This window comes from Bidens hawaiensis, unplaced genomic scaffold, assembly GCF_021521415.1.
Source record: "Bidens hawaiensis isolate Kalapana, Puna unplaced genomic scaffold, B.hawaiensis_p1.1 tig00023903_1, whole genome shotgun sequence".
NCBI lineage: Eukaryota > Viridiplantae > Streptophyta > Magnoliopsida > Asterales > Asteraceae > Bidens > Bidens hawaiensis.
In genome coordinates this window covers 165,083-237,171 of record NW_027493761.1, presented here as the reverse complement: position 1 = coordinate 237,171, position 72,089 = coordinate 165,083, and the positions used below count along the sequence as shown (strand labels likewise).

At 33.3% G+C, this 72,089-nt stretch overlaps 3 protein-coding genes and 1 pseudogene across 4 annotated transcripts; 1 reads left to right on the top strand and 3 right to left on the bottom strand.

Annotated features, from left to right (window-relative positions):
* The first annotated feature begins 17,817 nt into the window (after positions 1–17,817).
* On the top strand, positions 17,818–26,492 carry LOC143568306 (ubiquitin carboxyl-terminal hydrolase 8-like). The gene is made up of 13 exons (XM_077054493.1): positions 17,818–17,887; positions 17,950–18,150; positions 18,228–18,369; positions 18,441–18,500; positions 18,569–18,655; positions 18,732–19,007; positions 19,327–19,467; positions 19,546–19,716; positions 23,262–23,519; positions 23,592–23,740; positions 24,679–25,149; positions 25,223–25,496; positions 26,218–26,492. The coding sequence occupies exons 1-13, from the start codon at positions 17,820–17,822 to the stop codon at positions 26,332–26,334; spliced, it is 2,415 nt and encodes an 804-aa protein (XP_076910608.1). The 5' UTR covers positions 17,818–17,819; the 3' UTR covers positions 26,335–26,492.
* An 8,970-nt stretch (positions 26,493–35,462) lies between these two features.
* LOC143568307 (kinesin-like protein KIN-10B) lies at positions 35,463–51,834 on the bottom strand. Its single transcript, XM_077054494.1, has 10 exons — positions 51,733–51,834; positions 37,149–37,266; positions 36,875–37,077; positions 36,552–36,792; positions 36,303–36,469; positions 36,184–36,230; positions 36,071–36,092; positions 35,925–35,987; positions 35,733–35,771; positions 35,463–35,655 (listed from the first exon to the last, which is right to left on the bottom strand). The coding sequence occupies exons 1-10, from the start codon at positions 51,832–51,834 to the stop codon at positions 35,611–35,613; spliced, it is 1,047 nt and encodes a 348-aa protein (XP_076910609.1). The 3' UTR covers positions 35,463–35,610.
* On the bottom strand, positions 45,937–56,670 carry LOC143568305 (phosphatidylinositol-3-phosphatase SAC1-like; annotated as a pseudogene). The gene is made up of 15 exons (XR_013141557.1): positions 55,974–56,670; positions 55,579–55,766; positions 55,408–55,505; positions 54,787–54,920; positions 54,581–54,715; positions 53,875–54,235; positions 53,674–53,795; positions 53,089–53,199; positions 52,806–52,994; positions 52,597–52,758; positions 52,354–52,459; positions 51,733–52,262; positions 47,010–47,069; positions 46,260–46,306; positions 45,937–46,149 (listed from the first exon to the last, which is right to left on the bottom strand). The product of XR_013141557.1 is annotated as a phosphatidylinositol-3-phosphatase SAC1-like (transcript).
* A 720-nt stretch (positions 56,671–57,390) lies between these two features.
* On the bottom strand, positions 57,391–61,226 carry LOC143568304 (histone acetyltransferase of the MYST family 1-like). Its single transcript, XM_077054491.1, has 8 exons — positions 61,026–61,226; positions 60,856–60,944; positions 60,508–60,777; positions 60,350–60,418; positions 60,031–60,192; positions 59,866–59,959; positions 57,855–57,997; positions 57,391–57,766 (listed from the first exon to the last, which is right to left on the bottom strand). Exons 1-8 carry the CDS (start codon positions 61,198–61,200, stop codon positions 57,563–57,565), a joined length of 1,206 nt encoding a protein of 401 aa, XP_076910606.1. The 5' UTR covers positions 61,201–61,226; the 3' UTR covers positions 57,391–57,562.
* Between the last annotated feature and the right edge of the window lie 10,863 nt (positions 61,227–72,089).

The following is a 72,089-nucleotide window of genomic DNA, read 5'->3' as shown; positions in this document are numbered from 1 at the left end:
TTAACAATTAACGGAGAAAGGAACAGAGTTCAGGTGAGTTTCTAGCCCCACTTCCTTGTTATGTTTTTTGGGTTGTGTGCATACTCAATGTGAATGTTAATACACTTACCTTTAATGGTAAGTGTATGCCCTAATGATGAATGTGATAGTTATGTTTATATTATGAATGCAAGCTTGACATTACGTGAACGATCTTCGGATATTGCACGTATTGTTAAGGAAGGTATTGTAGCATGTATGATATAAGTATGTGCATAAGGAAGTGTGTATGAATATGGTATGTACGATATTACGAAAGGTATGTATGAATGTGATAATGATAATGATAATGAAAGGTAATGTATGTTTAAAGGGTTGCATGCCCTAATAACATATGCGAAGGTTAAAGGTTTGCATACCCTAATAATATATGCGAAGGTTAAAGGGTTGCATACCCTAATAATATATGTGAAGGTTAAAGAATTGCATACCTTAATAATATATGCGAAAGTTAAAGGGTTGCATACCCTAATAATATATGCAAAGGTTATAGGGCGTAATGCTTTTTTAAACGTAATGTATGAATATGAAAGGAAGAAAGTATAAAGGTAAGTAAGTATGTTATAACCGAAAGTATGGAAGTAAGAAGTATGTACGAAAGTATGGAATCATGAATGTGTGGTATGTTGTATGATTAACTAGAACTCACTCAGCGTAGCTGACTTTTAGTATGCACGCAGGTGAGTAGAATGAGGCAGCTCGCTTGAGGGGAACACATGGCATGGAATTGAAGATACTGGCATCTCAAGGGAGTGTTATGTTATTTTAGAGACAATGTTTTATGTTTAAACTACTTGAATGTTTATTATTGATGAGATTTGAAAGCTATGTGATATATTCTGGTTGAATTTTTAATATTCCGCGAATGTTTTAATTAACTCTGATATTGAGAACTGTGTTTATGAGTGAATCCAACGTCAAAAGTGAGGCACCTGTAACGGGGCCTTACATTATATAATTTTTTTAAATTATTTTTCTGCATTTTTTAAACGTTTTTTTTATCTTACAAAAATAATGTGATACAGGTGATTGAAGGTGCACCATAAGAATGTGGAGAATTGATCAATGATTGAGAATTTCTCCACTTTTTTTAAGTTCCTTTTTGAACCTAAACACATACACACACACACTTCATTCTATTCAAATTTACCAAACAACATGCTCTGTTTATGAATTATAAAGTTTAAAAAATGAATAGAATTTATATATAATACTAGTTCGAGTATATATATATAAAAATATATATACCTCGAGAAATTTGGAAATAATTGGAATATAATATTAGTTCAACTGTTTAAGTAAGTATCTTAATCTTATATACATATAAATGAAACATTTAAAATCTCTCTAGTTACTCTCTACATTCTCTCAAGTCACTAATGTAACATTTCGGGTTTTTTGTATTTGTATTCGTATTTGTTTACCCAACATGTAATTCAGATATTCCGTATTATTAAAATCTTGTATTTATTGGTATTTAACTTGGTTTAACTTAGTTTACACTCTCATAACTTTCAAATTCGTCAAATAACTCTTAAAAACCCTTAAAATCGCTTAAAATGGCTAAAAATCGCATATGTAAAAGTACAAGGACTATTTTTGCCAACAATCAAGAAACCTAATCCCCAAGATAGGTCCTATAATATTATAACAGGTCCAAACTCTTTTTCTTGTTGTTAAATTCGAAATCTCTATGTTATTTTACCCGTTTTTGTCATTTATTGATTATACTGTTTCCTATTTAAGCTTGTTTACCAAATAAATCAATTATGAGTCTCATTATTATAACCAACCTATAAATAAACCCTAAATACCTATGTAAACTCAGCCCCCACCTCTAAAAAAATCGTTCATAATGGTTCATGGTGTTTTATCCAAGAATCTTCATTGTATGGTTTGACTTTCAAGCTTCAAGACCCTTTGACTCGTGTTTTCTCATTGTTCCGTAATCTTTCCAGGTAAGTTGTCTGCATGAAAAATGCTTATATTGTCTAACTAAGAAAAACCCTCAATCAATTTTACTGATTTATGGGGTTTTGTCGGTCAATTGCTCCCCGACTCGTTTTAGGGCATAATAGTCAAAATATTTGACTATCTGATTTCTCTAACTTCTGATCGGAATTAGTTTTCGGACCAGAAGTTTTTTATGTTTGTTTTGAAATTTTGAGTGTACTCGTCAGAACCCCACTTTTGACTCGAAGTTCGGGTTCTGAACAGTACCAGCTCGCTTAAATAGTTAAAATCTCATAACTTGAGTTTTATACATCTATTTGATATGGTTCCAGCGGATAAGTTCTCGTTATTAATTATAGTTTACTGTATTAAGGTTTCAGGCCTGCTTGTGTTAGATCAGTCAGCTCGCTTAAGGCTCGGGACTCGTTTAATATCTTTATTTTATCGTTTAACTCGCCTGAATATTAAAGTGAGTAATCACTCCCGTATTTTACTTGTTTTCAAACGTTTTAGGGACTTATGCGTACATGTTAATTACTTACATACTTTATCATATACTCATTAGCAAAATGTAATCTTTGTGTGTGTGTCAATTGAATGACTATTTGCTATTTGTTAACATGTTTATTAGTTTATTTTATATCATTCGGAGAGGTCCATCATAATCACACTATAGTATGATCATACGATCGTCGTATTGACCAAAGCCCGATTCTCATGGCAATGGTTTCAGCAACACTCTCATTTATCACATCATGTCGTAGTAGCCAACGTCCGATTCGCATGACAATGGTTTTACCGACACTCATTATTTGCTCAATGATTTGATTGTTTATACTCACAGGTAACATTTTTGCTCTTTATTGATATATTATTATATTGTAATAAAAAAACTATTGATTTGCTCACTCAACATGTGTTGTTGACAAAAATATCTATTTTGTACGCATTTGTAGGTTATCAATTGGATTATATATCAAGACGAAGATCACGTAGAGATGACCTTTAGGATTAAAACTTATACTATATTATTTGATTTCGTTTTGTAATTTCCTTGAATTGTTGTAGCTGAAGTTTAAATTAATTAATTAGATATTGTCACATTTATATTGCATGATAATACCTTGTGAGCTGTGAACCAAAGCTCACGCCCCGGTATTTCCGCCTTAAGTTGGGGTGCGACAACCAGATTGTTTTATTTGTAAATGAAGGCTTCTCATACATTTGACCCGAATTCACGGGTATGGGTCTTACTAAACCCAGATAGCCCTTAAACGGGTTATAACATCTTATTAAATTGAAATTTAATCTCATATTTGATTTGAAAATTCTATAAAATAGGGATATATTAAAATAAATATCCGATTTAAAATATATATATAATTTGTAATTAAGAAACATTTTTATAGTAAAAAAAAATAAATGGCTCATGGGTCTCACCCAGCCCATATAGTTTTTAAATCGGGTTATAACATCTCATTTATTTGTCAAACCCTTTAATCATCAAATCCTAAGTATATTATTAACTTCCTTACAATAAATAAAATTAAATATATATATATAAATATTAGAAACGAATAATGTAAAACAACCCCGTAATACAGGGATAAAAGCTAGTGTTTGTGTGTGTGTGTGCGTGTCAACCCGTTTAATATAATTGTATAAGGTTATATTCAATAAATTTTAATACTCGAAGGCACTTACAGACAAAACAATCTGGTATGAACCAATATCCTACACTAAACCCAAAGGTATACAAGCATTTGACATTAATTAAATTCTATACTTCTTTTCTTTTTGTACAGCCTTATTCTGTGCAGCTACTAAAAGCGATTCGCTTGACCACGTTATATATGTTATTTAACTTTTCGTGTTCAAAGATGAGCAGTGATAGACTCAAAGCGCATCCCAAAATATGGATTGAAGCTGAAAATTTAGCTGACCAGTTATTTGCTCATTGCAACCCAAAACATATTCACAGTCTTGTTTATGTGGTTTAAACCCAAATTAAACAACCGAAACATAATAAAAGTATTAGAGGTTAGTGTAGAACATCTAATTTATTTATGAAACTCTTTCATCATCAAATCTTAAGTATATTATTAACTTTTTTACAATAAATAAAATTAAAATCCAAATAAATATATAAATATTAAAGATGAATAATGTAAAACAACCCCGTAATACAGGGGCTAAAAGCTAGTATATATATACCTGGAAAAATTTGGAAACAATTATAAACAAATAGTTTAAAGAAATGGCCATGAAATAACTAAAAGTAAAAAATTATTTAGAAGAGGAATTGAACCTGCGTGGCTTGGTCTTGAAGATCAAAGAGAAGGTAGATATGGAGATAGTTAACTATTGGGCCACCTTACATATTTGTTTAAATAACCATCTATGTAAAATAAATATGTAATTATGTATGCATATATATATGCACTTTTACATTCATAAACCTTCACTCCATCAACAAAAACCTCAGAAACCTTACGACTACAACGTTTGCAACCATTGTAGTACCATTCCTTGTTATCTACTATTGCCTTAACGGTACCAACTATGATGACGTTTTTCGCCTACAAACAAAATCATAATGTAGTTTTTAGTAAAAATAATACTTAAGATGACTTTTTTAGATACAAATGGTTATATACCTCCACAATGGTACAAAGGTCACTGATTGAATAGAATTGAAAGTTCTTCAAAAACTCATCCTTCACAGTTAACAACATAGAGGAACCAACCGGTTTAGGTATTTCGACATGGACTTGAGTGGAAATTTCAAGCAACCTATTATTTATTAAAAGTAAGTCATAAGGTGTTTAAAAGAAATAATAATGTTTTTAAGGAATAAAATTACATTATAATTATATAGGTATAAGAAATAACCTTTTCTTGTAATCAGCCACTTCATACAAGTAATCATTGATTAGCAACCTTGAAACAGCGTTACTATAAGAATTGTTGACATATACATTTTCTGCCATAATCATATTTAGATATGTCACACTCAAAATTATTAACTATAAAGAATTTGAAGGGTAAAATATAAAAGTTAGAATTATTAATACCTCCATAGTACTTGACTCTTGCGAATTGGAGGACGATAATGAGATACTCCTCATTCGGGTTGTCAGCAACGTATTTGGTAAGTTGCTTCGGATAGTCATCCCATAAAGTGAGATAAATCTTATTGCCACTAGCAAAGAAAATCATAAGTTAACACAATTGAATTAATTGATTATACATGATAATTTATATTATTAATAATACCTCAAGTCAGAAAACTCCATGGTTCTTCGATTCTGATGTTGTGACTCTCGGAAGAATGAGTTCTTGTTGGTAAAAAAAACCTGCTGAGATGCCCGATTACGTCCGGGAAAAAATTCAAAAATAATGAAACATATATTAAACGGTCTGTAAGAATTGAATGTATAGAATTTAAAAGTGTATTGGTAATAAATAATCGAGGTATCCTATTGTTCCATTTTGAGGTATGTTCTTGGATTTTATATCATCAAAGGTAGCAAAAGACAATCCATAAAGGTGACCTTTAAACTCATCGGAAATACAAAGACGAGTTTCGGATGTGAAACATAGCTTATGTGGGCTGTCAACATAACGGTATGTTGAGAGATTTGCACCAAGTGAAGGTTTTCGAACAATCAATGACTGATTCTCAGATAGACAAACATCATGATTAGGTATGCAAGCTTTCCTTACATATGCTTGCATCCTCTCACCCCGTTACATTATTAATACGACAAACATTATAATTATTAAATATAAATAATGAGGTTATATTTGTATATAATAATACCATCTCATCTTGTAAAATCATTTCTATGGACCAATCCTCTCCGGGTTTATTGTTGTCCTTCAAACACCATAGTCTGAGTATACGAACCTTCAGTACACAGTCGTTGTTGGAAACATCCAAATCCTTGAACATGGTAATGTTTGATGCTTCCATTTTGTTGTGTCAGAAACAATAAAATTAATGCAAAGATTAAAGATTCAATAATTAATATTCGGTTTATACTTTGAAGAAAATTAATAAACCTTGAGAATGACATAAATATGAATTCTGATTTCTGAGTAAGGAATGAGAAATGTGAGAATTTCTTTATTCGGGTTATAGTATATATAGATAAACAGATTTTCTTAGAAAGTTTGAATTATTAGATTAAAAGGAAAGGTGTAAATATAGTAAATTTAGGGAATAGGGAATACAATTAGGGATTTGAAGAATGTAATTGATAATTGATACTTACTTAATTTGGTAGTATAACCGAATATTAAATACAGTCAATTTAGAGAATGTAATTCGGTATTTATTTATAACAAAATAATAATAATAACTCATAAATCATATCAATATCAATTAAATTATATTTTAATTCATGTTTACAAAATTAAACACATTAATATGAGTTTAAATTCAAATTGAAATCCTTAAAAAGTTGTTAGGTTATATTAAAGATATGAATCAATAAAAATCAAATACTGTAATTGAAATTTGGAATGAATTACACATTCAAAATTTAACAAATACCATAATTGAAATTTGGAATCAATTACACATTAAACATAGAAAACATATCAATATCATCAATAACTCATATCAATTAAATTATATTACAAATCATGTTTACAAAATTAGACACATTAAGTTGACTTTGAATTCAAATTGGAATCAATTACACATTCAAAATTTAACAAATACCATAATTGAAATTTGAAATCATTTACACATTACACATTAAACATATTACACATTAAACATAGGAAACATATCAATTAACATTAACAATTAACAATTCAACATAATAACCTAAGAATGTAAAATACTAACCTAGGTTAATAATCTAAAATATATATATTAAAAAAAATTTAACATACAATGTAATTGAAATTTGCAATCAATTAAACATTAACCATTAACGAATAAGAAAAATATCAATATCAATTAAACATTAAACATACTAACCTAAGAATGTAAAATAATAACCTATGTTAATATCTAAATGTAATAGTGCCTTTTAATATCAATTATCCAAAAACACTAAAAACTAAAACTTGTGCCTTTTAATAATAATTTAATATCCAAACTTACAGATAGACCATCTTTTGTACAGTGGGATCTTCCATCATCTTCTCCAAAGCTTCAACAGACATAACCGGTTCTTTTATGCCTTTACAATATTAAATAAAACTAAATTAACCTCTACTTTAAAACATCACAATAATGACACATAAATACTAACATAAGAATGTAAAATACTAACCATCGATGTGAATATATGATTAACAATCATCATGGATCTACTGAAATCATTTCCCGGATCTAATCAAATCAATCGTTGTTATAAAATAACGAACCATTCTTTTATCGTCGATGGCCCAATTCATAATCCGAACTCCGGTGTCGATTGTATATGAAGAATCTAATGAAATCATTATCAGATTGATATCAAATAATGGCTGATTGAAGGGATAATTTTTTGATTAGGTTAATAGGTTAAGTATGTAGAAAAGGGGCGTGTATTGTAGTTGAAAGAATAGAAAGTTGGAAACCGAGTTTTAGTTTAATGGTTACATTAAGTATTTTAATTATTAGTAATTGATTTTATTTTTTATTTATTTAATTGGTAAGAAAAATAGAGAAGTGCAAGATATATTTGGAAAGAAAGGAAATCATCCAATAGAAAATTGGCATGTGGAGGTAAACTAATTTGTTTTAATAGTATAGTAGGATTTTTTAGTTGTCTTTAATTCTTGTATGTATTGTACGTATTCTTCATGTTAACATTAGTGTCCCACGATTCTTCAAATTAATGTTTTTTTATACAACCCGTGGTAAATGATAAACTATTTTGTATATTACGAAAACACACTACATATCATACATGACAACATACTATGTTTTACTTACACATCCCATAGACATGAGTTTGCATATTTTTTTACATGTGTTCACCATAATACTTCAAATATATTTTTATAAAACAAAATTTTACATCACCCTAGTTGCTTAGTTTCGTCAACCGTTTGTATTAATGTGTAGGTATGTACGCACGAATGTATGTACGTATGTAGGTACGCAAGTATGTGTAGGTGTGTAGGTAAGTACGTAAGTATGTAGGTATGCAAATATGTGTAGGAATGTAAGTATGTAGGTAAGTATGTACGAACATATATATGTATGTATGTATGTACGTACGTACATGTGTATGTATGTGGTATGTGTAGGTACGTACGTAAGTATATATGTACGTATGTAGGTATGTATGTGGTATGTGTAGGTACGTACGTAAGTATATATGTATGTATGTATGTACGTTGGTATGTACATATGTGTGTAGGTATAATAACTGAAATGAGGTTAAAAATTGATTAAAAGTCCACCACAAAAACTATTACTTATAATGTAGTGAATGGTTGAATGTATTAAAGATTTAAAATTTCTTGAATAAGAACTCCTAATTACAAGATAATTGTTATTATGATTTAATTAATTAAGGCGTAAATGGTGGTAACGGATGGAGACATTGAAGTCTGATTTAATGATTCCAAAACACCAAATACATTTATATCCTTTTGAATTAAATAAATGTTGCAATAATGTGTAATTAATTACAAATATGCCATTTGGATTGTACACCATTGATTAAACACCATCAATGGTCCATATCTACTTCTCACTCTAAAATCATTTCTCGCATGATACATCCCCTATCCATGGATTTAAAGGGGGGTATGTGTTATGATTCAATACTTTAATCTCAAAATGATTAATTTATTTAAAAAGAAGAATACTGTTAAAAACAGTATAAATGAGGAATATGATATTCCAAAAAATCTTGATTTATTAAATAAATGGACAATTCCTCATATTAATCCAAGAGTTATATACCAAAATGGAAGTTTTGATAATTTTTTAAATTGGAAACAAGTTGTTAAAACAACTAAAGAAGCTGTGTCCGTCAGCAATGAAGAAATGATAATAAAACTCTTAAACCTATCTGATTTAGTCAGGTATAAAAAAGATTATAATTTCATTCATGTTGGTTTAGTTCAAGTTGCTTTTAAACCTTTAACCCTACAAGGTTTACCAAAGAGTTTTATAGCAGTATTACGAGATGCTCGTAATTTAAATTGGAAACAATCACTAATGGGCATTATAGAAACCAGTTTAGCACATGGTCCGGTATATTTTGACGTTTATCCAGACCTACATTTGTCTTTATCTGATCAAAATATAGATGATGCTTTAACTTTATATGTAAAAACTCATGGTTATAACTATGCCCAAGGTTCGGAAATAATTTGTATCTGTTATAGGATATATTATAGGTTATTAACAACAATGAATGCAAGATGCAAAAGAATAAACAAACAAATGAAACAATCTTAATTGAAACAAATTATGGGAAGTCGAATATTTCCATAAGAAGACCAGTTAAATGGGAAGAAATAACATTCCCAGAAAATTGGGTTATAAATAAAGCAATAAAAAAGAAACCACAAATAAAACCCAAGTTAAACAAACTTATAGAAACACCTGAATGTAATATAGAAATAGAATTTGAAAATGATAAATATAAATCAGTATCACAAAGGCTTGCTAGTTCATCATCTGCTAAGTCTTATATTTCACCTTTAGATTATAAAGTAGAATTCCCTGAGCCTTCTAGGGCTTCTACTAACCAATAGAGCAGAAAATTTAAATATTAATCATGATAATTTAGTCTCAGGTGTTTATCACCAGCAGGTCAGAGAGGAAGATACCGTCTCTCAAATGAGTTTTAACTTATGATGTAATACAAAAAACTAGATTTTAGTCCAGGATCTGCTATTAGAATACATATATGTGAAAAATATAAACAAGAAAAGTGGAAACCTTTTATAAAATGGTTTATGGAATCATTTCCAAGAGACAAAAGGATGAGACTAGGAAATGAGTTCTACAAAGATTTAGAAATTTTACAACAAATTGTAGAATTTCCGGTTTGGTTTATAAACAAATATTCTCGAAAATATATTTCCATAATAGAAAAACATTATAAATTAACTACGGGAGGTATTGTTAAATCGATATTTCCTCCCTTGAAAGACTTTGAAATGAAAAAAGAAAATGAAGAAATATATTTCTCTGCCTTTAAAAAGGCTATAACCAATGAATCTCTACAAGCAACTGTCCTTCATGTCAACCAAATAATAAAGCAAAATAATTATACAAATCTATGTTTAAATAATTTATCAGAAATCCTCCAAGAAACAAATAATAAGATAGAAAAATTCATTTCAGGTGATAATAAAAAGGGAGAAACAAGTAATACAAAAGATGATAACCTTATAAAAATCCAACCTACAATTCAACCTCCCCCCAGAAATAGAAGATTATAAAATAAAACCAATTAATCAATTAATGGAAGCTTTAAAAGAAAAATTTTCCAAATTAGAACTAAATACTTTAGAAGAAGAAAATATGAGTGATGAAACTTTCGAAGCTTATACAATGGACTCAATAAATAGAATGGGTGGGAGAAAAAGACCAGAATCTTATAATACAAAATTTGCTGATAAACCAAGACAAAGAATGTTTTATTACCCTAGACCTACTCCTCAAGATGTTGTCCATGAAGAACAAGAATATGAAATTACCAATTCGTATAATGGAAAGTCCATATATAAATGGAATTTAGATGGTTATACAGATAGGCAAATATACATGATGACACATCGAATGATGATGTATGCTACAATAGCAAAAAATAATCAAAATAATGATAGTACTATATGCAAAATGATAATTGCAGGGTTTACAGGACAACTAAAAAGTTGGTGGGATAATTATATTAAACCTGAAAATCAACCTACAATTTATAATCATATTAAAACTGAAGATGGCCAAAATATTTTTGATGCGGTTTATACTTTAATACTCACAATTATAGAACATTTCACTGGAAGATGGTCAGATAATTCTGAAACTATCAGAAATTTATTAAATGGTTTAAGATGTACTACTCTAACGTCATTCAGATGGTATAAAGATGTTTTCTTAAGCAGGGTTTATGAACTCCCTGAAAATAATAGCTCTCATTGGAAGTCAAAATTTATTGATGGTCTTCCACCTTTATTCGCCGAAAGAGTAAGGAAAACCCTTAGAGGGGATGGTATCCAAATCCCTTATGATAATTATACTTATGGAAGGCTCATAGGGGTTTGTGTTCAAGAAGGACTAGCCTTATACCATGAATTAAAACTGAATCACCAAATAAAAAAACAGAATATAATAGAAAAAAGACAACTAGGTCAATTCTGTGAGCAATTTGGGATGGAATGTAAAAAAGAGAATAGAGAACAAGATACTTATAAAAATTATAAACAGTCTTCTAGAGAAAAATATTTTGCTAAAAGAAGGGAAAAACATTATAGAAGGAAGTCAAAAAGAAAAGAGGAATGGACCCCAATATGTTATATATGTAAAAAGAAGGGTCATACAGCAAATAGGTGCTACCAGAGAAAGAATATGAAAAATAAAATTAATAACCTAAATATAGAAGAAACTATCAAAGAAGAATTATGTAGAATCCTTGATACAGAAGAATCTACAGACTATGATTCTGATCCAAATTCAAGTCCTGAAGACTGAAAATTGTTGTAAAAATGAAAGGTCGGATGATGAGATTTATAAAATCATATCCCAATTCCAAGATAACGACATTAATGAAAGTGATCTTAATGTTATAAATAGTAAAACTTTAGAAGATATTCTTAAAAGAATAAGAGATCCCGAAGAAAATATAAAAATTCTTGATATAATTTATCAAGAAGAAGAGAAGAACAATGATATTGTAAAGGAACCAGAAGGTCCTTATACTATGAAACAAGTCCATGATAGATTGAATAATAAAAAACATAATTCTTCAACTCCTGAATATTTAAAGCTCGAAGTCACAAAATTAAAAGGGGAAATAGTAAATTTAAAAAAGCAGGGTCATGACTTTGAAAAAAGAATCTTAGATCTTGAAAAACATAGTATTTATAATACTATAAGAGAAACTTCAGCTAAATCTCCTACTTATTCAGAAATATTTCCTCCTCTAAATGAGGAAGATGAACATATTCATACTATAGAAAATCTTATTTCTCAAAAATGGCTAGTAAAGATAACTTTACTAATTGAGAACAATTTTAAAAAGGATTTTATCGCCCTAATAGATTCAGGGGGCTGACTTAAATTGTTTAAGGGAGGGACTTATACCCACAAAATACTTTGAAAAAACCACACATATCCTTTGAACAGCAAATCACCAAGATATGGGAGTAAAATATAAACTTCCAAAAGCTAAAATATGCAACAATGGAGAATGTATTGCTACTTCATTTTTGCTAGTAAAATATATATCTAATGAGGTTATTCTAGGAACTCATTTTTTTATCAAAAATATTTCCATTAAAGGAAGTCAATAAAAGGGGGTTCACAGCAACATATAATGGGAAAAACCTTTACTTTGAGTTTATAACTCAACCCATTGAAAAAATGATAAATGAAATTTTAATCCAAGCAAAGACAAGCCAAATTAATTTTCTTAAAGAAGAAATACATATTCATACAATTGAAGAAAGCCTAAATATCCAAAATTATTATCTAAAATTGAGCTCTTAAAGAGCAAATTTACGAATGATATATGTAATGATCATCCAAATGCCTTTTGGGACAGAAAACAACATATAGTTTCCCTTCCATATGAAGAAAATTTTAATGAGAGTAATGTTCCAACAAAAGCAAGGCCATGTCAAATGAACTCTGAATATTTAGAGTTATGTAAAAAGGAAATATCTTCGCTTCAACAAAAGGGGTTAATACATCCCTCAAAATCTCCTTGGTCATGCACTGCCTTTTATGTAAATAAGCATGCTGAAAAGGAAAGAGGTGTGCCAAGATTAGTAATAAATTATAAGCCTCTAAATAAGGTTCTAAAATGGATTAGATATCCAATCCCAAACAAAAAAGATTTATTAGATAGATTATATGACACACTAATTTTTTCAAAGTTTGATTTAAAATCTGGATATTGGCAAATTCAGATTGACCAAAAAGATAGGTATAAAACAACTTTTAATGTTCCTTTTGGTCAATATGAATGTAATGTTATGCCATTTGGTCTTAACAATGCGCCTTCAGAATTTCAAAAAATTATGAATGACATATTCATTCCGTTTTCAAATTTTATAATTGTTTACGTAGATGATATTTTGGTATTTTCAAAAGATATTGAGACTCATTTTAAGCATCTATATTTATTTAAGAATATTATTATAAAAAATGGACTAGTTATTTCTAGTCAAAAAATGATGTTATTCCAAACAAACGTTAGGTTTTTATGACATATGATTGAAAAGGGAAAAATAATTCCTATCAATAGAAGTATAGAATTTGTAAATAGATTCCCCGACAAAATTATTGATGAAACTCAATTACAAAGGTTTTTAGGAAGCTTGAATTATATTGCTCCCTATTACCAAGACCTGGCAAAGGATTCGTCCATATTATATGATAGATTAAAAAAGAATCCAAAGCCGTGGGGTGAAAATCATACAAAGGCGGTAATAAAAATAAAACAAAAGTCTCTAACCTCCCATGTTTAACCATTGCCAATCCAAGTTGGGATAAGGTGGTAAAGACAGATGCTTCAGATATAGGTTTTGGAGGGATTCTAAAGCAGATCTCTCCTCAAACTAAACAAGAATATCTTGTTAGATTTTATTCAGGAAAATGGTCTGATAGCCAGAAAAATTATGCTACTATAGCGAAAGAAATTTTGGCAATTTTAAAATGTGTTTTAAAATTTCAAGATGACTTATATAACCAAAAGTTTATAATAAAAACTGACTGTCAAGCGGCTAGATTCATGTTTAAAAAGAATTTTAAACATGATGTTTCTAAACAAATATTTGTCAGATGGCAATCACAGCTAGCCCCATTTGACTTCGAAATTTTATACAAAAAAGGAACTGATAATAGTCTTCCTGATTTTCTTTCCAGGGAATACATAAATGAGGAGAAAAATCAAGGGTCCTTTAAAAATCTCATTCAATAATATATCACGAGATATAAACTTACATAATCTAATTATAAGAGACCAAATGCAAAGAATCTCTAGTATACAAGATGATTTTACTATACATCCATATAATAAATTAAAGTCCGTAAGGCTTATTATAAAATAATAAATGACTCTATAGAGAGGATAAAAATCCTAAAAGAAAAAGAGATAATAATCTCTTCGACATAATTTTATGTTTTCAGGAATGATTCCTCGAGGAAGAGGAAGAGGCTCTTCTAATAGAGGAAGAGGCAGAGGTATTAATAGTAGGCAGGATATAGTCCTAGCCCAAATGGGTGGAAGAAGATTTATAGCTTCAAATATTGCTTCTAGCTCAAGTGTCGTTCATAACAACACAAATGATACTGAAATTTAGATTGATCCAAATGACCCATTATACGAAAAGGTCATGGCCATGATAAAGGCCCAAAAAGAAGAGGAAGCTTCAAAAGTTCCTACTTACGCCTATGTAGCCCAAGACAACGATGAAGAAGATTCTTGATTCATAACCGAGAGGCAAAAGAAAATAATTCTTTTGAATCAAGAGGATGTCGAATTCTTTAATGATCCATGGATGCTTATGCAAAAATATATTGAGCCGGCTTCATATGAAGCATCATCTTATAAAACACGACAATATTATGAAAATATTTTGCAGCTTACTGGAACTGCAGAAATAAGGCATTTTTATCCAGGAGAAAGAGAGAAAAACATGTACAATTTTAGTAAAGTTTTTATAAAAACAATTATACCACCACAAAAATGGGGATTAAGCACCCTAAAAGAAAGGGAATTCATATATCCCGAGACAGTGGGCAGGCAAGTATATAAATATAATTACTGGGATTTTATCCAAGGATTTGAAAAATGCTTATTTTATGAAAATCCAAAAAGAAAACATTCATGGTTCATAAAAATTAGTGATAATATCTTTAAACAAGGCATACCTAGTTGGTTTCAAAAATGGTTCATTTTATATGGGCCAACAGTTCAAATTCTTCCTGAACCATTTAAAGGATTATATCTAGAATGGGTAAAAGTATCTCCCAATCTTATAGAAGCAAAAAAACAACAATTGTTGGTTTGAGAGAATAGCCTCAATGTATTACTTCATAGAAATTTCTATTCCGTGGATTTGGAAATGGAAACCAACCACAGGATATACCCTGAGGGATAATTTCCCATGTCTCAAAAGAACTTGTTATACAAAGTTTTAGACAAAGATGATTAGGATTAATGTGTCCACCAAACAAATTGAAGGTCAGGACACGGTGAATGCAATTACATCAAGAATAGAATATTATAAAACCCAGCTAACAATAAAACAACAAAAAAAGCTCAATAGTCCATTCGAACATATTTCGAAAAGGCTTATAGAAGGCAAGCAAGAAATTTCAAGGTCCGAGATTATTAAATCCTATATGAAAGAAATGAAGAAGGAGCTAAAGAAACATTTTTCTACAGCAAGTTCCTCAAAGGCTATGTCTATTTCGTCTAATAGTCAAGGAGATTATAATGAATTCTCTTGTTTACCAGGAGAAGCCCAGGATACAGAAGACATCACATGTCTAGATGCAGACTTGGATAAATATTTAGAAAAACTCCAAGAAGAATTCATAGATCAATCAGGGGAATCTTCCCAAAACAAATCAAATAAAGGAAAAGAGAAAGCTTAATAATTGACAAAAACACGTTCCCTACTCATAGTGGGAATCTCTGCAAAAGATAAGGGAATCTCTGCAAAAGATAATAATTCACCTTCATAATGTGAATTTCTGACAAAGCCCCATAATGCAGACTTTGGATGCCATTTTAAATGGCCATGCTTCTCTCAAGAGGAATCTTTTGTTTTTATATAATATTTTAGTTTCTAATTTATTTCCATGTGTTTTGTTTCTTTTCGGTGTGTTTTCCCTATAAAAGGGGTTTTAGTTTCTAGTTGGAGACACGCTAATTCTTAGCACCTCCTTTCTTTCTATCATATTGTAAAATACTCATCTTATTAATAAAAACTTCAAGCTTTGGAGTCTCACTGGTGTATTCTGATCATTCTTACCATTCTTGTGCAAGTGCAAGTAAGAAATTATTATACCATTATATTTTATTCCAGGTTATTAAACATCATGATGGGCTAAGCCCATAAAAGTATTGAATCATAGCATAGAACACCCATTTAAGAAATGGTTATAATATTACTTAAGTAATAATTAAGTAAAGGTTAAAGTAATTTACTGGCTAAGTTAAAATTATAAACTGGCAGTTAGTATGTAAGGAAACTCTGTCCGTATGTTTAATTTGTTATTAGGACGTCTTTTATTCCTTACAAACTACCTTGACGGTTTATTATTTTGTAAAATGATTAAATCTTATTGACAGGTTTTTACTTTGTAAAATATAATCTTATATCCATGATTACTCTGTTACTTATATATATATATATATATATATATATATATATATATATATATATATATATAGGGGATTGGATCAAATACAAATGAAATTAACATACGTGAGAATCAAGTAGAGTAATTATACTCTACTTGATTCTCACGTTTAGCATGTTAATTTCATTTGTACGTTAACATTTTCCTATATATATATATATAAAACACCTAAAATAAACGGATGCCTTATTTTTTCCCAGGGTGGGTGGGGTAGCTAAAGCTCTAGCTTTACTCATCTCTACTATAGGGCCGCCCCTGAGTACGATACTGAGTTCATCTCTACTATTGTGTAGAAATGGAACATATAAATTCTGTTACTTTGTCAAAGTGTTAAATAGAGTTGGTCTAACATGTTTTAGAATTAACTTTTAATGTGAGATTTTTACTTAACATTTGACGTTTTTTGTTTGGCATGTCCAGTTGGTAATAGTTTGTATGTGAACAGAACTTGAAGAGGATTAATGTGTAAAAAGGGAGACATTGGTTGCATTTCTGTCTTGTTCTTGATATGTTGATTATTGATAATAAACAGGAAGCTATTAGCGATAATATTGTTTTAGCATTATATAAGGGTATGTAACCACATGACTTCCATTTTCTCCTATATTGAAGGTAATATTCAACATTATTACAAGTGTTTATGTGGTTATTATGCAAAACAATCCGCTAATACACGGTGAACAATCAGAGATCATTCAATTTATTATATATTTTGTCTCCGTGCTCAATAATTTTTCACCAGTGTAGTAAATGCGTCTCTATTTCGATGAGCTGGTGATAGAATGGTAATGACTATAGTTGGTTTTCTATTTGACCTAGGTTCAATTGATGCCCCACCCATAAATAATTTAGTTTTGACGGTACTAGATGATAATATTCGAGTGTGTAGCATTCATAAATTGAATTCTCAAGCTGCACGTGTATTATCTCAGCGCATTATGAAGCATTCGGGGATTATGTGGGGGTTATAAAAAAAGGCAGTGAGTTGTAGAAAATAAAACAGGAAAACATATTATATTAATAATAATAATAATAATAATGAAATGAATGAATTAAAAAAAGGAAAGGTTGCGACCCGATTGCATCTGCGTGTGCAAGGAGGAGGACCCGTTTGTCTCTGCAACTCCGCCCGTCATTCTCTCTTTTTCTTTCTCTTTCTCTTTGAGAAGAAGAAAAAAGAAAAAAATGAATTGAATTTGAATGAATCTCTAAATCCAAATCTGAATCTAAATAAATCTAATTCTTCTTGAATCTAAAAATGGAAGTTTCCGATACTTCCACAAAACAACAACAATGCTCCGACCGTCTATACTTGGTTCCTTTCGGGTAATAATATCCATTTTTGTTTTTACAAAATTGGTATTGATTTGATTTGTGTTTTTCTGCAGGTGGTGGAAGGAGGCTGAAGATCCAGATGAAGAAGGTGTTTTATACGATGCGTTGCCGGCTTACGCTGGTCCTATGAAGATTCTCAACATTTTTAAATCAGATCTCGCTTTTAATCTTATTATTAACAAACAACGAGATGATAATAATCATAAAAAGTATGCATTGGTTTCTGCAGATATGTGGCTTCAGGCCCTTAAATGGTATGTTGCGGATATGATTTTATTATCATGTTAAGTTAACCAACAATTATATATTCGTATTGTATGATACGAAATAGGCATAGCGATGCTGCTGCCAAGGATGGAAATGGAAATGGAAATGGAAAGACTTCAACCGAAGATGTATACCCTTTACAACTCAAGCTTTCTCTTTTACAAGATTCCAACGCACCCGGACTCGCAGTTAGAATCACCAAAAAGGTACTAACTACCTGTACCCACCCTTTTATTCCAAAAACATATCATCAATCCATATAATATTTACTTCTCAGGACAATGCTGTCGAGTGCTTCCGAAGAGCCTGCAAGATTTTCAGCCTAGAGTCTGAACTTGTAAGTGCATACTTTGTTCGCTCTTTTCATCATATTCCTTATAGGAGGAAACTACTCTGTAAGTGCAGTTACACATCTTGGATTTTTCTGGACAAACAACCCACTTTCTTCTGAATAACAACACAAAAGACTCTCCTAGACAGTCAGATCAAGATGTAAGTCTGTGCCTCCCACGTAAATGTGCATGCCATTTCTTTGAAGACTAGTATTTAACTAATAATATAACCTCAGATTCTGTTGGAGTTGCAAGTTTACGGCTTATCAGATTTGAATAAAAACAAAGACAATACTAAAAAGGACGAGATTTGCTCAAAGATGAATGGTGCAGTCGCAAATGGAAGCTATTGCGAGAAGGGTTCGTTGGGCCTAACGGGCTTACAAAACTTGGGAAACACTTGTTTTATGAATAGCTCTCTCCAATGTCTTGCACATACACCAAAGCTTGTTGATTACTTTCTTGGAGATCACAGGAAAGAAATAAACCATGATAATCCATTAGGCATGAATGTATGTTTCTTTCTTTCTTTCTTGCTCACTCTCTTCCTTTTATTTTATTCTTCACTAGGTAATAATGATTTAGGAGTTATAAAACAGTATTTTGAGCTAATTTATGATTAAATTTACATATAAATACACTAATTAATATTTATAAATTAATTAGTAAAGTAATAGAACATAAAAATGAAAAGAGATGTTCATGATTCATAGATCTTTAAATATATGAATTACAATGATTTTTTATGAAAGATTCGATCACCAATGATACTTTTTTTTATTAGAGTAGATAGATTCTTCTTGAAATGATTGTTTGTTACACTTTGGGCAGGGTGAGATTGCAATGGCATTTGGAGATCTTTTAAAGACATTGTGGGCTCCTGGAGCTACATCCGTGTCACCAAGATCATTTAAGTCAAAGCTCGCTCATTTTGCTCCTCAATTCAGTGGCTTTAATCAACATGATTCTCAAGTTTGTAGCCCTCTGATTCACTGCCTTCATTTTGTTTGTTTGATGATGCCGCAATGACTAGTTTGTATGCTAATGCAGGAACTTCTTGCTTTTCTGTTAGATGGACTTCATGAAGATCTGAATCGTGTTAAATGCAAACCTTATGTTGAAGCCAAAGATGGAGATGGTAGACCAGATGAAGATATAGCTGATGAGTATTGGCAGAATCATCTTGCTCGTAATGACTCGGTTATAGTTGATGTATGCCAAGTAAGTAAACTATAGCAAACCTTTTGCTTGCTTTTGTTTTTTGTAATGCTTATCACTACAACCTCTTGTTGACTTGAATTTTGTATTGTAACTAGTGGCTTACGCGGCTGCTCGGTGTTGAATAAAATTTATATCGAAACATACGTGTTGTTCGACCGGTACCGATTCTGTTCGGTTCATTACAAAGTACTTTTTTAATACAAATCCGTTTTCAATAGAATATATATTCATGAGAATGTTTAAATAATTAAACGTAACTGTTTACTTAGTTTTAAAAGAAACTAACGGATGCCCGTTATTAGAGAAAAGTTAAATTCAGTGTTAAACGAAATGCTATTGAAACTGGAAACCAAACCATATAGAAGAATACCGGTATTGATACTGAACAAACGGCGAAATATTATCGAAACTGGAAACCCAACCATAAAACTGAATACTGCTAGGGTTTGATATGTTACAGATTGAATTTAGAGAAGATAATAGGGATAAAAGGAAGAACGGTTATATTATTGAAAACGAAAAGAAAGATTACAAGATATTCCCGGGCCTAGCCCTCTCTCACCGCATAAGCAGGAGCCATGGCAATGCCATCTTAAACCTAAAACATACTCTAAATCTCCCTATTAGCTATTAATATCTATTTATAGACATATAAGTTGCACTTGACCCCCTCCCAAAATAGACAAATGACATTTAAACTAGAACTAGAGCATGATTCCTATCATTACTCCCCCCTTCAAAACAGTCTTGCCCTCAAGACTGCGAACGAACTGACTCAACAACCAAGCGGAGGCTTCCCGAGAGCGTTTTCAGGTGGTCGACCCTGCCCATGCACCACCCACAAATGATATGATCCAACTAGTAACTCAATAACAAGACTTACAGTCTTGTTCCACCAATGAATACCCGGTAATTCTGTAATAAAAATAAAAGTTCCAATAGAGGTAAACGATCCAAAAGATAGAACCCGGTCAGCAAGAGTGGTCCAAAGCTGAGAAATCCCCTTGATGAAAAAGCCATCAGTATCACTACTGGAATCTCCTCCTTTTCCTATTCTAAAATAAACTTCAAACCCTTTTGGACTATCATGAAGCAATGTGATATGTGAATTCTTATTAACGCTCCCCTTTGCTACAGCAGTCTTGTCCTCAAGACCGAGGCCGTAAAACTGTTCTTTGACCAAAGTTGTGTCGTCCCAAGTTGCATCAGCAGAAGGTCTGGCCCTGCCACTGCTCTACCAAATTATGGCCATCCCATAGTGGCCGAGTAGTCAACATAGCCAAGTAGTCAACAAGGTCGTTGTTCAGAATGTTTGAATAAGCACCAACAATCCTCATTAAAGCAAAAAATGAATCCACTGTTCGAAAAATTTGCACCATAAAGTCTTGGTTCTTGAAATAATTTCTTACCACTCTTGGTGAATGAAATACCAACAATTTATGGTTATATGTAACTGCTATTATTAGTTCACCACCAGATGCTATATGTTGAATGGAGCCCTTCGTTGTCAGTAATTTCATGATATCCCACTTATCTGCCCTTAGCAATTCTGCCTCACTAGGATCTTGGGATTTGGGAAGAGAGGCGCCTAAAGAGAGAATGTCCAGTTCTGAAACGGAATCCTTCTTTGATGACATAGACAGTAGGCCAATTACATGAGGAAGAAGCAGCCGATTCTGGTGTAGTATGGTGTTAACAGGTGGTGCGACAGCATGCGACCTTGCGTTTTCAATCCAACCAGAGTCCCAACCCGGTTTCCATCCAAAAGTTTGAACAACACGCAATTCACTACCAATTTTGCCTCGACTTTGAGGATCAGTGGGTACATTATTTGTAGGCCTATGAAATCCCGGAACAAAATTCATTGGATGAAACTTGAAATCACCAGTTTCATCTGGATTTCCCGTTAACAATTTGGTAATCGCGAGGTGGTTGATGAAAATAAACTCTGAAGACAAAGGTGAAGAGAGAAACAGGGCGACATCCTTCAATTGATTTACAAGTAATGATTTACCCGTCATATTGGAGGAAGAGGAAGAAAGAAGCGGAGCGCCTGGAGGAAGCTTTCCATCTAACGAGCCCTGATCTGGAGAGTATCGGCCCATTACCATTTGCTCCACATCATGGCCCGCTCCTGTACCAGAGCCCAAAGCTCACTGAAGATTATTTGATTTGGCCCAACTATCACCTCTCAACCCCGATTTGGCCTGATCGATTGATTTTTTGGCTGATCTGGGTAGGACGACAGTTACCTGAGCCTCAGGTGACGAAGATCCAGAATAAAAACTGATCGATCGCATATTAACAGTGCCAAACACATCGGAATGTGGATTGTTGATCGGATCTTCAGTTTTGTTGTAACCAGAAATTGGAGTAATAGGACCAGATGTAGATTCAGATCCAGATAAAACCCCGCCGGAAAATCCAGATCCCGACGAACCATCGACGTTCTGTTTTTTTCTGATGTCTATTGACCTCAAGCGTTCTTCAGATCTGGACACGAGTGCCTCCAATTGAGCTATAAGAGATGAAGGTGAAGAAGTAGAACCTGAAGAGCGATCTGGAAGTGGCGACGGAAAACGGGAACACGAAGATTCAACCACAGAAGTGACGGGACTGGAATTCTGTCGTCCAATCCAAGCAATCACCACCTTCCGAAATTCTCTGGATTCAGCTCTATGATCTTCCAATACCGTCAAGGTGTTTTTGATTTCAGCGACAGCACCTTGAAGCTGTGTGATCTGCTTTTCATGAGCGTTTAAACGAGTAATTGTAGGAGTGTCCATGGAAGATAAAAGGAATCGGCAGGTCTAAGGCAGGTCGGACCAATGTTAGGGTTTGATACGTTATAGATTGAATTTTGAGAAGATAATAGGGATAAAAGGAAGAACGGTTATATTATTGAAAACGAAAAGAAAGATTACAAGATATTCCCGGGCCTAGCCCTCTCTCACCGCATAAGCAGGAGCCATGGCAATGCCATCTTAAACCTAAAACATACTCTAAATCTCCCTATTAGCTATTAATATCTATTTATAGACATATAAGTTGCACTTGACCCCCTCCCAAAATAGACAAATGACATTTAAACTAGAACTAGAGCATGATTCCTATCAAATACCGATACCGACTGAAAGCGAAATATTATCAAAACTTGAAACGAAACCCTATAAATGTCTATGGGTACTTTAACCAATGTTGTTTATTCGGTATCGGTTTAGTTGGGTACGGTGCATAAACGTGAAATACAAAAACTGTCATCGTCATTGAGTGGTTGAGGTGCATAATTTGCCAAAGTTATCGATCCAAGCATGTGCGAAAAGCTGTTTACAATACCATAAAATACTTAACTTTGAATACAACTCCAATTCCAATAAAATTTATATTGGGATGTTGAGAAAAAAATGTAGCAGTGTGTCTAGGATTTTAGAAAAAGTCACCCACCTAAGAAAAATCAAATTAATGATAAATTAGATATTATAAAAAAAAATAGTTACTGGTCATAGCTAGTTGCTAATTGTATTCTATATTAATAATACTGGCAGGGTCAATATAGGTCAACACTAGTATGTCCAATTTGCAAGAAGGTCTCGGTGACATTTGACCCGTTCATGTATCTGTCATTACCTTTACCATCGACATCAATGAGGACAATGACTGTGACAGTTGTGCCTTCTGATGGAAGTGCTCACCCGACTTCAGTTACAGTTACTGTTCCCAAACAAGGTAAGTTTGAAGATCGTATGCGTGCTTTGAGAATCGCATGCTCTTTAGGGGATCATGAAACCCTAATGGTGGCTGAGGTAATTAACTTCAAGCAAATTTATGTTCTTAATTGTTCATCTTTTAAGTTAGCTAATTAATATATTCAACAGGTATACAACAATCATATCATACGGTTTCTAGGGGAGCCTACTGATTCATTATCTTTAATTAGGGATGACGATCGCCTTGTTGCTTATAAGTTAGAAAACAAATTTGAGAAATTTTCTCGGGTTGTTTTTGTCCAACAGCAGATGGAAAAGTAAGTTCTATGTCTGTTTTGTATACTGAGCTTATATAAAACCGATATTAATGGCATTACATTGGGATATTATCTGAAAATATATAAAAAGTACAACTTACTCATTTTAACTAAGATCAAATACTAAGAAAAACTAACATACTTTCTCTATTTTCTTATATAAACCCGAACTTGCTTTCTTTCTTTCTCTTTAATTTTCAGAAGTTCCTTAGCATATTTTAAACATTAAAGTACTTCCACATGTAAAATTTTAAAGAATTTTTGATTTTTTAAGTTGTTGATTCTACGTGAGGGTAGAATTGAGATGAATTAATGTTTTAAGTTGGACAACTGGAAAGGAAAAGTCGTTCAATGTTCGTTTTTTCTTTTTCATTTTTGAATTCAATAAGTTGATAATAAAAAATAATCTTTCAAAAACAATATAATAAAAGTACATGATTGTGGATGACGTAACTCAATATAAAATAAAAAGATAAAAACATATAAAATGGTTTGTATACATTTTAAAGCGTGAAATAGTTATAAACAAATGATTTTTATCGCTATTATAATGTGATTTTTCAAATAATGTTTTCATGATTGCACCAATCATATTTAAGAGAGATTTATTTTTATTTTTACATTTTTTATTTTTATTATTATTTTTTAAATTTACCATGTTAAGGGGGGCTATATGATTAAAAGAACTAAAAGCATGTTGGTTTCATGTGTGCAAAATATTGTTAAGGGACCTTTACAAGAAAAAAGAAACATAAAGAATGTTGGTTTATATTGAGCAAAAAATGGTTAACAGACTTTTACGAATGAAAATAGAAACAGAAAATATGGTCTTTTCCCTTTAGCTAATTAAATTTGTTTGCTTCAGTTTCCTTTCTCCTTGGTCCGTCTTATGACAAAATGACATATTGCTGTGCGTGATAACAAAGTTGTATTTTCAGGAATTCAACATCCGAAACTCACAAATTAAGTTGCAAGGCATTTGGGCTTCCTCTTGTAGGATGTGGTGAACTTGTAAACGGACAAGATATTCATGATTTATATTTTAAAGTATTAAAACCTTTCACAACAAAAGCTAAAGAAAATCATAACACTGTAACCGAGGGTGAAGAAAGAAACATCCCTAAAGACACCTCAGCTTGTGATGTGAGGTTCTATTTTACTGATGATAATGGAAACATCAAAGGTTCTGAGATTATTATGGATGATTCGTTAGAGTTGACTGGTCAACTGAACGTTGTTGTATGCTGGTCTGATAACATGCTTAAACATTACGATCAACACCTTCTTAGCTCACCAGTTGAAGTTTACAAACCCGCTCTATTTAGCAAACGGCCTCAAGAGTCGGTTTCGTTGTATATATGCCTGGAAGCTTTCCTTAAGGAAGAACCACTTGGACCAGAAGACATGTGGTAAGCTTGTGCTATATTCATCTACATTTATGAAGTATTCATTGCAAATTTGTAATACGTGTTAATATTATAGGTACTGTCCTGGCTGTAAAAAGCACAGGCAAGCGAGTAAAAAGTTAGACCTATGGAGACTGCCGGAGATTCTAGTAATTCATTTGAAGAGATTTTCATACAGCAGATTTTTGAAGAATAAATTGGAAACATATGTGGACTTTCCTATAAATGATCTTGATTTGTCAACATGTGTTGCATACAATAATGGGCGATCAAGCCATCGTTACATGCTTTATGCGATTAGTAATCATTATGGAAGCATGGGAGGAGGCCATTATACCGCCTTCATCCGGGTAAGCAAGCATCCACTCTTATTGTGTTAATAACAATAGGCAACACCTATTAACAATACATTATTTTATTTTTAAAGCTTTCAGTTTCACCCCCTTATACTATAAATAATATACGTTTTTAGCTCTTTATTAATTGATTTATTTTTTTTAAATAACTTGTGTTTGTTTAGTTTCTTAGAGAAACTGAATAAACAGTTGTGTATACTTGTTTTTCTTTCGGCATTTCAGTATGAATTTGTTTAAAATGGATCGATAGTATGGTACTGGCACTCGTATATACAAAATTAACCCCAACTGGCAGTACCGGTATTCGTTTTTAGGTTTTAACAGTTGTGTTTAATTTTTTTTTCTTGATATTTAGCATAAATTTTGTTTAAAACAAAGTTGTATTCAAAATAGAGTATCTTTTTTTTTAATATCATAAGCTATACGAGTGCCGGTACCTGACAAACCGAATCAATTCTGACCAAACAACATCGGTATTCGTTTATGGTTTTGAATCAATGTCAAACCCATGTCGATATCCGTTTGTGCATATCACGAATTTATTTTCTGGATTTTGTTTTTCGGTTGTTAAAGAGAGTACAAGTACCAAAACAAACCGAAGGATGGAATTCCCAACGGAGAATCCCATTAGTTAATATTAAGTTGTAACTGTATATTGTTGAAGTTGTCCAATTGGTATCATACATACTCATATTTTATGTTTGGTGTCATGAAGCATGATGGTGATAGATGGTTCGACTTTGACGACAACTATGTTTCTCCAATTGATGAGGGCCGGATCAAGACTTCCGCTGCGTATGTTCTTTTTTACAGAAGATTAGAAGATGTCTGACATTAAGCCCCAACTCTGGATCAAATTTCTTCATTCTTTTCACATTCATGAGTTACTACTTCTAACACCTATATCGCGTTTTAACAGTTCAAAGTCATTTTTTGGAATACGATTATACATTCTACATTTATTATATAGGATGCATCTGATCGTTGTAACCTTGTGTAAATTACAACAATTTGTCATTATTTCTGGATGTTGTTGCATGCAACATTACATACATATTCATGGTACCATTTATCTTACGTTGTAGTCGTAACAATAATATGATCTACCAGACGAATTCATCCGTTGATGTGGTTTATCAGCTTCTGGGTTTTAGAACAGTTTATTTCACATGGTTTTTAGCATTTGTGGTTTCGCTTGAATCTATAGGACTAACACACTTTGGGTTTTCTATCTGGAAGGGTGTTTTGCACAAAAGTGACTGTATAACTTTCAAGTTAATAAGAATTTAAACAAAGGTGAACGCATTCATTATCCATTATTCTAGTCGCTCTGTTAAGGTTATAATAAACTTGAATAACATGACAGTGCCGATAGGGGTGGATTTAGTGTCGGGCTAGGGAGGCATAGGCACCCGTTTAAATCTATAATATAGTAGGTTGAAAGACCCAAGTGTCCCCATACATATTTTTTATTGTCCAAAACCCAAGTTTTAAGGGGTGTTTGGGATTCCATACTTTTCCTCCTTATAACATTATTTATTCTAAGTTAACAAGTAAGGGTATCCCGACTTATATATATTTAATATGACACACAATATCATGACCTATCAAACACCTTGTTAACTTTTCTAGGAAAGTTAAAGAAGTTAAAAAGGAGCTTAAATAAGCAATCCTAAACACCCCCAAGTTTAATTTTTATTTTGAAAATAACAATTACTTAATTGTCTAACCACTTAAATTGAAAATTTTGAAGTTTGCAAGTTATACATGAGAGGAGACTAACAGGTGCCTTCTGTTTCACATATCAGTTTTGCTTTCTTACGGTTTAGATTTTCTTGTGATTTCGATTTCTTATTTTTATTTTGTAATAAAGGAAACACGCATCAAATATGTAGTTGTTTTGACTTTAATTTCTATTGGTTTCGTTTTGATTTTATTGTTTATGTTTTTCTGTGAATCTAAAACACATAAGAATTTTGTTGTCATCTACAGAAAGATAATTTGGATTCCAGGTTTCAAAAACATGAAATCACGAACGAAGCCAAGTGCTACGACTTCAAAAAACACTCGCACTCGTTAAGATTGAAGCTGCAATTGATTGCTTTCAAAAGATGCAAACACATAGAGGTCAATTGTAGATTTACTTTGATTATTATGTTTAATGAAATTTGTTGCTAATATCTATATACATAGTTTATTTAAGGGTTATTAGATTTAAATATTCACAACTTTCACCCTTTGGCCAATACCACTCCCAACTAACAAAATGTTACACACCACTACCTTCTAGGGGTGAGGAAAAAAACGGTTCGGAACCGCTAGAACCGCAGAACCGGAACCGAACCGGTGCCTCAGAACCGCTAACCAGTGTTACATTACGGTTCTCGGTTCTCAGAATTTGCATTAAACGGTTCGCAGTTCGGTTCCGGGTAAAACTAGCGGTTTTTGACTTGGAACCGCAAAGCCGAAATATTAAAAACGTTTTAACTAAATTTACTAATACCCATTTTTTATAGAGTAACTTATTAACCGCATCCATTCAATCATTATTTAAATCAAATCTTCTTTCTTTTCGTTCAAGACCTAGCAACCATGAACAATTTTGATTTAAGCTATCAAGGTAATTTAATATAGGAATATTGGATTTTAATAATCCCTGTTAAATGGTATTGGCCGATAATAATCCCTATTCGTTTTATCGCCACTGGCGGTCCCAAATTCAAAAAAGTTGGCCTCCAATGGTCCCCCGTTAAAAATGACTTAACGGCGTTATAGTTTTTTAGAATTTCAAACCAATGTTTTAGGGCTTTTGATCGTTAGGAGGATACGAGTCGATTGGTGTAAAATATAGTTTGAAATAGTGCTTTAAAATGACGAAACAATGCTTCAATTCGGGTGTTTGAACTTACAATTAACCAAAATCAAGTCGTTTGGATCATTGTTTCGAGCTAAGTTTTACATCGATCGACTCGTATCCTCTTAACGATCAAAAGCCCTAAAACATTTGTTCGAAATTCTGAAAAAACTATAACACCGTTAAGTCATTTTAAACGGGGGACCATTGGATGCCAATTTTTTTGAATTTGGGACCGCCAGTGGCGATAAAACGAATAGGGATTATTATCGGCCAATACCATTTAATAGGGATTATTGAAATCCAATATTCCTTTAATACAAAATGATATGATCTTCCTTTAATTTATCATTGCTAATGATTCATTTAACTTAAACAATTAGGTTTTAATCAAAAGTATAACGGATGTTTATGTTGTAATCTAAATTTATTTTATTGTGAAAGAAGACGTACAATTATATAAACTTGTTTGGTAATTTGCAAAGTTTGCACAACATATTTGATAAATATACAGCGGAAACGGTTCTGGCCAGATTCGATTAGCGAGTGTCACACCCCAACCTACGGCGGAAATGCCGGGGCGCGAACTGATTGCCACAGCTCTCGAGGTACTATCATGCAATATTTATATGACAATATCTATTAATTTTATTCAATTTCCAAATAAATCAAATACAAAATACCACTCATTAAACAAACAATAAACACAAATTTAATTCTTGATTTTATCTTTTCTAACATAATTCTTCACTAAATCTTCACAAAGTCTTGCAACTAATTCAAGCGATAACCTGCATATGCGTATAAAATAGAATTTTGTCAACAACACATGTTGAGTGAGCAACACACCAGTTAAGTTGTACATATAGTATATATAACAAAATACGTAGCTGCAACAAGTCATATGAGAATAACAAAATAAACAAATGAGCAAGTATAACTGAGATGTCGAGAAACACAAAGGCTAACGACTAGCGTATGATCATACTAGACTGAGATTATGTTGGACCTCTCCAAATACGAAAGCATACAAAGCAAATAAGCACATAAACAGGTAAGGTATAAGTTGTTAACACATAAGACAAAGTTGTAGTTTTGTGTATAAGTATATATGAGAAATATACTTACGCATATGTCCCCAAAACGTGGAAAACAAGTAAAATAAGGGAATGTGGTACTCACCTCGATAGACGAACAAAGGTGATTGAGAATATTAAGAATGCGGGAAAGTCATACACGAACGTTAAAGCCTAATGAGGAACAAAGAGAAATGGATACGCTAAGTACAAGATTTATTACAACAATTTGACCAACAATATTAAGTTAATACTATAATAATATTACATATAAGGATTTATTATATAAAATAATTAGTTTGATTTAAGAAAACATATCTTGATAAATATTATTTTTAGTTTTATAATTATATAGAAAATTAGATCATATACACAAATCAAATATTAGTTTATAAAGTTATCATATATATATATACTTATATGCTTACATATACGTATATACACGAATGACAACGAGTATTATAAAGTCGGTTTTCACTAAAATAAGTTTAAATAGTTATTATTATTAATATAACCATTAAATGATTAAAAGAAAAATTTAACAAAAATCCCAAAAGTTTCGGGGTGGCAGGGGATCAAACACGCGACATCTACCCCCACAGCCATGTGTGCTAACCAGCTGGGCTATCCAGCACTTGCAACTGAATCTAGTTTCTATTAAATTACAAACAAGATCAGATCATAACAGTTGTAATTATAAGCCCTAATCAATCAATTGGATTTATCCCGTCCCTGTTAATCAAATCAACGTTGGGGCTTTTGATAAGCATCATAACGCGATTCTAATGCACTAAATAATTACCTCAAAAGATGATGTTATGATAGTGTATTGTAAACGAAACCCGACGGCAAGAACGGGAATCATACGGCGATGTGCAGATCATTGAAACATAATTCATCATGGGTTTAACGTTGGCGACGGCTAAGAGGTGATGGTAGTGCTTTTAATTGAGTTATGATCATAGTTTACATAGAGTTTACAAATTAGGGTTAAACCGATTCTAGAATGATCGATTTTTATAAATTACAGATCCTCGTTTCCTAATTAAGTTGTCGGTGATGTCGATTAAGGTAAGAAGATTAATTTACATAAATCAATTCCATGTTAGACGCGAAGATTAAGGCGCAAGATACGTAAACGGGTCACGGGTAGGGTTATTGAATCATGAGTACGGGTTAGGGGATGGGTTATTGGGTTAGATGGGTTATAATATTCAGGTTTTGCAAAATGACCCCTGATCTATTAAGATGGAAACGAAAATGGGTTAAAGTGTAGTTTGGGATAAAATTGGATATGCTTTAAAGTATTTTTATATATAATAAATAAATATAATAACAAATATTAGTAATGTTATCTCGAATAACGCGACATCTTTCTTGGATAAATTTCCCGAATATAAAAGCGAGTCGGTTCATGATTATATTAACTTAGAAAATCCGAGTTGTTACAGCGAGAACCGACTTTACTGGTTCTGGAACCGAACCGTTTTACTATGACCGGTTCCGGTTCTAACTTTTAGTCATTTTTTGTTCCGGTTCGATTTCGGTTCCGGTTCGGTTCTCGAGGTTCTGAACCGTTGCATAGCCCTACTTTCACCTTATTTGTTTGTGCCACTCTCTAACTAACTAAACACTAACGTCGTTAGTGTTCATGCTGACATGGATTTTTTTATTGAGTTGGCATGCTTATGTGTTACAGTTGAGTCCAATATGATATGTCTTCGATCTCACAACAATTAAGATAGGAAAGATTACCAAAAGAACCCTAAATTTATGGATCGAGATGTTAATTGTGAGCTGCTAGAATAATCTGCCGCCGAGACTCGTGAACGACCACCATGTGTAAATAAATTACCTAAATGGAAGTACCTGATCTAGCCATAGATCAGCGAATCGCATCGGTGGGGTTTCATCAGGCGATGAAGGAAATAATCTTGCGTTTGGAGAAGCAGCGATCCTTGTGTGTTCATATATGTAGATATTGAAGCAATGATCCTTAGAGGTTGTTGTTGGTGTTGGTGATCGTGATTAAGGGGGTATTGCCAAAAACACGTGTGTATTTTGTTGATCATGAAATGTTGCAACCCTAATCATCATACCTCTTGGTGATCTATAAATAGAGGCAACATCTTCATTCAATTCATTCAATCCAAGTTCAAGTTATCAATATAAGAATGTTGTTCTTATCATATTGTTCATCATATTATCTTATCAATTCATTATTCAAATATCCAGATTGGGCCAACATAATTCTTGCAACACCCAACAACTAGTAGGATAGTAAAACCCCCGATAATTTAGTGGTTGCGGTTTTGAAAGCTTCAAGATACTCCATGAAATAACCGATATTTACCCACGCAAGCATATCGGCTTCACACCGATCCACAAGAATTTTATGAAATGCTTGTAATGTTTCTTGTTGGGCAAAAGAAAATGGGAGCATATGACAAGTTGAGTTCCAATAGGTTGGAACGTCCCAATTCGGCCTCAAATATTTTCTTTCCACCCATTTGCAGTAATTTTTGTATTCAAGATGTCTTCTTTTCCTACTTTTAAAAACATCTTGTAATTGTAACGTTTTTTAAAGATTTTCAAACCGGCGTCCATTGTTTCATTGGTGAGACCGTCTTGAACAACCAAATTAATATATGGGCAATGCATCGAGCATGAAAAAATTTTCCATAGCAAAGCGGTGTATATTTTAAGGAAAGATTTTCAACCGCCTTTGTGTTGTTTGTTACGTTATCAAACAACATTGAAAATATTTTGTTTTCTCAAGTTAAAAGTCGTTATTATCTCATCTAAAATTTAAAAAAAACGGCGGTATGTTGATACGGAAAGTTTTCAAATGAGATGGTGTGTTTCATCATTTGCCAAGAAACCGGATAGACCCAATAAGCGGTGACACAAATGTAGGATTCCAGTTACCCATGTGGTTCCAACCAAACATCACTAGTTAAATTCACACCCGTTTGTATAGTTCGAAAAACTCAATTAAATCCCACAATTTTAGACAGGGACGTCTAAGGGTGGTACGACTTACATGAGTGTAGCGAGGTTGAAGACTCTCTCGAATCATAGCCGTCAAACGAGGGTTGTCAAAGTGGTTGAAAGGAAAACCTTCTTGAATCACAAACTTCGCCATTCTATCATGAACCACTGTCATGTTGTAACAATATATTGTACCATCTCGACCCAGTTCGACTTGGTCCGATGCGGGAACTTTTTTTAACGCCTTGTAAAATTTCTTTTCGATATGTTTTTTTAAAGTTGAGTTCGAATCATGCTTTAAAAAAGTGTCACAAAATTTGCAACGAGCCTTAAGGTCTCCATTGATTAACTCAACCAAATCCCAATTCTGCCATACATCTTCGTTGCGGTTATGCAGGATGACCCGTGCAACCTCGAGGTCATCTTCAACACCGACCAAGTCAATAAAAACGGATGTAGAAGGTGCCTTTGTTTTTTGCTTGTCATAACAAGTAGGGGTGTTCATCAGATCGGATAACGGATTATTCGGGTTATTCGGTTCGTTATTCGGATTTGAAAATTTTTGGACCCTATCCGAAATCCGATCCGATCCGAATTAGGAATATTCCTATCCGATCCGAATCTATCCGAATTCAATTCGGATCGGATTCGGATAATATCCGAATAATCCGAAATTATCCGAATAATCCGAAATAAACCTAAAAAAATTTCCTATTTTTTGTTCCTAACATTTATTAGTTTAGAATCACAATAAACATACAAACCGGAAAATACGAATTATTCTTAACACAAATTTATAGTTTAAACTTCAAATAATAGTCTAATAAATATACCAAACCGGAAAATACCACTAAAAACATGTTTTTTATTCGGATTAAACGGATATCCGAATAATCCGAACAATCCGAATTTTTTCAAATTTCATATCCGAATCCGAATTAGTTATTCGGATTGATCCGATCCGAATATCTGAATAAGAATTCGGATCGGTTTATTTGGGTTTCGGTTTTGGTTTGGATTTCGGTTTTTTTGGGATTTCGGATTTCTTGAACACCCCTAATAACAAGTGGTGGTGGAAGTGAAAAAATTGGAGGTGTGGGTGTGTCGGGAGTGTAAGACGAGTGTAATCCGAGAAATTTTTGACGTTTTTGACTTGGGTACTTAAAACAATTGATCAAAAACAATGTTTTATAGTTGGAGGACCTCAAAAACCGGTTTCAAGGGTCATAAAACGACTGTAATAACTCAGCAGCTAATGCAATACCCGGTGGAGCCGGTTATTTCGGGTACGAACCGGAACCGGAACTGGGTAGGAACCGATTTCTGATACCAAACGTAGAATCATGTAGGGATTTCCCGGTATAAACAAACCCAAACTAGATACAGGGTATACCAGGTATGATGTGGAACCGGTTCCGAGTCGATTCCATCAAATCATGTACATAATCGTTTTTTTTTTCACCTCTACTTCATACATCCACTATTCCAAATCAGGGTCTAATCCTCTTGAAGTGCTAGGGGCATAAGAGTAAATGAGTAATTTGCAAAAATGTGATGTTGCTGTATAAATTTAGAAGTATTGACTCTTAACCATATTGATGTGGACTAGAGGAGTAAAGATTGTAAGTCGATAAGAGCATTCTCAGCAGCTTTTCTAAAAGTTTTGTGAGAGAAATTTTTAAAAAAATTTAGAAAATGGTAAGTAGTTGTGAATAAAGGAGAGAGATAATTTAAAAAGATGGGTAAATTTGGAGGAACATTGTTCATCCTCTATTTATTTTTTAATAGATTTGAAAGTGATTGTGAGAGGAGGGAGAAAATATAATGATAAAGAAGTAAAAAAAATATTATTTAGTTGTATATGAGAGAGAAAATGTGATGTTTTTTAGTGTAATTATAGAGATAGAGATGAAGAAGCTGCTATGAATGCTCTAAGAATTTAGTTATATGGGTCAAAATTGGAATTGGAATTGGAATTTTGGTCATGGTTGACTTTGTTTGGAAGTATTATTTCTAGCTTCATATTTATTTCATTACTAGCTTTGAACAGGTGTATTACATGGAATTTGTTAAATTAAAGAAAAATTAATACAAACTATTATTTGAATAGACATAAAATTAAAGGTGAAAAGAATTGAAATATATAGTACAAATAATAAGAAGTCTATAATTTCAAATATGCATCCATATGGAAAAAATAGAACGGATTAAATATTGCTATGATTATGTTTAGAAAATTAAATTAAAGATTCAAAATTAAATAACCACGTTAACTTGAAAATTTAAATTAAATAGCATAATTAAACATTATATATATATTATATATATATATATATATGAAGTGAGAAGCTTTGCATAACTGAAACTGAATTCATGAGTACTTAGTTATTGTTAAAAATGTTGATTTCTTTTATAAAAAGTAAGGTATACATTAAGCATAATTAATTTTAGAAATTAAGTTTTGGCAAATAGTCATTAATGTGTGCATAATATCTTGAAATGTATTGAGAGTGTTACAATTCATAGGTCAAACCATTTTCACCCATGATCCATGGATAGTTATGGATTAAGGGAAGAGAGACTAGAAGATTAAAAGAGTAAGTTTATGTTAGGATTGAATGTGATTAGGAAAACTAAGCATCATTATTTTTTGTTTATCATTATAGTAAGATTTGAATGAGTTACGGTACCAAGTGTCTTTTCTATTCAAATCCAAGCTTTTATAAAAGTTTAAGTGTAGTGTTTCTTTGTGCTAGAAGAGCTCCTAAACAGTAGAGAGCTACACTAATTTGATGAATACTAATGACTATAACATATCCTAACGGTGAATTGCGTGTTTTACCATTTCTTTTTGCTTCTAAGCCGACCCGTTACATTTGATTTTTATTTACAAATTGATTACGAATAACTTTGTAGCTAATTTCCATTGCAAAGTAGTTATTGTGAACTTGTACATTAATATATTAGCTTAAAAAAGCATAACCGGCACGAAGAGTGGGAAATTAGATCAATTTAGTCAAAGGGAAGGTCCAAGCCTCATCTTATTTTGAAAGCACTAGATACTCAAAAGTTGTAGTTATGGTGAGAACCATACATACACACATACTGCAGACAGCATGTTACAATCCTGAAGTTACTAAAAAAATTTATAATACAACACAAATCACCTTATTATTATTAGCATCTTTCAGTCAAACAAACCTTTGGCTGTTCTTCCAAACATGTTAGCAACCTGTACAACAATTAATATAATATTCATACATGCTCTCAACTCCTTTTTATTTATAATGTTCAAAAGATGAATTAAACCTGCTTGGATGAAAGGCCTATCTTCTCCAAATCATTAAGCTGCACAAGTACACCAATTTATTTATTGTTAATAACTAACTACTCACAAGTCATTTTAGCATGGTCAAAATCAGGTTACCTTTTTTTGTCAAGAATTTATTTAAAAGTTATAATACAATGATTTAGTCATAAACAAAGCCCAAATTGACTTACTGATTTCAATGGGCTCTCATCTCTAAGCTCAAGTATGTAGTCAGCCATCTTTTCTCCGATACCCTTTAACAACAAAAAGTATCGGTAGTTAGTTGAAACAGAAATGAACAAACTTACTTGTATAGTTTGTTATGGAAATTAATTACCTTCAGCTCCAGCAATTCCACCCTGGTTTGAAAATTAGAAACATTAACACATCACTTTAGCACGGCGCACATAACACATACAAACACACACGTATATGCAAAATTCAACTTACTTGCCGGCCGTGTTTAAGAAGTTGACATATCCTTGGGCAAGAGTGCTCTGCATAATGATGTAGGTTCACATTGAAAACATGAATAGAAATACTAAAACTAAGATCATAAAATATTGTACCTTTAGAGTACAACTCATTGTTTTCAATTTGTTAAGCGGAGTGTCATTATCATCTGCTGCAACCAAGGGAGAAATTGGATGAACATTCACATTGGCGTTGATGGGATATAATACTTTCCTCACGCACATTGGTGTGCTCTCTATCTCAGCTTTCCTTATCCGTTGTTCTGATGCAGTCTCGATGGTTAAGATTTGAAAATTTTAATATTCTATTAATATCAAAAAAAAATATATATATTGAAATAGTACCTGATAATGTCTGAATTGTCATCGGTTTTTTTAGCTTGTTTACAGAACGAGGAGTTGATGGATCCGGCCTTTTTGTCTTACCTTTAGATTCAAGCCATGTGCGAAGCCTTGCTTCCATGTCAACTTGAGTATTTGGAGTATTATTATTATGCTTTGAAGCCGGCTGTACAAAGTTACAGATACGCCTTGACCTTGCTGCCAAACTAACGGTACGCACAGACTGTTCATACTCTCCTGGATTCTGCCAAATCACAATTCTCAAAAATCATATATATCCATAAACCAAAGAAAATTTAGACAAAAGGTCGCGCAGTTGTTCGTACCAGGCAAGCTACCATGACAGCGTGACTTGTTCCTCCTAGAGAATCTTGCAGAATCCTGGTCAACTTGCTGTCTCTGTAAGGAATTCGAGCGGTGTTGTTGTTGAGTGCAATAACTTGTGATAGCGCAAATAGTGATTGATTAATCGTTGTGCTCTCATGAAGTCGAACACCATCATTACCACTCTTCTTATTGTCTTCATTTCCTGATGGGAATGCATATAATTAATATCATCAGTAAACAACAATAGACATATAGATTAGAATTAGAGAAAACCTGCTAAGTCAATGAGGTTTAGTTTCCCGATCACATGGCCATCTGAAACAGAAATGACAAGAATCCCATGACTTCGACTAGAGACATCATTAAGACCCGCGCGTGCCACTTTCCGCCTCTGCAAATGAAAATAAGGTTAAGCCTACCAAGTGTTAACTTAGTGTTTCTTCATAAATAAAAATAATAATTTGAATAATTCAAATGAAAATAATTTAATAGTTTGTAAGCATTAAATACACTTAAGTTACGTTGTGGGGCGATTTTTGACAGGTGACGTTACATTAGCATTGGCGATTTTCATTTTAGGGTGTAGCGGTTTGTAGCCCAACATTACCCCCATCATATCGTCACACCATTTTATTAATTTTTTTCTTTTTATAATTAATAAACAAATACTACTTCATTAAATTAAATAAATAAATAAAAATACATTAAAATTAAGAAACAAACATTATAATAAAAAACATACATAACAAAAATATTTAATAAAAGTACATATAAAAATAATAATTTATGTCTCGTCTTCGCTCTCTTTCTATTGTTTGTCATCTTCGTATTCGTCTTCAAAGGGACGATTCTCCCAAACTGGTAGAACCAAAACCGCCTTAACCTTAGTGTATTACATATCTCACTTGATGTGACCTCGTGAAGGTTTTGTGTTCGCTGTTCTTCGGTTGCTTCAGGAAATTCTTCTAAAGCGCTCCTTGTATATATTGTTGGCATATTGCTTTGTCATCGTTTTCTAAAATCATATTATGCAATATGATACACGTATACATGGCATTGCTTTATTGCCATCGACCATACACAATAGGGGTTTTCATATAATGCCAACGTTTTTTAAGAACCCCAAAACACCTCTCAATATCCTTTCACGCGGACTCTTACTTCTTATAATATTCTCTTCTTTCTTCGAGCGGGTCTTGAAACATTTTCACGATGATCGAGTACTCTGGATATATCACATCTCCCATATAGTATCAGTGTTGGTAGTTGGTAACGTTGACATAAAACGGTAAGACCGGTATGTGATGTGCTAAAAGTAGTCTAATAATTATTAACTAAAATTACGCTAATCTAGACACTAAGTAATACTCTAGACTCTATAAAACTAGACTAAACTACTACCGGCAAGTGTACCGGTCGACTCTAGTACAGTTTAGTAAGTCCGGATATCGAACCCACAAACTCTTAAAATTACGAAACTAGCAAATTAGACTCAACTACAATACACGACTATTTATTAATAATATTTGAGGGGGAATTTAATACTAATAATTAAAACTTAATAAAAACTAATGATTACTTTAATTACTTAATAATAAAACTAATAATAAAATATTAAAATCCTAAACCCAATTAATAAAATAATAATAAAACATAATCATAACCTTAAAAACAATTAATTAATTAATAAACCTTAACCTAATTAATTTTAAACTAATAAACAATTAAACACTTAGATTAATTCAGATGACAAAGATAACCACCCAGGCCAGAATCCTCAAAGTTACGGTTATTAATTACATGGAAAACTCACGTTATGGAACTGGGATCATAAAATTGACCATTGACAGAAAACCCGAACAGGACCCTTGAAATTCAAGAAGACGCCTATGGATTTCTAACAAGTTTTAAGACTCACCGGTTTTATATTAAACTTCTTTACGGTTATTTAATCGCTTATGTCTAAGTATCTTTTATGACGAAAACCTACCTTACAGCGCGGAATTCAAAAGATAGCAAAGCAAAACCAATTAATTTAATAGACTAAGCTGACAATCAAATCTAGACGGACTCCTTACGAAGAACTAAATCTAGCAATCCCGACAAGCAAAGATGTATCAATAGCCTATCACTTTACAGCTTTTTAGACTAGCATCTCACTTTTATCTGTTTAATTGATTTTATTGTTTCTATGATTTTAATGCATATTAATCATAAACTAGTCAAGAACACACAGTAAATGACCTAACAAAACCAAATCCTATGAAACAATCACCAAGGGCAATGTGAAACAATAAATTCAAGCAAACAAAACCAAGCAATCATACGCATCAATTAAATCAAACTCAACCGTTTACTTAAAACATAAAATCCATAACGAAATGAAAATCCAAATAAATCAAACCGAACTAAGGTTCATCACGACCTAGGCAGTCTATGGAATTTAGCCTAGCATCATAAAGTCTAAATCAAACAAAACAAATAATAACGAAAACATGGTGAAAGTATAAGAAACGGGGAATCGAAGATGATAAAACCCGTAAACTCGAACGTGAACGTGTAGCTCTTCACCGGCTGTCCTCTTGCCTTCAAAATCACCACAAAGCTCGAAAATATGCTCCAAGAACTCTCCAATTCGGCTGGTGGCTTTCAGGTTCTTTCAGGTTTAAGTTAAATGTGTTTAAATAACCAAAACAAGGCCCGTCATTAAGCGAAAACGAAATTAATTAAGCCCAGTGTTGCCTAGGCGTCGCGCGGAGGGCATTTGGCCTTCCCCCTCCGCGCGGCGCAGCGTGCTTTTCTAAGGGGGCCGGTCAGACCGGCCCGGTCTGACCGGTTCTCTGTTCTGGTTCTTCCTGGCGCGTTTCAGATCTCCGTTTCGGCTCGTTTTAGCTCGTTTTTCGCCCTTTTTAATCACAATCAAATCCCGAAACCTACGAAACATAAAAACGTTAGTAGTAGACAAATCTTGACTAAAAACGAACAAAAACAATTAAAATATTAAATAAAATATACACAAGAAACATAAATATTTATCAATATGTCAGTATGCTACGGCTGATGTAATACTCTAATACAGGCGACGCGTTGTGAACGTTTATGTTGTTGTTGGACCCGACAACAACATAAGAAGGCCGACCAAACCCAAAGGTCATGTGAACAAATTGCATGAAGACTAACCGTTGGTAATCCATGGTCACCACGGGTGTAATGACCTCGTCAAGTAGTTGGACAGTTAGACAACTCCCAATGCATGCAATCTATATTCCTGATCATGTTGGAGAAAGAATGTGTACTTTCATGTACATTGTATATGCGACTTAGGCCGTTTGAGTGGGAACCCTCAGATAATGCATAATTGTATTATTCCTATATTAATAAATAACTAAAATAATTTAAAGTAAAAACAAGTAAGTTATATAAAACAATTTAAATTAAAAGCAAGTAAGTTTAATAAAACTTTTTTAAATTAAAAACAAGTTATATAAAACAATTTAAATTATACCGATTTAAACATTCTCCAACATGTCCCGTGTTGTTTTCTCCGACATCTTTAAATAGTCGTCGTTGATTTCGGTTGTGTTTCCTTATGCGCCGAAGCAAATTTTTGGATGGCGGTGAATCCTAACATTCCCCTTGCATCGCATTTTTGTTGAAAATACGAATACTAGCGCTCCAAATCTCCCTCAACGCGCAAACATAAAAGTCTAGACATCCGAAAACGACGTCTAAACTTAGCGTCGTCGTATCTAGGCGGGTCGTTGAAGTAGTATTGCATCAAAGGATTGTTCGCAACCTCATAGTCTTGAACGATAAACGCTCGCCTCGTGCGTGGGCGAGAACTAGTAGAAGTTATCTTATTTACCACGGTCCTAAATGCACTCGTAACCGCATCGTCTTGTTCCTCTGGCTCTTCTATGAGCTTATCTATCGCTTTGTTATGCTCAATAAATTGTTCTATAATGTTGATATTATTTGTTGAATCCACATTTGGTGAAAATAAAGGGTTTTGGAGGTTGAGTTATTTGGGTATATATATTGATTTTGTTAACTAACTAGGGTATATACTCGCGTAACACGCGGGTGGAATAACATGTCACTAAACATAATAAATTTATATAACAAATTCAAGCACACAAAACTTCTTCAACTTTCGGATCAAAACGTTAATCATTTACAATGTCTAGATATTAAAAGTTTAAAGTTACAATAAGTTAGTGTACACCAAACGAAAAAAAACATCAACAAAAAGATCTAAACATGTTCTTTCATATTAAACCGCCATCAACTTCTTTGAATATTCTAACAAAAAAAACTCATTTTGTTTCACCACATGAAAATTTAAAAAACAATATTATCCAAATTGAATATATCATTAAAATAATAACATGTTTAATAATGAAAGTCCGTGTTACACACGGATGGAAGTTATAATAAAAGTAAAAAATATATATCATGTAATACGTAAATTGAGTTATATTATATAATGATTTTTATTTATGACTTTTATATTTGATATATTTATACACTATTAATTATAAACTATAATTTGCAAACCAAACATTGGTGTTTGATTTATTTTAAAACAAAACATTCATACCGATATCATTATACATTTTATGTTTCTAAAAATAACTTTTAGAACAAAATGTTGTCACATATTAAAATGTATTTTTATAACGTTGGAAGAATTGAAGACGAAGACTCAAACAATGATGTAAAATTTCTATATCTTTCAATGGTTAGTAACATGTATCATACGTGTGAAAATTGTATATAAATATATATATATATAAAGCGACAATGATAATAATAATAATAATAATAATAATAATAATGAATTGATAGTGTAATATTTATAAAAACAAATAATTTTACATTCCTTATAAGGTATGACATTGTTGTTTTTATTAATATAAAATAACATACAACAACAAATAATGTAAAATGCCAATTTAAAACATCTTTCTAACTTAATCCATGAAGCCAAAAAGATATATCAATAAAAACTACATCATAATATATGAAGTCATAAAGTCTTGTTTATTAAACAATCATCGAAATAGAAAGAAATGTGTTGTAATTTTTTATACTTTCAAAGAAGAAAACTAAAATCACTTCAAAATCAATTCAATGCATTGTTAATAAGAGAAATAAATGTACAAATACAATTCACAAACTTATAAACAAATAATAAATCTCTATGTACATCCTTGGAATGAGAATTCTAAACAACAAATTCAAACAACACAAAATTTCTTCAAACTTTCGGACCAAAACGCTAACCATTTACATTGTCTAGATATTAAAAGTTAAAAAGTTACAATAAGTTAATGTACACCGAACAAATAAAAAACATCAACAAAAGACATAAACATGTTCTTTCGTATTAAACCACCGTCAACTTCCTCAAACATTCCAACAAAAGAAACTCATTTTGCCTAACCACCTGAAAATATAATAACACAATAGCATCCAAAATAAATATATTATAATAAATAATACTATTATTAGAATAAATTGTTAATTAAACTTCTTCAAACATTCTACCAAAAGAAACTCATCTTGAACATTTATTTTTTATTTTTGACCAATCTCGCAACAAACTTTTAAATCACTAACATTAATATTTTGTTAAACTTGCAAAACTTAAAAACGTTTTACAATAAATGAACTTTCAAATAACTTTGGAAAAATTGTTTAAATTTATGTTGACTTTGGAAGTATTAACTTTATCATAAAATCGGTTGCTAAATAAGTGTGTGTGTGTGTGTGTGTGTTAAAAGGAAAATCAAACTCGAGCTGACCCATTAAAAAAATATGTATTTAACTCTAAAAAGTTTTGAAATATAATTTGTTATTATGGAAATGTCAAATCCGTTTTAAAATAATTTATTAAAAAATTGGTTAATTAGTCAACTTCAAAAAATTATGAAAATGTTTTTTTTATTTTTGAAACATCGATATCAGGAGGTTTATTTTAGAAAATTTTGACATTTAAACATAATAATAATGGTCAAATATAAAAAAATGGAAAGTTTGTTGAGATTGAAAATTATGGAAAGCTTTAAAAGCGTGTGTTTAATTTGTAAAATTACTTATTAATCGGGTTTAATTATGTTATGACTATTAACCATAAATTAAGCAATTATAGTGACTATTTAAAATTTGAAATTTAAATATAAATTCGAAATGATTTATTTAAATTTCGTATTTAAGCAACAACTTATTATATTTTTAGTAACTTAAAAGTAACTTATAATGATTATTCTAATTTGAATTTCTAATAGAAGATTGAAATTATTAATTTGGGGGTTTATTGTTAGACATTAATTTTAACATTTAGGCGTAATTAAAAATGATCAAATATAAACAAATGAAAAGTTGGTTGACGATATAATATAAATAGAAACGATAATAAAATTTTGAAATTAGAAACGATAATAAAATTTTGAAACGATATGCCGAGTTTTGCATATCTTATATTGTGTAAGATATAATATAAATAGAAACGATAATAAAATTTTGAAATTAGAATATAAATAGTAATCAAATAGTTTGTAAATTATCAAAATATTAATAAAATAAGGTAATATAATTTATCTTTGAAAATTTTAGTCAACTTATTATTTATATTATTGATCATTAATTCTAAAATTAAGTTATTTAAATGTAACAATATAGTCCAAAATTTTAATGTATATAAAAAAATATATTTTAGTCAAATCATTATTATTATTATGGACCATTAATTATAAATTAATGGTTAATCATATACCAAAATTGTTTAGAATTACTATATTCAAAGCATTGACATATATTGACCTTAAATATGTAAGGTCAAATTTGAGTGTGTGATAAATTTTATGGCTATCCATTATATATACTTATATATGGTGATCAAATTTATAACGATAATAAATTTTTTAAATTGGAATATAAATAGAAATCAAATAGTTTTGTAAATTATAAAAATACGGTAATATAAGTTATGTTTTAAATTTTAGTCAAAATTTAAATCTATATAAAATAATATATTGTAGTCAAATCATTATTATTATGGACCATTATTTTTAAGGAAAGTCAATATTCAATATTGATGTTAATTAAAGTGTGATTGAGATAATTAAAGTATTTAAATTACTATATTCATGTTAATTCGGTTATTTAGACAAATAAGAAAAGTCAAACTAAATCAATTGTATTAATAACCGGAAATAATAAAATCAAATATTAATATTGATATTATGGAGTATTTTAATTATAAAGGTGTTACCGGAAAAACGAAATTGTGAGAATGACTATGATATCTCGGATTTTTTCGTAGAATTTAAATTGAAATTAGGTTGTATGACTCGTGACATTTACCTGAAATTATAAAGTAGAATATTAATGTTTATGTTATGGAACATTTGATATTTAATTTATAACCGAAAAATTTAAATGTCTTACCGGAAAATAACAAATAATGATAATAACCATGGTATCTCCGTTTTTTATTAAGAAACTATAATCAAATTTTCCGTAAATCAATCGGGTAAATTACCTGAAATAATAAAGTTTTGTTACAACATTGATATTATGAAATATTAGAATTATAATTTATAACCGGATAATTTAAATGTGTCTTACCGGAAAAACGAAATAATGATACTGAATATAGATGAAGTTGATTTATATAGAACCTAGAAGAAAAACATGTATAACAAAAAACAGGAAAAATATTAAACTTCAAATAAATATAAAACACCCATTGTTATAGATATAACACATAAACGGAAAACTTACCGGAATAACCTAAATACGTACAAATATTAGCTTCATCGTCGTTTTTGATTTAGAACCTTAACAATGAAAATAAAGATAAAAATGTTATATCTACAATAACTGGAAGAAAATATGATGTTGCCGGAAAAAGATATAATTTTGCCGGAAAATCATATAACATTGTTGGTTATATATTAAAGTATAATATATAACCTTACCGGAAAACGATTAATCTCGATCTACATACCGGAATATAGAAGATGGTGGAGTTAGTAATTAAGTCGAGAGAGAGACAGAGAGAGAAATTAAAATGATTAAAATGATGGTGGAAAATTCTAAGGTTTAAATAGTGTGTGAGATGACACATGGCAGAGACTCTTAGAATAGAAATTTGGTGAGTTGGAAGCCTAGGTGGATAGCCTAGTAGAATGACATGTGGCAAATTGTATTGATTTAATAGATTAGTAAGATTTTTCTGTATTAATATGACCGTTGTCAACACACTAAAATATTATTATTTTCAAATCTAATTCCGGCGACAAATGCATCCCCCCTTCTTTAAAATCGCCCCAAAATCGGGGGTGGGGTGTCGGTGTTTACGGTGACAAAGGGGCAATTTTGGCCCTAAAATCGCCTCATTACGCTTGTTCTTACAAACCTTTTAGCTATTTAACATGTTTCGCTTATTGATAATACTTATATATCATGCACCTTACTAAAGATGTTTTTTTTATATAAGTAGGGTTCAAATTTTCCATCTCTAATTTACATGTGATACTTCTCTTTAGGGTGTTGAACTTGAATTGAGAATACTTGAAGAGGCTTTGAAAGCGCTCCACGAAAATTACATCTTTCTAAAGAGCAAGTAAGTTTTTATGTTTCTTCTAAAAAGATTATTATTGATTCTTTTAGGAATCATTTGTATACAATTAAATGACACATTTTGATAATACTATGCATACGCCATTAACTTATTTGTTGCATACACATAGGGAAGCAGAGATAAGGGTAGTGAGTGAAAAGACGAATGCAAAGGTGGCTCGGTTTAGCATCATCTCTATTGGTCTCTGCATCGGAGCCTCGGTTTTGCAGGTGTGGTATTTGAAGAGATTTTTCAACAAGATGAAACTTATCTGAAAATTATACGGTATTAAGTTTTAGATTCTATTAATCAATAAACAGTTAGGTTGTTTTCCTATTTTCATATCTAACGAGTATAAGTAAAGTTAATGGTATAAAAGAAATGATGCATGCAACAAAATTGTTCTAAAATGATTTCAAATAAAGGTCGCTTGTATATTTGACCGGTTTATTTATGGATGAATTTATGTAGATTATATATGTATTTATTCCTAAAGATTAATGTGACAAGTTACATAAGTGAAATATAAATAGGAAAGCTTTGGATATGAACCATTATCAACGTTCTCCTCTTTGTTCGGGTGTCAAACCTCCCTTACCACAGCTTGGGCAACTCCTTAACCCGAAACCTTGGCAATCGTAACATCTATATAATAGAAGAAGAATAATAAGTCGTGTTAAATAAATAAATTCACAGGAAACAAGAGTTTATATATCATGCATATTAAAAAATAAAAACAAGAGAAATGATCTCACTTCCAACGCTCGAATATATTCCCGTTCTTCTTGTTTTTTCCTGTTCCCTGCATCGATCAATCGCTAGCTTTTACTAATTAATTCTTATTTCTTAAATAAATTAGCTAGTTACTTACAAAATGTTTTAAGCTAAGCAAGGCTTAATAGATTTTAATAATCCCAACTAAAGGTTATTGACCATTAATAATCTTAATTGAGCTTATTGTTACTGGTGGTCCAAATTTTTATTTTTATGTTTAAATTGGCTCTCAGTGGTCCCTGTAAAAAAAAACTTAACGGTGTTAATTTTTTTTTCTGAATTTGAAACTGATTTTTTAGCGCTTTTGATCAGAATGATGATACGCGTCGATTATGTAAAACTTAGCTCTAAACGATGTTACAAACAATTTTAGTTTTTGTTAATTGAAAGATCAGGCACCCGATTTGAAGCACTAATCAAAGTCGTTTTGAGCATCGTTTCGAGCTAAATATTACATCAATTGACGTGTATCATATTTCTTATCAAAAGCCCTAAAGAATCAGTTTAAAATTCAGAAAATAAAGTTTCGTTTTTCTAACGGGGACCACTAAGAACCAATTTAAAAAGAAAACGGGACCACTAATAACGATAAACTTTGTTAGAATAACTATTGACCAATAAACTTTATTTGAGATTATAAAAATTCAATAAACCGTTAAATAATTATACAATGGATAAACTGATTATATGAGTATTTTGGTTTATCACATTTAGCAAGAAAATAACGAGACCTTGCATCCAACGCAGTCGACGGCACCTGACCCTCCACAAGTTTCACACTTCTTGAAAATCTGTAAATATAATTATATTTTATTATACCAATAAACCTTATTAAAATACATTAAACTTTATACTAAATATATCCCACGCTCTCAAATAAGAACCACTAATTATGTAATGCATCATTTTATTTATCAAACATATATATCACGGGAAACGATATTTTAAGAGCTTGATGAGTTGTAAGAATTTTAAAAACATAAATGTGAACCACACATTTAATTAAATAAGTATTGAATATATAACTGAGATTAAATTTAATTAAAAAACAAATTATGAGAGAGAATAAAGATTTCTAATTATTACATAAGTTAAAATGTTAGTTACACATGTGTAAAAAGTCGATTCGATTTCTAAAAGAATAATGTAATTTTTTTAACGTTACACTAACATGTTACATATGTGTAAAAAAAATTGTTACATTGAGTTCTTAAAACTCAAAATAGTTCTCAAAAGAAATCAATCCTATATATCGTTATGGGAAAAGTTAACGTATAAATAAAATTAACATACTAATTGTGAAAATCAAGTAGAGTAATTATATAATTACATCATAGAGTAATTATGTAAATACTATATGATGTAATGACATAATTACTTTATTATTTAATTACATAATTACTCTACTTGTATATAATTACCCTACTTGATTCTCAAAATTAACATGCTAATTTCATTTGTATGATCCAAAACCTATATCATAACTATAATCTTTTTTAATAATTTCACAAATCATGTATTCACCAATAAAAATAGTAACAAACATTTTGCATTTCCTAACAGTATTGGTGTACACGCTGCATTTCTCTATTTCTTATAACCATATCCATGTATAGAACCGGACTAGGGTATTAAAAGACAGGGTATCGAGAGAAACCGGGTAATGTTAGGATATGTGTATTGAGAAAAAAACCCAACACTATATACCCATGCAAGGTATGATCGGGTTTAGTTGTATAATCAACCAAGTATTGGAAGCGGGTATGACTGGATACCTTTTTTATTTGAAATGACTAAAAGTTTGGGTTTGAGCCAATTACTTCCTATTTTATACCTTAACCATCTTACCAATAGATATTGTTGTACGAACTTGTATGACTAGGTACTAATGCCCGGTTTTAAATTTATAATTATTTTACACAAAAATAATTTTGTTAAAATTTAAATTTGCTATGTAATTTGTAAAAGTAATTATCCACCACTTGTGGCCTAGTGGGAGGAGGCTTTGTTTCTCCAGTGGAGACCGAGTTCGATCCTCACTTGTGTCACTTTTGGTTGATTAAGGCAATGAAGGAGTTGAGTTATTCCACCTTAGTTTACGTCCCACCGTATGTTACATTAGAGATTTATGCTCTTGTGGCGGCACAACGATTGTCAAGTAGCAACCAGTGATATGTTTTCCAGAGGGAACACTCAAGCCAAACTCTGAAGCTAGTGTGAGCACGGTTGAAATAATATAATCTGACCAGAGTAGGGTAACTGAGCTCCCCAATTTGAGGAAAACGGTGTCCTAAACACAATAAAGTCGCCGTTCTAAAACAAATTTGTAAAAGTAAAATTAAATTACAATAACCATAGTAAAAAATAATTACTTTATAACATGCATAAAAAAACTTAAATATAAAAGTTGTAAAGTGAACATAAAAATATTATTTAAAACTATGTGCCTTACTGGGTATTAAAAAAATGGACACCGGGTAAGGGTATAAGGTATAATTGGTTCCGAATATTAAATTGGTATAAATCGTATGCGATTCCGGGTGTTAAATCAATATGCATACCTTATCTATACAATATGTGTAGAGATTGTTCCGGTTTTAGATATAGAATGTCCGGGCACATAAAAAAAATGGTTTTGGGCATTTTTACCGGGTCGCTTTTTCTTCACCTCTAGAATATTTTCTTCCAATTTTACATGTCGCTAAAATATGGCGCACAATGATTGTTGGGATACTTGGTGATAGCTATGTTTTTTTATTATTACGTTTTTTACACAATTACACAGTTAGTCCTTGATGTTTTCCTCAAATAACAAAATTAAATATTAAGATTTAAAAGTTACAAGTATGGGTACCAAAGTTTTAATTTTGTAACAATATTCGGTACTAACTTTAACTTACGTTTAAAGTTAACAGAATTTGTGTCAACTCACCGTCATAACCCTCAGGCCTACCAATGCCCAGGCTTCAACGCTCGGGTTTTCACCAACGTTTGAATTTTACCGGCCGAATAAACATTGTTTTAAACATTTTAGTTTTTTTGTATGTTTATCTTTTTATTTGTTAATTCAACATATTTATATTTTGGGTTTTATTAAGGTACCTTTACGAACGTAACCAATACCCACTGAATACGAGTCAACTCACCTTCGCATCACAACACCCAATTTTACCGACCGGATATTGCGTATATGGTAATTTAAAAAAAATGCTCCATATGAGCACCGCTATTTTTTGTTTGTTTGTTTTTTTTTTCTTTTTTTATTTTAAGTATGTTAATCTATGAATTTATTTTTTAGGTGTAGTAACGGTACCATAACGAACCTAGTAAATACAGACTGAATAGACGTTTACCCGCAGCTGCAATGCCTGAGTTTTACCGACCAAATTAGCCGCACAACGCACGGGTAAATCACTAGTTTCCATACTAATAAGAACGTGAAATTCCCAAATATTTTAAAACACAAATATGCTTAACATTTTACTAGGAATGTGTCATGCCAATAAGGCTTAGGCTTAGTGTAGTGGGGCGGCGATTTGGGCGAAAAGGGGCGATTTTTGTGGTGCACACCGCCCCCTGGGCGAATTTGGGGCGAAAAGGGGCGGGGACGAGGTGAATTTGTCGCCTGGCATCACATTGATTTTATTATTATTATTATTATATTAATATGTGTTATATATATATATATATATATATATATAACACATATTAATATATATTATTGTAGCCCCTACACCATTACACCCCAAAAACAAAAACTCACCATTTGCTGACTGCGCGCCACATGGCGCAAAACGCCCCAATTTGTAGCCCCTCCACTACACATAGCCTTAGTGTAGTGGGGCGACGATTTGGGCGAAAATGGGCGATTTTTGTGGTGCACACCGCCCCCCCTAGGCGAATTTGGGGCGAAAAGGGGCGGGGGCGAGGTGAATTTGTCGCCTCGCATCACATTGATTTTATTATTATTATATTAATATGTGATATATATATATATTATTATTATTGTAGCCCCTACACCATTACACCCCAAAAACAAAAACTCACCCTTTGCTGACTGGGCGCCACATGACACAAAACGCTCCAATTTGTAGCCCCTCCACTACACATAGCCTAATGCCCTAAGCTTTTTTCACTTTCTATTAAAATTTAACGTAAGTTAAATAAGTACATAACATTGTTACAAAATTAAAATATTAGCACATATATATGTGACTTTTAAGCCTTAGAACTAATTTTCTTACTTTAGGTAAATGTTAAAGACCAACAACGTAATTGTGTCTTTTTATTTTAAAATAAAAAATACAGGCATTGTATTCATTTTAAAATATATAATTTTTTTAAACTTTTTTTTACCGTTTAAATGTTAGGCTTCACAAGAATTGATCCTTGACCTTTTACTCTATACTCTAAGTCACTAACCATCTTACTAGTACCACCACATCAAAATGGAAATGACTGAAAACATAAATATTAGATTTTAATAATTTAAACATTGTTATATTAACTGATATTAAGTCAAACTTATAAAAATATACCATAACAGTAAAAACTTAAAATTGTTATGATACATGTTTAAAGTTTGAATTACCAAAATCCAATATTTCCTTAAAATATGTAATATCGTGTTGTTCATTATTTTAAAAGCCACAAAAAGTGAACCCGTGCCATGACTTTTTATCAACCTATGATTTATTATTTCTAATTTTATTTTATTTTTCAGGTGAGAAGGGGTCAGAGCAACACCAACACACAAGTAGTTAATCTTATCTTAAATATATATCAACGAAACCTTTAAAGGTTCTTTAGTTGCTTGCTACTTTCTCTCAATGCATCAGATTGTTTTATTTGTACATGAAGGTTTCTCATGCATTTGACTCGAATTTACGGGTATGAGTCTAACCAAACCTGGATAGCCCTGGTTATAACATCTCATTAAATTAAAAATTAATCTCATCAAATATTTGATATGAAAATCTTATAAAATAGAGATATAATAAAAATTAATAACTGATTTTTTTAAAAGAAAATATTATTTATAATTAAGAAACAATTTTATAGTAAAAAAAAATAAGCGGGTCATAGGTCTCTCTAAACCCAAATAACTTGTAAACTGGGTTTTCAATCTCATTTATTTGTAAAACCCTTTTATCATCAAATCTTAAGTATATTATTAATTTTCTTACAATAAATAATATTAAAATCCAAACAAATATATAAATATTAGAAAAGAATAACGTAGACTTAAAGCTTTAGTCGAATCTCGAAAAAGGCTTTACAACAATCACATATAACGACGATGATAATAATAATAATAATAATATATTATTATTATTATTATTATTATTATTATTATTATTATGTTTACTATCTTTGCAACGGCAACTTTTTAACTATTTACAAAAGTAGAAATTTACATTAACGTTGGTTGGTCAAAATAGATTGAAAACTTACCGAGTTAAGTGAAAAAGCAGAGGATTTTGAAGCCTGAGTTGTGACAACGCTTCTTCCTCTTTGATTGAGAATAATGGGATTGGAGAGAATATGAGAAGCCATGATATAATCTCATAAATGCATTATGTGCAATCACTAGCTTTTAAAGCTTAAGTGGATGATAATGAACTCTATGCTTGAGAGCATATCAACCATCCAATACTATCATATTTTATTCTTTAAAAATTACATACAAAATGTGGTCAATGAAAGTCAACACAAATCCATCATGTACAAACACATTAATCCAAATATTAAACCTTGGTAAGCCTGTGTTCACCAATCATCCACCTGGTCAAGTGGGTTGGGTCAATGGCCAAAGCATTGAAGGCCTTGGGGCAGATCCCAAGATCCGACCCGATTACCTCGTATTCCATCACTGCTGCTTCCATCTCGGTTTCCACATCATCTATAACTGTCACCGAACGAAGAACCTCCTCATAATGCTTCTCTTTCTCGCTGTCGTTTTGGAACGGTTCCATCGCAGGGCTCTACTTGTCGCAAAAAAAAAAAAAAACAAAAAAAAAATCCGATAATAATTTAACGTCTTATGTGCATAAGGTAAAACACAACATGTTTTACCTGACAGAACTGAGCATAGTGTCTATAAACCTCGCTTGTTTCATCTTGCTCAGCAAGCAGTGTACCATCCACTCGCTTCATCTATTGAAGTCATTGCAAGATATCTACAACAATTGCATACAGCAGAGCATACACGTTACATAAATTGTTTGATTAAAGAATATATCTAAAATACAAATAGGTCCATTATAAGAGGTAAGATAAATCAGAAATGCTGTATGCAAAAGATTGAAAGAGAAATAGCTGAAATACATCCTCTTGATTAGTGTCATTAGCCGAAGAAATCCAATTGGGGTCACATAAGTCATGTCGGATGCCACTTTCACCGTAGAACTACTTTCTTCAAATTTCTTATGCCCAAAAAGCCAGTTTGGGCTTCTCAGTTGTATTTCACTTACGTTACCACTCTAAACATATATATAATAAATATATCCAACTTAGTATACTTACACTTACACTTACACTGGGATAGGTGATGACCTAGTTCACTACAAAGCCTTACATTCTTAATAGAACCACACGTTTTTTCTATCAGTTTGGAAAATGATGTCAATTTAATCTTTGAAAAGTCCTCTTTACATGCTGCAACAGACGCCCCCCTGTTCAACATCACTTGGTGAACTGATACCCGAAACGTAAAACTCACAGTTAGTTTGCTTGTACCATGTGTGCAGTTAATCTAATATAACAAACATTTCAATCCTAATATCAATAGTCAGTGATACTGAAACTTACTAGCCCTCTGGAACTAGGTCATCACCTATCCCAGATACATGAAGATAATAATCAGAGTCAAGTTCCCAAAGTGCCGGTTTTCCATCTTGTGGCTGTAAGTACCCCAAAAATCTGCTCAAAAAAAAAAAACAAACAGATTTGAGTATAAATCGGATTATGGAATAAGCAACAAGCGTTGTTTTAGAATGCGCGATGCGCCGTGACTCCCTGATGCGAAGACGCTGCACTCTAAATCGCATAATGAGTGATGCGCACATTTATGAATTAAAGTGAGTTTATGCATAGATTACTTTTACCTTATGCACAGACTACTAGTAGTACACGTAGAGATAAAAGACTTATGTTGGTCATACACTTATTACATAAATATATTTTGTGGTATATAGCTTTTTTTAAATTTATTTTTAGTGTTTAAAAGTTAACAAATGTTATCCATAAATAACCGTAAGTGTTTTTTTAATAGCTAACGCCCCGCATACGTAATGGGTGCGCATGATACATCAGCTTTTTGAATCAAAACGCATTGGAGTACATCACGAATTTTAAATCCAAGGCAAAGAAAAATGAGGCGACATAGAAGATTACAAATTAATAGCATCTTGTTTTTCACCATCTGTATAAGCATTACTGTAGTAGCGTTTGATCGATTTCAAAAACTCTCTAGATTGTGTTGTAGCTTTCCACTTTCCTTGCCTCTCTGTAAATACCTGTACCAATTTATAATCTTGAATTAAGCACTGTTATCATACGGTCTTATATAATGCTATAATAATTAATTAAATATACAGTGTTGTGTGCAGCAGAACCACCATACTGGTGTGCAAGAGCATTACCCATGCTTAAATACATATCCATAAGAGCAGCAGCAATACTACTATCCTGATCCAGTTTTGGGTCATCTGTTAATCCCATTGCATGGAGTTGGCAGCCTAAGGCAGCTAAACCGTATGCATATTGTGCAACGTTTGTGCGGTCTAGACAATCAATGCAGTTTGTTCTTAATACTCCACTTTGGAACTGTGGACCATTGTTGGTGTTATTGTATTTCTTAACAGTGTTCTTTTCACTATCTCTCTCTTGTTTCGTCATCGTGTCGTTATTAGTCAGATCCCCTGAACTACTTCTCAGATCTTTAAGAGAAGAATCCCTGCGACAATTAAAGCCACAAACACACACTTTACGGGAATCTTACATCGTCAACATGCAAACAAGTTATTCACGATATGATTTTTTGTTAGTCAGCTATCCTTAATAACTGCAAGTTAATCGAGGATTGATTTATTGATAGAAATCAGTTATGATACTCAGAATTAGGAAGGCAATACAAGTACATATAGGAAGTTTTTAATGAGTAATAAAAGATTACTACTAAACTATTTTACCTATAAAGCACTGGAGTTCTCAAAATATGGTAATAACTATAGCAATAAGTGATTCAGTTAAAAAATCAAGACCGAAATGTACTGGTTTAAAAAGGAATTGAGCAGCATACCTGGCAGTACTTGTCCTACTGAGTGGGATAGATTTCTTTTTAACAACAGCTGGCTTTCCACTATAATAGAAGCCTGTCAAATCCAATGCTTCACTAGCAACACCAGCTAAAACACCCAAGATGTTTGCCGACTTGCTTCAACAGATCACAAACAAAACACAAAGTCAATGCAAGCTCATCATTTGTTTTTGACAACATAAAACTACCTCTTTGCAAACTTGTGAAAATCCCAGTGGATAAACCTAAGCTGACTTTCTTCTGGAAGTATCTGGTTTAGATATCCGACCGCATTCGCAAACTCACGCCGTAACATCATTTCTCTTGGCCTTTTCTCCACGGTCTGCATTAATAACGATTACATTACATTAATTGCCAATACAGCGAACTGCTCGTGAACCGTTCGGCGGGAAGTTCGTTTATGCTGGTCTATTTAAAAAACGAACAAACATGAACAAAAAGTTTGTGTTCGTTTAATTAAACGAACGAACATTAACACATGTTTCGTTCGTTCATTTTTGTCTGTGAATGTTCGTATATGTTCATTTATTCATGCTCGTTTATCTTTGTTCATATATGTTCTTTTATGTTTCTTTGTGTTCATTTATGTTCGTTTAAGTATGTTCAATTATGTTTGTTAATCTTTGTTCAATTATGTTCATTTATGTTTGTTTATGTTCTTGAACTGTTCGTTTAGGTTTTAAATAAACGAACACGAACACCAAATATTTGTTCGATTAAGTATTTGTGTTCGTTTAAAGTTAAATGAACGAACACGAACATACCCTTGTTCGTGCTCGTTCAGTTAGTTTACAGGCCTAAAAACAAACCTTGATGAGATTAAGCACAATAAGAGGATTGCCATATCTCTTTTCCAGATCTTCAAAATGAAGCTTGGTTGCCTCATATGTAGGATCATATCTTTGCACGACAACCAGGATCAAACAATCAAGAAGAACAAATAACAATAATAATATGTGAACAAAGGTGATTGTTGTTACATATGATATCAGGCTTTGGACTTAAGCGTGAAGCTTCTTGTGACCAAAAGAGCGGAATTGAGCCCCTCATTTGTACAACGGAACTCATTTTCCCTTTGAACGATCCAGCCTCTTCATCAAGAACAATTTGCTCCGTCTCAACGTCATTTGCAACCCTGCCCCTATCATTTACTCCCCTTTTCAAGTAACTGTGAAACAAATACACAGCTAATAAGAATACGTGACTTCATCTTATAAAATATGCTATCAATTTTGGTTACCGGACATCCAGCAAAATATCGGTCGAAATATTAGTTGCGATATTTCCACATTAACAGCATAGTATATAGTTTGATCCAAAACAGGAAGTTAAGTGAAAGCAAAATGTGAAGACTAAAAGACGATGAAGAACATACCGTGTCCCCGCAAAGTGACGGGATCTCTTAGACAAGAGTGCAATACTAAAGTCTCTTCCAAAAACCGATAGCCGTACCTGTTTAAAATTTCCATGGACGAGAGCAATTGTCCAGATGGTGTTATGGCATCTAGATCGAATCGGTTGCGTTAGAAAAGCATTCCAGACAAATATGTCATCATAGGGCATTCCTTGGGTACCGTTGGATAAAACATTTATCTGCAGACTTCGCATAATCGGATAGGTGTAACTGTAGTAGAAATCTTTAGTCAAGTCGAGAGTGGACAATAGCCTCCGATACCTTTGCTCTGTTTTGGAATGGGCAATATCCGATTGGACAGAGACATGGGGAATGGTGATGATCTGGGTCTCCTGAATGGAGAAAACGGGGTGGCCGCAGATGGTAACGAGTATGAGATAATAAGACTCCAGGAAGCGAATGGCGCCGACGAGGCCGTAGACCTTGGTGAGGAAGGCGCACCCACCGGTGGCTCTTCACTTCCTCAGGCGGGTACACCACCGGATCTTCGCTCATGCTCAGATCGTAGGGCTCCATCCGGTCTCGGAAGAACTGCTTCTTACGGTCGCTGCCGATCAGGTAGTACCGGGCACGAGTCTCGTATAATTTGAATTTCTCGAGGGAATACGATGAATATGTTTCTTCCCTGCTCTTCGACATCGCCGCTTGCTCGCTGTTCCTTTCCGACCTCACCTCTTCTCCTTCATACATACATTTATTTTCACCCTTCTTTTATCAAATCCCTGTCTATATGTTGGGTTTCAGGTTTCTTAGTTAACATAGCAGATTATCGAATAACTCCTTATAAATATTCATCGTATACGAATCTCGTTAATTATTATTATATGTTTCACAAACATCAATAACTAACGCCTGATTCTCCATTAATCATCACCATTTCACACATTTTGTGCTACATTGTTAAACTATTAAACAAGCTCAAATTAGTCGTTGCGCTCAGTGTAACCCATAGATCTTACCTCGGTAGCGGTATCATCACTGAATGTCGTTACTTGGATCCACTGTTCCAACACCATGAAGTAGACATACATACAACATATATATATTCTCTAGTCTCTACATATGTGTGCATGTGGAAACCCGAAGGCTAGACGCAGCCGATGCACACCCTGGCAAAGCTTCACCGTCTCCAAACGCGCCCACAAAATCGGATGGCTCTAATTTACAGTTACAAACAGGGCCTACTTTCACATTGAATACATGACACCTTGTACGTAAACATATACAAAAGATGTAAACATAAATGATACAAAAGCAAACAAAACTAAGCATGTTCTATTTCATCATGCGTTTCTTTGTGATTGGATTAACATTAGGTTTTATTAACAAAATGCAATCAGTTCCATTGCATTGGATTATATATTGCCAGTTTTGTAACTCTGTTCGGAATAGAGACCCATATTAACAGTGTTATAAAATCTATTTTAGTGTACATATGTTTTAACAATAGAACATCAAAAGACACGATAACATCTAGTTTGTTTAAGCAAGCATCAAAGCAAAATCTGTCTGGTTTATACAAAGCAACTTCAACACACAACTGCAATGAGTTAACCCTGTTCTTTGTAAGGAGTCCAGATCAATTTGCTAACATCGACCTCAAGGCCACCACGACCCGCAGCTTTTAGATGACGATCCAACACCTTGGGATCTGCACAAATCACATGCTGCCCTTTTCTGTATTGTATCAGTTCCAGTGCCTGTAAAGTTGCCAATATATCTTCTGCCCTGATGGCCGTCATGTCACTAAGCTCCTGCACGTTGGCAACATCAAAGCAGTCAATCTCTGAAGCCTAAGGAGTGAAAATAAATAATAAATGAAAAGTTGTAAAACGGCTTGACCTTTATAGATATGTTGCCTTTGTGTTTTTTCAAAATGTCTAAAAGAACACGCGTCCAATATCCTCTGTAGCTAAGCAGTCCCAGGTCAGAAAGAGGTCTTTCAGGTGTCCCAACTTTACCTTCTTTCTTTGAAAGTTCATAAGCTGCATCATTTACATGTCAAAAGTCATATATAAAACCAAAATATATTCAAATATATGTCAATTTAAACATAAAACCAAAATATATGCAGATATATGACAAAATTAAACATAAAACCAAAATATATTCAGATATATCTCAAAAATTAAACATAAAACCAAAATATACTCAGATATATGTCAAATATAAAACACAAAAAAAAAATTCAGAAAACTTCACTTTGTTGTAAAGGAGTTTTAAAAAAACCAGCTGGGTTGGTTGAGTCAGCCGGCCCCACCAAAAACAGTTTAATATAACAAAATTGTTAGTTTGCATGAAATGAAAACGAAAAACGTACCAAACCATTAACCAAGATTTCTCAAACTGGCGGATTTGCTACAATTTGGGTGGTTTGGTCAGTTTCAATAGTTGGCAAATTTCAAATTGTGTGTCAAGGACCAATCAAACCATACCAAAGAATTAGACTTTAAAAAGATATTTATGAAACTGGCCATACATACAAATATCATATAACAAACTACAAAACATGACAAGGCAAACGAGCCTGGGCTTCACATGTTGAGCTCAAGCCGGCTCGCGAGCCTAAACGAGCTTTTTATTTATATAACTTTTTATTTTTGTAATATATTTATATAATAACTATTATATTATATAAAAATATGGCAAAATAATTAAATAATACATATAATATTATAGTTATATATAAAAATTATAACGATAAATATATATGTAAATAATTATAAAAGTATAAAAGAGCAGGGGCGGACCTAGCATATAGCTAGGAGTAGCCTCCGCTACCCCTCAACTTTTCGCCGGTAGTACAAATTTTTATATGATTTGGTCGGTTTTCGTATTTCGTTACCCCTGAAAAAATATACGTTACCCCTGTTTATTTAAAGCCCGACCAAATTAAAAGCCGAAACCAATCAAAGCCCAACCAAATTTAAGCACAAACTAAATAAAACCATTTGTTTGTTTTACCCTTATGCTTAAACGTTTGGTCTAGGCCGGACATCCTCATTCAACAAAACAAAGTTTCATTCAGTCGTGGCTTACACCCCACATTGCCCCGACCCCCTTCAGTCATTCACTCATCGTCCACAGTTTGAATTCTATTTGTTCAATTTAGGTATTCTTCTACTTCTAGTTAAAATTGTAATTGCTTATTTGTTTATATAAATTGTTAATTTGGAATTGTTTATGGGTTAAATGATTTTTTTTAACAGTTAACTTTTTTTAGTTTTTGTTGTCTATAGATATTGAACCCAAACCTATCCCTCCAAACCTAGGTGTTTTAAAGGCTCTGCCTTTGGCAATGGAGCATAACCCCATTGGTAGCAATTAAATGATTGATTATGGTTTGTTGGATATTCAGATAATTAGGAACTTGAATGATGAAACAACAAAGTCTTATTAACAATATTTTTAAATGAAAATTACAAGAAAATGTTAATATCGGTCCAAAGGCAAGTTAAAAAAACTATTGTATGAAATATCTATTAAAAAAATCCGGTTACATTGTAAGAAATACGTTAAAAAAAGTTTTTTAACGTTACCCCTAAAATTATGGTCTGGATCCGCTACTGTAAAAGAGTAATTAAAATAAATGAATTGGGGCCGAGTTTATGAGCTTGACAAATACTCACAAGCCAAGCTCGAGCTTGAGATTTCGAAAAATACAGTTTTAAACGAGCCAGGCTCGATCCTAAATGAGCTCAGACTCGACTCGACTCGACTCGACTCGACTCGGCAAGCTAAAATGACAGAAAGATACTTATCAAGTGTTCACAGATATTTATCAAGTAAGTTTCCAATATTTTGTTAAAAAGCATTACAGTAACAAATATAGAAAGAGAAGAGAAGAACTGACAAAATGCAATTAGGAATTTTCCATAGCCTTTCCGCTGATAGGGAGGAAGGGTTAGGATGCAAGCGAGATTGTACGACTCCTCTGAATGCTTCTCCTGCAAATTATCAAGATTCAGTGTTATCCAACGAGGAACAGGAATGTCTGAAAGGATAACGGATTAATTACCTTGGAGAAATAGCCAACCATGTGGCAGCCGCGATCATCACACTCACAGAGCACATAAAATAAAAACAAGTCAACGTCATAGTAGAGGGTCTTGTGATCAAGAAACAGTTTTGCCAGATAACAAAGATTTTGCCCATACACCTTGTTCTTTTTCCCGTCAACCTATGCGTCCAAACACACAATATGCAATTTGTTACTGTTACACATGATTTTTTTAATCGTTACTTTTTGTTTTTGAGGTCTAGTTGTACTTTCTGACCTGACCCATTTGCCAGTCCTAGTCATGTTGTATACATACTGAGTAGTGTTAAAAACATACCTCAAACATTGACAAGGTACCGCTACGATATATCTCATCACCAGGAGGATGCTTGAGGTCACATTTTTTCTTCAACGAGCATTCAAACAATGACATGATAAGCATTCAAAAATGAGAATTTATAATGTAAGTTGAGAAATGAAAAGAAAGAGAAGTACCATATGTCTCTGGAGCTGTTGCTTGCGTTTCATAAAAGTGAGACAAAACTCACAAAAGTAGAGATTGAGGCAGTCGTTGTATTCTGGTGGAAAGGGAGAGAAGTACCACGTCTCTATCTCATACCTTCCAAGTTCTATTGTTGCAATGTTTTTAACTTTCGTGAACTCTTCATGTTCACGTAAGCTCGCAGCATCAAGCTCTTCATGCCCCTCAACATGAGTCTCGTCAATCTTGCGTTTCTGATGACGAGTCATTTTCAAGCCTGTTACCTAAAAGTAAACACATCAAGAAGTAAATCAGATAGTAAAGAATAGCATTATTAAGAATAACAATTATAATTATATTACCTTGTCTTCGACCTTTTCATCTACATCATTTTCTACTGAATCAAGGTCAAGTTGTTCAAGTCTAACCCATTCATCAAGCCTCCTATTGACTGGGCAACAAAACAAATGATGAATGTATTTTAATAATAATAAAGAGCTGCCCTAAATCGTAAAATAATAATATTACATACATTCGGTGTAGTGAACATAGTACTCGTAGTCGTCGTCATGGTCGTCGGATGACTGAATTAGCCTGCGGCGTTCGATGACCTTGACGGGATGATGTTTGCCGTCCCTCCAACGGCACAGAACACGGGTACCTACTTCTAACGGCACCCCCTGCTGCTGCTGCTGCATCATAACCATCCTCCCAACAATTTCAATTTCAATTCCTTACAGGATCAATCTATCAATCGATTCTAGGGTTCGTTTTTCACTTCTCATTTATTTATTTCCTTTTTCTTTTTTTATTACATGAATGCTCCCTGTATTTACATCAATTATCCCTAATTATGCTACATTTTTTACTATCTCAACAGAAATAGCCCTTCAAGAATCAAAATGACCGTACGCATTGGAATGGCGAGCGGAGCTGTTCACTGATAAAAGAATCGAAGGTTATATGTGCGAGAAAGAGGTAACGGATCCCGGGTTTGAGGCGTTCGGGTTAGTTGAAAGGTTTAAGGACTTAGGTTGGGAAGCAGCTCTTAAGTGTTAAGATGAAGAGAGTGACACTTTGTATGATAGAGAAATTGAAGAGTTGGTGTCCACGTTGAGATGCCCCACCTACAAGAAGGGGCCCGGCATGAAATTAATTGGAACGGTGGGTGGACAGGAAGTTGTGTTGTCCTTTGACACATTCAATCAGATCGCTTTATTTGACAGTAGACCAAGCAACTCATATATTTACCCTTCTATCAAAGATTTGTTTGAATGTCCTGACAAGCATCCTCAATGGCACAACATGCTAGTAAAGGTTATTAAAGGAGGAAGAGGTTAAAGTGATCAGATTAAGAGAAAGGATTTGAAGATTGAGGCGAAGTTGTTGATGTCTATTTGCTTATACAATGTGGTGCCCCGTCGGGGGGACATTTCGGTAGTGAGGAACAATGATATTCCAGTGTTGTATGCGTTAATGTGCGAGAAGCCTCTCATTTCTTTCCTATATCTAATAATGCACAACATTTGGAATAGCCGGGAAAGCAACAAGCGGAAGTTAATAACGCATTGTCGGCTGATCACGGCATTGTTAAAGAATCATGGGGTGATAAATGAGGATTCGGTTGGAATAACCAAGGTATTCAAAGAGTTCAAGTTATCGGATCTACCGGGGTGGGTATACACAAAAACTTATAAACATCACGAGCTTGTGTGTGATAAAGTTAGATGGAGAGTGATTAGAGAGGATGTAGAAGCAGAGGTGGATGAGGAGATAGAACAAGTGGAAGAAGTAGGTGAACCAAACTACATGGATGTGGGTGGTGGCAGCAGTTCCCAACATGGGGGTTGGGATTATTCGACTGGTTATAACTCCTATGGTAATAAGTGGGCCAATGTGGGGTCAATGAATGATGTGGTGGAAAGACATAGACCGTCGACGTATGGAAATTGGTCGGATGAGTCGCGTGCATTATTTGACCATCAGACCTTCATGGGGTATAACAAACCACAAATAAAGGATAAATAGATAAGTGAAGGAAATTCCATCCCACATTGGTGGAGGAAAGAAATTGAGGATGAACCACCATAGTATAATTAGGCATGTAAGTTCTTGTCCCACATCGCTAGATTAACAAACTAGTGAGCTCTTTTTAAGAAAGAAAATTTCTATGTTAATGTTCTTATAAGACATATCACACCCAGTGGTCCTAGCGGAGGGTGCGAAGCACCCGAACGCGCATGGGCTCGGGCACGGGCTCGTGCGATGGGCGCAATGTGACGCTTTGATGGCGCACTTTGCACTTCGCACGCTCGCATCGCAAATGGTCGCCTTAGTATTTTTGTTAGGAATTAAGATTTAAAAAAATAAAGTAAAATAAAATAAAAATCATTCCATCGCGATACGCAACGGGTTTAGACTACCCATCGCGTACCGCGACGTGGAGGTTACGCAGACGAGACACGTAGCCTGCCACGTGGCGTGTCACGTAGCAGGCCTAGGGCTGACTCGGCTTAGCTATAAGATTCTTCGCGGTACGCGACTCCTTTCTATTTATGGCCATCGCGTACCGCGACGGGGTCTGAAACTTACTATAAATATGAAGGAAACGAGACGTTCATTTCTGCACAAAATTTTCTTTCCTTCTCTGAATACACACACACACACACATAAGTTTATTATAAGTATAATACCCGAGTTATCGTAGCGATATCCTATCCGATCGAAAGAAACTTAAACGCGAATCCAAAAGCTCTGCCTGATAAGGTATGACATTGTGCCATCGTGTAAAGTTTCTACTCTCGTAATTATCGTTATGATTATTGGTTTTATACTAATCTAGATATACTACATTGTGTTTATCCTAGGTGCTTAATACCAAGAGACGTTTTCTTTAATTGTAAACCTGCAAGGTGAGACATTCAAGTTTTTATATAACTCACATTTGCGTGAGACAACTATTTTTCCGACACTGTCATGGTGATTTCAAAACATACAAAACACATGATAGATTGTCTAAATATTTTCAAATGTATTTATAAAGTATTTAAAATACATTACAGTGATTAAGTCTCTGTAGACTCACAGGATGGTTACTACTGGTATTGTGGGGTTTTGTATACAAGGCTTGCCTACTGGGCTATTACACGTTACTTATTGGACAAGTGTTAGCCTATAAGTAATATGACCACAGTCATAGATACGGTCGAGTGACAAGTACCTTTCGGTAATTTGTAAGCAGACAGATGTAAAAACATCTTAATGCTGTAACTGTAAAATGTGTCATTTACAAATGAATGTACTCACCAGTATTTCTTGCTGATCAAATATTTTAAACATGTTTCAGGTGACTTGTTAGAGACAAAGGAATGATGCCTGCGGGCTTCCAGCTTAAATAAGTGGCTTGTCACCAGAATAAAGAAACGTGTTTTGTAAATTAGGTTTAACCCTATAAAACTTATGTTTGTATCAAAAGGGATTAAATTCCCGGTTTATCATAATAATAATAATCATGGTGTTTTTATAACTCTGATCATTTTTCCTAACTACGGTTCTGATGAAATTTTCCGCTGCAAAATAATTTAATAAACACCGATACCACCAATCAATGTTCACGGCTCCCCTCCCGGGGTATAGGGGTCAGGGCCTGTGACAGCTGAAGTGGTATCAGAGCCACTGGTTTAAGCAATACCGATATTTTAATAATACCTAATCTTAGAAATTAATGTTAGGAAATACATGCATTAACCTATGTGTTAACCATAAAAATAAGATTTTAACCACACGTGAAAATAAATACTATTTTCTTTTGGAATTCGTTGTTTTATAATTTTTGATTAACAGCATGAGTGAGCTAGTTGATGCTTTTGAACACATATCCGTTAACTCCACGTATATAGAAAAAGGAGAAGCTAGTCAACAACAACCTGAACCCATGATCTTTCAAGCCCTACCTGTAGAAAAACCAAAGCCTAAAAGAAGAAGAAGGCTTAAAGACTGGCAACGAGGATTGAGAAGAAATAAGAAAGGAAAAACCACAGTCAAACAACCAACTCAACCACAACCCGAACAACCAACTCAACCACAACCTGAACAACCAACTCAACCACAACCAATAGAACCACCACCAACTTTACCACCACCCATGTCAACAATACCAATGGAGGAGCGTCTAGGCAGATGCCTAGATGAATGTGAAATCTTTCAACCCATATTCAATGATATAGGTGCAGGAAGCCCCGGCAACCCGAATATGCCAACTCAAAACCCAAATAATACATTTCCCCATGATGATATTATCAGTCAAGCTCAAATGGAAGAATGGTGGACGAACGATTGGCAATATCAAACAATGATGTCAAATCCTTATGCACCATTCCAGGCTGAAACCGCAAACTACCCCACCATGACACTGGAGATGACGACAGAGCTCCGTCACTATGGGGAAAAATTGGTGGATACCGCCAATAGACTGAGGAATGTTGGGGAGACCCTACTCTGGAAGTACTATGACCGAGAGCCTTATATATAAAGCCATATATATAATATTTATATGGTCATTATCGTAATTTCTTTGATAAAAAAAAGAGTGTATGTATGTAAGAAAGGTGTGTAGGGACACATATATATAGTGTGTAGATGTAAAATATAGTGATGCATATATATAAAAAGAGTAAATGTCGCAAAGATCGACGATTTTGACATATTTTGTGCCTATGTGTTATTTATGCTTATGTGTTATTAATATCTTGCTTACCTTATTATTTGATTACGATATTAATAATTCATTCTTATATGTAATTCAGATGTCGAATGAGCATAATCACGAAAATGAGCACAATCGTGAAAATGAGCACAATCGCGAACATGAGCACAATCACGAAAACGAGCATAATCATAATCAAGAAACTCATCTGAATATGAATGCTATTGAAAATATGATAGCTCAGAAAATCACTGAAGCAATTCCTTTAATTGTTGATGCCATTAAGCAACCCGTGTCTATAATTAGACATAATACAGAAAGTAATAAACGAAAGTCTAACACTGAAGCTAGTAATAGTGTGAATGGAGGAAATAACAAACCATTACCCAAAAAGTCAAAAGTTCATGGTTGTACTTACAAGGATTTCTTGGCCTGTAAACCAACCGAATTCTCTGGAAAAGAAGGACCTATTTCATCACTACGTCGGTTAGAAAAGACAAAAGCTATTATAAGAATCAGTAAATGTGCTGAAGAAGATAAAATATTATATGCTTCTAACCTCTTCATTAATGAAGCAATGGAATGGTGGAACACGGTCCTCCAGTTAAAAGGAAGTCACATAATTTATACTATGATCTGGGAAGAGTTTAAAGAAATAGTAGAAAGGAAATTTTGTCCTCCTCATGAAAGAGAAAAGATTGCTACTATGTTCTTAAACCACAAGATGGAAGGTGTGAAGTGTCGTGAGTATACGACAAAATTCTTCAAATACGCAAGAATGGTACCGGCTTTGGCTTCGCCAGAGTCAGTACTAATTTCTCGTTATATTTGGGGATTAGTAAGTGAAATCCGTGACTTGGTAAAGTCAGCTAGACCTCAGACTATTGAAGAAACAATTGAGCTAGCAAATACTCTAACAGACGGATTAGTCCGAACTCAGGAAGAAAACAAAAAGAAAGATCTAGCCCAGAAGATTACCCAAGAATTCTGGAAGAAAGGAACTGGGTAATCTTATGCTCATCCTTTCTGTAGAACTTGCAGAAAAAGGCATTCAGGGAGATGCGCTTTTAAGAAAACTAAGTATTGCAATTATTGCAAAATGGCTGGACATACGGATGAAGAATGTAGAAGAAAGGAAAGTCGTGTTTGCTACAACTGCGGAGAACCTGGCCACATCCGTCCAGAATGTCCAAAGCTGATAAAGGCGCCTGACAATAAAGCAAAGAACACAGATGGACCTAAGAAGAATGCACGAGCCTTTCAGCTTACTGCACAAGAAGCAGCAATGATTCCGGACGTCATTGCGGGTACGTTCCTTATCAATAACGTTTACGCTAAAGTATTGTTTGATTCCGGAGCAAACCAAAGTTTTATAAACACGAAGTTTTGCCAAGCCTTAAATAAACCATTAACCAAACTCCATCAAGTTTGCACGGTAGAGACGGCAGATGGAAATTCCATTCATATTCATGAAGTACTCCGAGAAGAAAACATAAACTTACTAGGCCACCAGTTTAAAGCAAATTTACTCCCAATGAATCTGGCTGGATTCGATGTTATATTAGGAATGGACTGGTTAGCAGCTAATCATGCTCGGATCCTCTGTAACACAAATTCTATTGAAATTCGCTCGCCAACAGGAGAAAATATTACAATTCAAGGAGATAAGATGCTCAAACCTAGAAAGTTCATATCAGTAATGAAAGCGGCAAGCTATCTAAGGAAACAAGGCGTAGTATATATGATTTCTGTAATCATTAGCGCCAAAGGAAAAGAGCTAAAAGAAATTCCAGTAGTATCGGAATATCCTGATGTTTTTCCAGAAGATTTACCTGGACAACCGCCTGATCGTGAAGTTGAATTTAGAATCCATATAATACCAGGAGTAGCGCCAGTTGCTAAAGCACCATACCGATTAGCGCCAACAGAGATGTTAGAGTTAAAGAAGCAATTAGATGAATTGCTAGAAAAGGTTTCATACGACCTAGCTCATCACCCTGGGGAGCACCAGTACTGTTTGTCAAAAAGAAAGATGGGTCGATGCGTATGTGTATCGATTATAGAGAATTGAATAAAGTCATAATTAAGAATCGGCATCCTTTACCGAGAATTGATTATTTATTTGATCAACTCCAAGGAGCTCGATATTTTTCTAAAATCGATTTACGCTCAGGATACCATCAATTAAAAGTGCAAGAAGAAGATGTTCCTAAAACAGCTTTTAGGACAAGATATGGTCATTATGAGTTTACAGTCATGCCATTTGGTTTAACCAATGCACCAGCTGCATTCATGGATATGATGAACCGAATATGTAAACCATATTTGGATAAATTTGTAATCGTTTTTATAGACAACATACCTTATTTATTCCAAAACCAGTGAAGATCATGTTAAACATCTTCATACACTTTTGACACTATTGAGAAAAGAGAAGCTTTATGCAAAATTCTCAAAGTATGAATTTTGGTTACAAGAAGTACAGTTTCTAGGACACTTGATTAACCATGAAGGTATTCACGTGGATCCTTCCAGAATAGAGGCTATTACTAATTGGGAAATTCCTAAAACTCCTACAGAAATTCGAAGTTTCTTAGGATTAGCAGGATATTATAGACGCTTCATTCAAAATTTTTCCCGAATAGCAGTTCCGTTAACCAAGTTAACGTGTAAGAATGTCAAATTTGAATGGGGACCTAAGCAAGAAAAAGCTTTTATAACTTTGAACCAAAAGTTAACAAATGCCCCAATACTTGCGCTACTAGAAGGAACTGAAGATTTCACAGTTTGTTGTGATGCTTCTAAATCAGGACTGGGATGCGTACTAATGCAACGTGAGAAAGTTATTGCTTATGCATCTAGACAATTAAAGAAGCATGAAGAAAATTACACAACACATGATTTATAATTAGGAGCAATAATTTTTGCTCTAAAGATCTGGAGACACTATCTATATGGTAGTAAATTTACTGTATTTACAAAACATAAAAGTTTAAAATATATCTTTGGGCAAAAAGAGCTTAACATGAGGCAAAGACGCTGGATGGAAATTCTTAGCGATTATGATTGTGAAATCCTATACCGTGAAGGTTAGACAAATATAGTAGCCGATGCATTAAGCAGAAAAGAGCATGAGAAACCTAAAAGAGTATGAGCTCTAAGGTTAGAACTTCAAATCAATTTAATTGATGAAGTAAAAAATGCTCAGAAACAAGCAATAGAAGAAAATAATATTGCTGATGAGAAAATAAATGGTACCATTGATCTACTTGTCAAAGGAAATGATGAAATTCTCCGAATGGGGAACAGGATCTGGATACAAATCATAGGAGGATTACGAGAAAAGATTCTCGAAGAATCCCATAACTCCAAATACACAATGCATCCTGGAAGAGATAAAATGTATCAAGATTTGAAGAAAATCTATTGGTGGATAGGAATGAAAAAGGACATAACTAGTTCTGTTTCAAAATGCTTAACTTGTTCACAAGTTAAAGCAGAACATCAAAAGCCATCAGGATTACTTCAACAATTAGAAATGCCAGAATGGAAATGGGAATTAATAACAATGGATTTTGTTACCAAATTACCTACCACAAAAAAAGGTAATGACACAATCTGGGTGATTGTGGATAGATTAACAAAATCAGCTCATTTTATACCAATGAAGGAAACTTTCAAAATGGAACAATTAGCTAAGCTGTATGTGGACAAAGTTGTCTCATTACATGGAGTTCCATTATCCATTGTATCAGATCGGGATAGTCGTTTTACTTCTCATTTTTGGAAAAGTTTCCAAGTAGCTATGGGAACAAAATTAAACTTGAGCACGGCATACCATCCACAGACTGATGGTCAAAGTGAAAGGACCATACAAACATTGGAAGACATGCTAAGAGCATGTGTAATAGATTTTGGTGGAAATTGGGATGACCATTTACTACTAATAGAATTCTCCTATAATAACAGTTATCATACAAGCATTAACGCTGCCCCATTTGAAGCACTTTATGGACGAAGGTGCAGAACTCCAGTGTGTTGGGCAGAAATAGGAGGAAAACAATTATCAGGTCCTGAAATCATACAAGAAAGTACTGATAAGATAAATCAAGTTAAGGAAAGATTAAAGACCGCACGAGATCGTCAGAAAAGTTATACGGATCATCGACACAAGCTATCATCGACGCAAACCATTGGAATTTCAAGTTTGAGACAAAGTGCAACTGAAAGTATCTCCATGGAAAGGAGTAATCTGATTCGGTAAGAGAGGAAAGTTAAGTCCAAGATTTGTTGGACCATTTCAAATTCTCAAACGAATTGGACCAGTAGCCTATCAGCTAGAATTACCAGAGGAAATGTCATGTATACATGATGTATTTCATGTAAGTTATTTAAGGAAATGTTTAGCTGATAAAACACTAGAAGTACCCCTTCAAGATATAAAGGTAAATGAAAAGTTGAAATTCGTTGAGAAACCTTTGCAAATTGAAGATAGAAAGATCAAGAATCTCAAGCATAAAAGAATAGTTCTGGTCAAAGTGAAATGGGATTCAAAAAGTGGACCAGAATATACTTGGGAATTGGAATCTGAAATGAAACGAAAGTACCCACACTTATTCCAATCAAATCTCGAGGACGAGATACAAAATAAGGAGGGGAGACTATAACAAACCACAAATAAAGGATAAAGAGATAAGTGAAGGAAATTCCATCCCACATTGGTGGAGGAAAGAAATGGAGAATGAACCACCATAGTATAAATAGGCTTGTAAGTTCTTGTCCCACATCGCTAGATTAACAAAATAGTGAGCTCTTTATAAGAAAGAAAATTTCTATGTTAATGTTCTTATAAGACATATCACACCCAGTGGTCCTAGCGGAGGGTGCGAAGAACCCAAACGCGCACGCGCGCGGGCACGGGCGATGGGCGATGGGCGCAATGTGGCGCTTTGACGGCGCACTTTGCACTTCGCATCCTTCCATCGCGATACGCGACGGGTTTTAGACTGCCCATCGCGTACCGCGACGTGGAGGTTATGCAGACGAGACACATAGCCTACCACGTGGCATGGCACGTAGCAGGCCTAGGGCTGACTCGGCTTAGCTATAAGATTCTTCGAGGTACGCGGCTCCTTTCTATTTATGGCCATCGCGTACCGCGACGGGGTCCGAAACTTACTATAAATAGGAAGGAAACGAGACGTTCATTCTGCACAAAAACTTTCTTTCCTTCTCTGAATACACACAAACACACATAAGTTCATTATAAGTATAATACCCGAGTTCTCGTAGCGATATCCTATCCGATCGAAAGAAACTTATACGCGAATCCAAAAGCTCTGCCTGATAAGGTATGACATTGTGCCATCGTGTAAAGTTTCTACTCTCGTGATTATCGTTATGATTATTGGTTTTATAATAATCTAGATATACTACATTGTGTTTATCCTAGGTGCTTAATACCAAGAGACGTTTTCTTTAATTGTAAACCTGCAAGGTGAGACATTCAAGTTTTTATACAATTCACATTTGCGTGAGACAACTATTTTTCCAACACTGTCATGGTGATTTCAAAACATATAAAATCCATGATAGATTGACTAAATATTTTCAAATATATTTATAAAGTATTTAAAATACATTACAGTGATTAAGTCTCTGTAGACTTATGGGATGGTTACTACTGGTATTGTGGGGTTTTGTATACAAGGCTTGCCTACTGGGCTATTACACGTTACTTATTGGACAAGTGTTAGCCTATAAGTAATATGACCACAGTCATAGATACGGTCGAGTGACAAGTACCTTTCGGTAATTTGTAAGCAGGCAGATGTAAAAACATCTTAATGCTGTAACTGTAAAATGTGTCATTTACAAATGAATGTACTCACCAGTATTTCTTGCTGATCAAATATTTTAAACATGCTTCAAGTGACTTGTTAGAGAAAAATGAATGATGCCTGCGGGCTTCCAGCTTAAATAAGTGGCTTGTCACCAGAATAAAGAAACGTATTTTGTAAATTAGGGTTTAACCCTATAAAACTTATGTTTGTATCAAAAGAGATTAAATTCCCGGTTTATCATAATAATAATCATGGTATTTTTATAACTCTGATCATTTTCCTAACTACGGTTCTGATGAAATTTTCCGCTGCAAAATAATTTAATAAACACCGATACAACCAATCAATGTTCACGGCTCCCCTCCCGGGGTATAGGGGTCGGGGGCTGTGACATGGGGGCCTATGCTAAACGGGCCGAAAAAGAGAGGCACGGCAGATTAGAGATGTGGAACCATGCCAACGCTCATGGGCGAAAGCATGAGATGAATATGAGATACTTGGATGATAGGAATCGGAGGATGCATGATCAATGGCATGCAGGTGAACCGGTTGTACCGGATTCACCAATTGTAGATTACACGACTCTACCTCCATATGACGGTTTGGTACGCTATCCTGAACCACCTCTTTATCATTCCATGTGGGTCAGCCCAATGCCGTCAATGGCACCACCACCACCACAAGAAGAAGGAAGCATCGGCAGCGATGGGGTGTTCAATTTTGGCCAGTTCTCAGATTTCATGACATCTATCTTTGGGCTGGCCCACCCGCCTTACAACTGATTGAGCCTCGTGATTCCAGGTGAACTCCGTTCTGTATATTTATGTATAGTTGTTATTATTTTTGTTTTTATTTATTTTGGGTGGATGGGTGGAGGATGGAATACTTATGATTAAGTATTATGGGTTGTGTTGAAAAGAAGGTTGTGTTCAAGAAGTAGTTTGTTTCATTATTCTCAAAACCGTACATTGGGGACAATGTATCCCAAGTGTGGGGATGAGGAAAATTTAGTTTGTTTTGAAAAATTTCGTTTATAAAAAATAATAAT

Bases quoted from the DNA above. Each gene is read 5' to 3' on its own strand.
- LOC143568307 (XM_077054494.1), bottom strand. From the start codon at position 51,834: ATGGCTTCTCATATTCTCTCCAATCCCATTATTCTCAATCAAAGAGGA. The intron at 36,793-36,874 runs GTACGAACAACT...GTGATTTGGCAG, and splicing joins CTGTCATGGTAGCTTGCCTG to AATCCAGGAGAGTATGAACA. The intron at 35,772-35,924 runs GTAAGTCAATTT...GTACTTGTGCAG, and splicing joins ATGAGAGCCCATTGAAATCA to CTTAATGATTTGGAGAAGAT.
- LOC143568306 (XM_077054493.1), top strand. From the start codon at position 17,820: ATGGAAGTTTCCGATACTTCCACAAAACAACAACAATGCTCCGACCGT. The intron at 25,150-25,222 runs GTAAGCTTGTGC...TTAATATTATAG, and splicing joins CTTGGACCAGAAGACATGTG to GTACTGTCCTGGCTGTAAAA. The intron at 25,497-26,217 runs GTAAGCAAGCAT...GGTGTCATGAAG, and splicing joins ATTATACCGCCTTCATCCGG to CATGATGGTGATAGATGGTT.
- LOC143568304 (XM_077054491.1), bottom strand. From the start codon at position 61,200: ATGGTTATGATGCAGCAGCAGCAGCAGGGGGTGCCGTTAGAAGTAGGT. The intron at 60,945-61,025 runs GTATGTAATATT...TTTGTTGCCCAG, and splicing joins CTATGTTCACTACACCGAAT to TCAATAGGAGGCTTGATGAA. The intron at 60,193-60,349 runs GTATGTTTTTAA...TTGGACGCATAG, and splicing joins GTACCTTGTCAATGTTTGAG to GTTGACGGGAAAAAGAACAA.